This window comes from Dipodomys spectabilis, unplaced genomic scaffold (genome assembly GCF_019054845.1).
Source record: "Dipodomys spectabilis isolate Male_0828 unplaced genomic scaffold, ASM1905484v1 ptg000054l, whole genome shotgun sequence".
Classification (NCBI taxonomy): Eukaryota; Metazoa; Chordata; class Mammalia; order Rodentia; family Heteromyidae; genus Dipodomys; species Dipodomys spectabilis.
This window is the reverse complement of record NW_024870731.1, coordinates 34,480,181-34,552,269: the sequence shown is the minus strand read 5'-3', so window position 1 is coordinate 34,552,269 and position 72,089 is coordinate 34,480,181. Positions and strand designations below refer to the sequence as shown.

Below are 72,089 nucleotides of genomic sequence, written 5' to 3'. Positions count from 1 at the left end.
AGGAAAAAAAATTATGAAAGACTTTTAATAAATTGTACTAGGCATGAAACATGTTGGCAGAAATTATAATTAATAAGAAATGAAATATAACACCACCTTAAAATAGAAAGCAAAAATCCCCTTGGAAACAACACATGGGGTTAATGCAAAAATCAATGTTCACTGGGCTGGTTGCTTACAAAATTACGCAATTAATCCTGTGTAAACTAACCTATCAGCAATGCACACTGCTGGGCTGCTGATAACTTATTAGGCTTCACAATATATTAAAGAAAAGAGAACTTTAATGAGGTCCCATGAGAATGTAAAGATTTCAATCACGTTCCCCCCCACCTCCCTAAAAGAACATTTTTATTCCACTTAATGAACACGACTTCCCATATCTGATACACATATGGTCAAATTCACCATTAAATCAATCATCAGGAACCAGAAGGCAGTCTATCGTTGAGTCTAAAATATGCTGGTGAGTTGATTTCAAAGTAATGGAGGAGTTAGAAATCTACAGAAGATGCTACCTCATCTTCATCATGAAGTTGGTTCCAATCTATTAGTGGAATCCCGTATCACTGGGCTCTCACAGAGGCTAATGAGCCATTATAGAATTGCTGTGTTAACACATTACATACCACATGGGACTTTATAATCCATCTTATTCTGCAGAAAAAAAAAAACATAGAAATGGAATATCCCACATAGGTTTAGTTATTTAAGAAATCACTTCCCTTGTTACCCATGAATATGTATTTCCATAACTGAATGTATGTAAACATACCAATATCCACAAGCAAAGATTTCATTGGAGTTTGTTGTTGTATTTTGTTGCTTTTTTTTTGCCAGTCCTGGGGCTTGAACTCTGGGCCTGGGTGCTATCCCTGAGCTTCTTTTGCTCAAGGCTAGCACTCTACTACTTAAGCCACAGCACCACTTGTGCCTTTTCTGTGTACGTGGTACTGAGGAATCGAACCAAAGGCTTCATGCATGCTAGGCAAGCACTCTACCACTAAGCCACATTCCCAGCCCCTCACTGGATACTTAGCAGATGTGTTTTCTGCAGAAGTGAAGCAACACAATTTTTTTAATTCAATTATTCTTTTTTCTTGGTGATTAAGGCATACCTTTAAAGAATTTCTTTCCAATTCTTAGATTGAATATAATCTTATTGAAAAGTATGCCAATTTCAGAGAAAAGAAGTGAATCTTTCACTATTCCCCTGTGTTTTCTTGACATTCTTAATTGAAACTACCCTGAATACCAAAATGTGATTTTCAATATATACATTTCATGCATTTCAATCCATTTGGTCTTAACTTCCTTTGGGCCCTGATTCTTTAATCCTGACCACAGGCCTATTACAGATCTTATTCCTGAAGCCAGTTTGCCTTTCTTGAAAAGCTGTCTGTCTCAATGCATGGGTGATGGATGGGTGGATGGACGGATGGATGAGGGATGGATGGATAGATGATGGACAAATGGACATTTGGATGGTTGGATCTGTGTGGGCACTGATTGCAATAGGCATAACAGAGAAAATGTCATGCTGTCATTGCCTTCCACCAACCATGATAGGCCTTGATTGACTGATTTCTCTCTTGGCTCTGCTATGAAAATCCTACAAATACAGCAGGGTAGTATTGATACTGTCACAAAATCACTACTGCAATGAGCAGGATCTCAAGAAGAAGAAAGATGGAACTCACAGGCAGAGGTGACAAGAGGAAAAAAGAATGCAAATGTACAGTGGGGACCAATGTGCCTGAAATCAGGAAGACAATTTAGTAATAAAGAGAATTTTACCTTTGTAAAAATGCATTAAAATGTATTTGATGTTGCTTATTCTGTTGTTTCCAGAATGTGTTCTATTTCTTATCACTTTTTATTTCTGCCTTCTCTAACCATTCTCTACCCACAGGTCACCTCCCAACTTTTACACTGAAATGAGCCCTTTGCTTATCATTTTCTTGTAACAGTAATACACGATGGTAGAGAAAACACAAGAGTGTTCATTTGTATGATATTGTGTTTATTTTTCCCATTTGGCTCAGAGGCACAATTATCTCCCTGCGAATGCCAGAAGCTGGCATTGATATTTCAGAACATCATTAAAGTTGTCCAGAGGTAGAAAACTATTGTAACTCCAACTTCAAGTCTTCCTTCCAGGGAATAATTTATCATTGCCTGTCACTGATGTTTCTGTTCATATAACTTTTCTTATAAAAAGCATCTGAACCACAATCATGAAGAATCATTTATAAAAGTACAATCGGTGCTCTGCATCTTGTATATACACTTCTCTAATTCAGGGAGGGGAAGGGATAAAACAAAATGATTAAATTAGGATACAGGTTGACCCATTGTAACAATGAGATGTACAAAAACACTCTGTTGAAAACGAACTTTACAAGTTCGGCAGAAGGGGTTGGGGTAGTTGTGGTGGTGGGAGGGATGGGATGGTAGGGGGAAAACAAAGGAGGAGGCAACAACACTCAATAGGAAATGTATTCATTACCTTGCTCATGTAATTGTAACCCCTCTGTACAGCATTTTTACAATAAAAAGTGTACAAAAAAGTACAATCTGCTTTTTTTTAAAAAAGAAAAAATGGATACTTATAAGTAGATTTTATTAAAATAAAAGTAGGAGGAGGTAAATGGGGGAAAGGGTCCAAGTACTCTGCATACTCCTTTAAAGCTCCTTTTAATTTTACATTCCTTTAATGCTATACCTGCTACTTTCTTCCGTAGCATAAACATTAATTTTACCTATGAAGATTCCTGGTGACATTATTTACCTGGAGTAGTGTGCATGAATTAACCTGTCACGCCTCCCTGTTTTCAACAAGAAAATATCCTGCCTAGGATTAAGACACACTTCTCATTCTGTTTTTGCTTTTTTCTAAACTCTTCCATGTGAAGGCTATTCCAGAGATAGTCTCCTTTTACTGAACTGTATGATAGGAATTGGAGAAAGAGAACACATTTTTGGAGAATGACAGGATTATATAAAATTTGTAAGTACTATCAGGCAAAAAAATGTCTAGGAAGTCATGAAAATTTGATTACTTTTAAAGGAGACAGACAAATGCTAATCTCATCCATTCATTTTATCTCTTCGTAATTTTCCTTGTCTTAATTTTGAGTATCTATAGAAACTACAGTACTGGTTAGTTCTTAGATTGTGTGTGTGTATGTTTGTGTGATTATGAATGTCTATGTAAGTAATGAATCTGTTTTATGTTTCTGTTGGCTTTCATAGTTGCTTTATGAGCTGTCTCATAAAGGAAAAATGATGCACTTTAAGAATTAATTTAGACTTCCTGGATGAGTCTCTAACATATTCATTTCCACATTCAACTCAATTTCATTTTCAATTCATATTCAAGCCTTAAAGACATTAAATCTGGTACATGGCTGGGGGAGCAAAGAGATAGCAGTTATTTTCTACCTAGCACCTATTTTCATCTATCAACCATCTAACTTTTCTACCAGATCCATTATTTGTCCATTGATCTTCTTACCTACACTGGTAGACTGTGTATTCTCTAACTGCAGGAAGACCCCTAATCTCTTCCTCTGTGCCTGAACTTAGTTAAAAAAATCATGTACACACAGGAGTCAATAACTACATAGTGAATAGAAGGTGTATATAAAACATCTTCTACTTTACCCGTATCTTACACAGTCCTTCTAAGTTCTTCTAATTGATGTTTTTGCACATCTCTCACCGAATTCTTCAATCTGGTATAAATAAAACCATTCTTGGATCCAGTACTAACAATTTAAGCAAATGCATCCTTTAGCAAATTGTGCGGGTCACTGTCTGAATTTTTTTTTTTTAAATAAAAACTCACTGGACAATGACAACAACATTTCGAGACTGGTCCTAATTTTATATCTTTTATAATAATAGTAGTCACTGTGCAAAAACTGACCACCTTCTGAGTAGTAAATATAGTCTCAAAAAGCAAAGACAATGTAGCACCCACACAAAAAGTACTTTAACTCTTAGAGTGAATCCTTAGAGCACAACTCCGTTGTGCAAACCTGGTTCACACATCACTTCCCTGAGGTACCACACTGTCACATAAAGCAGCAAAGCTGAACTACTGCAGACCTTTCACCAGTATGGAATCTAATTGTATAGCTATTTCAACCAGAAAACTGAATATGCTTGACTAAAATGATGATTCTCAAAATGTCCACATTTTCATTCTTGAGACTTGGGAATGTGTTACCTTATATGACAGGAATCCTGTCATCGCACATCTATAATCTCCCTTCTTTCTTTCTTTCTTTCTTTCTTTCTTTCTTTCTTTCTTTCTTTCTTTCTTTCTTTCTTTCTTCCTTTCTTTCTTCCTTTCTTTCTTCCTTTCTTTCTTCCTTTCTTTCTTCCTTTCTTTCTTCCTTTCTTTCTTTCTTTCTTTCTTTCTTTCTTTCTTTCTTTCTTTCTTTCTTTCTTTCTTTCTTTCTTTCTTTCTTTCTTTCTTTTTTTTTATGCCAGGCCTGGGGCTTGAACTCAGGACCAGGGCTCTCTCCCTGAGTTTTTTCTGCTCAAGGCTAGCACTCTACCACTTTGAGCCACAGTGTCACTTCTCACCTTCTCTGAGTATTTTATTGGAGATGAGGGAGTCTGGCTTGGATCTCAGCCTCTTAAGTAGCTAGGATTATAGAAGTGAACCACCGGAGCCCCAACCCAGTTTATCTTCCTTTTTGATTGTTTCTTATGGTGTTCCCTAGGTACAGGGGCTGCAGGTTATAACTTACAATGCCCAGTAGACCTGTATCATTTTAATACAAGGACACAAAATAAAAGATTAACATTCTTGCTTAGAATATCATCTTTATCACACTCTAGTTTTAAATGTTAGCCATGCTCATCTCCTCTGTATAATAGCAACTGATTTTTTTCCTGACTAATTCCACTTTTCAGGAAATAGCCAGGATGGGAGGGTGCTTTGCTTGGTTGACTGTTTGCTTTATTTTAAAAACAGAAGACACATTGACTGGTTTAACTGTATGCCTTTGAAATTTTAATATTGGATTTAAATCCATACTGCTGGCCTTCTGAGATCTGCCCTGAGCTTTCTTTGTGCTGGCTAGTCTCTCCCATGCACATTGCCCATCGGTTATAGCCTTCTGTCCACTCCAAGACCGGCCAAGTCCCTGTCCCCCACACTGCTCCCCCCTTCCTCCTAACCCCTGCTGCCTGGAACGCTGCTCTGCTCCCCTCCTCCCTCCCTCCCTCCCTTCTTTCCTTTCTGGCTCAGCTTGAAAGGCACCTTCTCAGAGACTCCTTTTTAAAGTAACTTTCTTCTCCCTGCCATTTTTTTCTCTCTCACAGTCTTCTATTTCTTTTCTGTAATGGTTTTATGTGTTTACTTATTTATTAGCCAACATTCTTAGTAATGGCAACTGGGTAGGGCAGGGAATTTGTCTTCATCACAATGCTTAGCAGAGCGCCTGGGGTTTAGTCACAGCATAAATATTTGATGAATAAGTGAATGAGTAAATGAAGGAATGAATGACTCCTTGGGATCACACACACACACACACACACACACACACACACGCACACACTGCACTCAGAAACAGAAGTGCTCTTCCTCTGTCTTTCACAGTTACAATTCCCATAGGTACCTTTTTTTTTTTTTTCCTGATACGATGCTTTCCCAGCAGAAATTTGCTCAAACCAAATTATACAGGACTCGAACAGAAGGCAATGCCTTCCCCAAGTGCCCAAAGAGCTAAAAGGGGGTGTGGGGGGAAGAAATCTAGTGGCTCAAATTTCCTTCGTCTGCAGACTTTTAAACTGTTCATCAGCACAAGGACTTATAAAGCAGATTGAGCAGGAGAGTTGCTGAAATGGCACATAACTAATTCTAGGTGATTTGATATCTCAAGCCTCCCTAGTGAAAATATTGATGAAGAAGAAGGCGATTAGGAGTCTTTCTGCGCTGCTGAATTCCATGGTAGCTTTTGAGCTACTGTCAAAGCCTTCCTATCAATCATCATTGCTCAGGAAAGGACTGGATATGGCATCCAGAAAGCACTTCCATTTGTGGAAAACATTAGTTTTCTGGGTATAAATGATGATAAAGAAACATCCTTACTCCCTCCGCCCCCCCAAAAATGTATGAAGCACTTTAGTCAATGATATTTGTTGCTTACGGTGAAATCAACCAGCCATATTGCTAATACCATGACAGTGGGCAGAGACAGGAGAAATATGTTCAGGTCCCTTGGTAAGGGAATGGGAGCACAAAAATCTCTTATGTTTTTATTGCAGAAGGTTTGGTTTATAGTTGACTCCTTTTTGCTTCAGAGGTGTAAGGTTTCAGGATAAACATTCATAAGCTTTATGAAAAAATATTCATTTCAGTTCTCCTGATCACCTTAGAATGATATACAAATATGAAGAGGTTTTATTTCAGGTAGGAAACAAATATGTCCTATGGGAAGGTCAACTATGGAACATCACCAAATCATTGGCCAAGTGCTGTTTGCTCACATCTATAATCCTAGCCACTTAGGAGGCTGAGATCTGAGAATCTTGGGTTGAAGCCAACCTAGGCAGATTACTCTGAGAGATCTGTATTTCCAATTAGCTTGGAAAAAGCCAGAAGAGGAGGTATGGTTCAAGTGGTAGAGCACCAACTTTGAGTGAAAAGGCCAAATGAGAGCATGAGGTCCTGTGTTCAAGCTACTGGCACAGACACACACACACACACACACACACACACACACACACACGAAAGAAAGAGGAAAGGAAGGAAGGAGGGAGGGAAGGAAGGAAGGAAGGGAAAAAATAAGAAAAAGAAATAAACTAGCATTTATAACTGTGACAAGCATCTTCAAGAAACACAATTGCTCTCTCAATGAACCCAAATTTTAGATGTTAGTAAGATGACTTTTAACCACAACCATTCAAGGTAAAATCAAACCATCAAGACTTTAGGGGTTTGTGTTTGTTTTGTTGAGATAAAGTCCTGTCTAGTGAACTATTCTGGCTTAAACTCTCCATCGTCCTACCCCACCCTCTTCTTGTGTGCAGTATTACAGATCTATGCCACTGTGCATTGCAAGACATCAGTTTTAAAAGACTGATTAGATGCATCTGTTTAAAATACAGTAGTGCTTTCTCATGCATCATTTTCCTCTCCCTTTTCTTTATTTTCTTTTTTTGCATTTTCTTCCCTTGCTTTCTCATCTATGTCTCAGATCCTACACGTTCATATTCTTAGGCCTATGATGTCACTCGAAGAATGGATTGTACAAATTTCCAAAGTTAAGGTTTGCATTTTACCCATTTGATAAAAACTGACTGATTCACGGAGCCAATAAATAAAACATGAGTCGAAACGCTGAGAATGAGAAAGAAAAATCGAGAAACTCTAAAAGGGCAGGCCCAAAAGTAAATTTCACTACTGAATCATTTAACAGATAGCATTGCCTCTTTTTTCAAAAGTCAGGTTAAAGCGCTTTTGGGGGAGCTGCTTCAATGCACAGAGCCACTTTATAATTAATCACCTAATGTGAGGCCAAGAAATAGATGTCATTTTGCAGCTAATATACATAGAACAAATCCCTGACGAGTGTAGGCGGTTTTTCACTCAGCTGATGAATGCTTTATGAGAAAGCACAGCCAGAGAGGACAAATGAAACACAACTGAGGTGGTACAGCTTTGCAATAGAGCATCTACACTGTGTGTTTAAACTCGCAACTTCACAGTCACTAAATTAGGCCTTGTCGTGATACCTCATTAGCTGTGCATAATTAATCTTTCCAAGAAGTCATTGCCGTTGACAAAGTTAGAATATTTCACATCAATGTAAGTATTGATTTAAAAATTTGAATAACACAGATCTTCTTCCTATTGAACTTTGAATACCGTAAATCTTCTGTATTTCTAGGTCTAAATGAAAAATCCACAGAATTCATGGAGAGGGATACATTATTTACCAGAAGCAGAGAGATTCATTAACTAATCAATAGAGTGAGTATTTATGTCCATACCTTCTTAAAAAAATGGCATGCTCCCACGTTGTAAATTTTATTAAAATCCAATATATTAAGCATATCCATGGACAATAATAAAATAGTGTTGATATTACATAAGGGTTTCTTAGAAAAATGTGCAATGTATTTTCATTGGAAAATGGTAGAATAATTATACAGATACAAGTTAACAGAGACTTGGCATTTCTGAATCCAATAAAAACAATAAAAAAATAAGTTTGTTTTTTTTTGTTTATTTTGCATGGATGGTGTGCCTAGAGGGTAACCACAGAACAGCCTTTTGGATCTCTTTCTGAGCTTCTAGGGGTGAGAACCAGGGCCTAAAAGGAGCCAGAAAATATAGCAACTGTGTGTATATGCATGTGTGTGTGTGTGTGTGTGTGTGTGTGTGTGTGTGTGTGTGTGTGTGTGTGTATGCATGCATACACTAGTACTATGTGCCAGGTTATTTCAGGAAGAAAAGGCAGCAGGAAATCTGTGTGCAAAGGCAGGAGCAAGGAGCTGTTGTGTCAGACAGAGAGTCTCTAAGGAGACGGGGCCAGGGAAGGGAATAATGAAGGCTGAGTCTTCTCAATGTGGAAACCAAGTGACAGTAACTTGGCCTGTAGAATAAGGGGGGGACAGGAGACAATTTCAGGAGGTAAGTGACATCATGGGCCAAATGACAAGCGAGAAAGGGGATTTTCACAGTGACATTTAGACCTAGCAGAGAAGAAGAGAGACTACAAAAGGCAGAAATCCAGTGAGGGTTACAGTGATCCCGTGACTGGAAGACTGAGCAAGGGATTTTCCAGACTGGCTGGGGAAGAAATAAATCGCAGCGTGTCAAAGAGAAAGTTCACACAGGTTTTGTGGTAGTTTCACAGTATGGAAAGGACAAAGGCGACAGCAAATGGAAAGTTGCTAAGGCAAGATTGCTATGCTGAAAATGTCCTGTGCTTTATCAAAACAGACTATTGGAAAGAAGAAGAAGGGGAAAAAAAGCATGAGGATTGCTTGTGTTCTAATGACCCCAATAATTTTGTTATGTGGAAATTCATTTCTCCCCTGGCAGTTCTCAATACCACACTTTCCCATCCCTTACATTATTATTTTTGGTGAAATCTAAGAAAGCAGAATTTAATATTTATAAAGCTTCAGGCTGTATCTAACAATGAAACATCGCTAATGCAAATTTTCTTATTTTTATTAGCACGTCTTCATTGTATCATGCAGGGTTTCAATGTGACATTTCCACACAAGTACAAATACATCCCAATCAATCTCACCTTGTCATTCACCCCAACATCGTTCTCCTTTACCTCTCCTCCTTCTCAAAATAATTTCAACAGGTTTTATTGTTCTATTTGTACACATGCAAACAAACGACCTAGATTATGTTTATCCTCATTCATCCCTCTTGTTCGTTTAAACCCCCCCCCCGCCCCCCGAGGTGCTCCTCACGCTAACAGAGCCTGTTTTCATTTCCTGCCATTAAAGATTATGTGAGTTATCTGAAGAAGATAAGTGGGGCTGAATGACTTGTTATTAAAATAACTTAAGAAAAAAAAATCCGACAAACTGGGTGCCGGTGGCTCATGCCTCTAATCCTAGCTATTCAGGACGCTGAGATCTGAGGATCATGGTTGAAAGCCAGCCAGAGCAGGAAAGTCTGTGAGACTCTTATCTCCAATAAACCACAGGAAAACCAGAAGTGGTGCTGTGCTTCAAGGGGTAGAACATTTGCCTTGAGCTGAAGAGCTCTGAGACAGCACCCAGGCCCAGAGTTCAAGTCCCATTACCACTCCCCCCCGCAAAAAAAAAAAAAATCAGACAACCTGAGTTCCAGTTCCCATTTCATATATATCAATTCCATTAATATCACTGAAACTCTTGAACAGGACTAAATACTACCAGGCTAACATAGCTAGGACTACAAATATCTAATTAATGGCATATATATATATAAATATATATATATGATGGCATTGAAAAACAATTCACAGAATTAAATTCACCACAACATAGCATTTTAGGATTAAGTAGACTATGATTGTTCGCTGTAGTAGTTACTTTAATATGAAAAATATATGATCACATCCTATAAGGGCTTTGGTTAGGCTAGTGGGAGAGACATCAGAAGGTGGGATTCACCACCTTACATATGTAACTGTAACCCCTCTGTACCTCACCTTAACAATAAAATTAAAATAAAAGAAAGAAAGGAGAGACATTAGAAACAGATCCATTAAAAGTCTTGAGGAACAAACACAAACATAAAAGCTAATATCACAATTTCTGTATGGCCAGAATGACATAATATAGAAGGAAGACTGGGCTGACAAGACATAGGGAAATTGCAATAAGAAAAGTTGGATTCCTCCTGTCAGGCAGATAGAGCAGGTCTCCAACTGTTAGAGCATCTGCATAGAGCAGGGTTCAAGGCAGCTCCTGGCTATATGTTCTTGACCTGCCTCCTGTTCTGTGCTCTTACACCACTGCAAGATAATGAAGGAATAATGTGAGGTCTCCCCAGCCATGAGAACCCTTTTCCATGACAGTTGTTCTTCAGGGAAAGGAGCTCTGCAAGCCAAACACATCATCATTTCGGGGCCAAAAGCTAGCTTCCCTACCATCCGTGGTTATAATGGATACATAGAAAGAAATAGAGATGTTCTTTTTTGTTTGTTTGTTTGTTTTGTTTTGTTTTCTCCCTCCTGGAATCTGGCTCCATGAACAATTGAAGAAATCGATACCTTGGTTCCTGAAGTGCGAGCTTCACTGTTGATGGTCCTTCTGAATCTTCTCGCAAGTTCCTGGCCATCATAAACACAAGCCATTTCTAAACTAACTAGATGAACAGGTCAGAGGGAAAAGCATCAGAGCCGCTATCCAAACAACTGTAGCTTAAAGTATTTTCATACAATGCAATCCCTCTTCCCTCCCATGTTCTCACTTTATTCTCTTTCTAGAAAAAAAACAAAAGCACAGATACCCCATGAGGATTGGGATTATAATGTAGAGGTAGACCACATATATGCTTAGCATGCATGCGGCTCTGGCTTCATTTGTGGCATGAATGAGGCTCTGGGTCCAAACTCAGTATGTATGAAGTTCTGGTTCAACTTTAGCATGCATGAAACCTTGGATTCAACCTTTGCACTAAATAAAAATCCAAAAGCCCAAACCCTCCCAAACCTGGAGTTTGGCCAAAGTTGAAAGCTAATTGTCATGTCATTCCTAGATGTTTTATAGGGTTCAGATATGTAGGAAATGAGAAATAAAAAAAAAGTATGCCCTTGTAACACAGAGCTAGCTTGCTTTCTTCCTTCCTTTCTCCTTCCTTCCTTCCTTTCTCCTTCCTTCCTTCCTTCCTTCCTTCCTTCCTTCCTTCCTTCCTTCCTTCCTTCCTTTCTTTCTTTCTTTCTTTCTTTCTTTCTTTCTTTCTTTCTTTCTTTCTTTCTTTCTTTCTTTCTTTCTTCCTTTCCTTCTTTCTTTCTTATGCAATGCATAGCTAAGTATTTTATCTGTTGTATTTTTTCAAAACTTTACTTCTTACCATTATATCGTTTTCTTATAGTCAATGTGATATACAGAGGGGATACAGTTGCATAAGTAAAGTAATAAGTATATTTCTTGTCAAACCTGTTAGCCTTTCCCTCATTTTTCTCCTACCTTCCCTCCCCTTTCCCCCTCCACAAGTTGTATAGCTCAGTTCCAACATATTGCCTTGTGTATATCGCTGTTACATTGGTTCCCCACTTGTCCTTGGTCTCACCATTCTGTTGTTCCCCTTCCCTTCCATAATTCAAATAAACATATATGCAATACCAGAGTACCAGAATCAAAGACAGTGGCAACAGGGGATATACCATAGGGGAAAGACCATACAGAAGAAACAAAAAATCATGCATATTTCTTCCTTCGTTTGTTCCTTCCTTCCTTTGTTCCTTTCTTTCCTTTCTTTCTTTCCTTTGCAACCAATTATATAATGAATAAGTAGTATGTCATAGTATGTTAGTTAACTTTCCTCTAAGACACAAAGTATCTGATGTCATCAACTTACAAGAGAGACAGAGGTTCCTCTAGGGGGCTCCACTCCCTGACTGACTGGCTGCCCCTACCATTTGGGCCTGCAGGGAGGCAGGACCTCATGGTAGAACACTGCTCTTTGCATGTCCAAAAGCAGAGAAAAGAAGAGGAGGTGGAGGGGTTTGGGTGCCACTCTCCTGTCTGAGGGCACACCCCCAAAGACCTAAGGTCCTTCCATAAGTCTCCACCTCCTAAAAGATTCCACTCTCTTCCTATAGTGTCTCTCTGAAGAGCAAGCGCACAATATGCATGCCCTGAATGGGTGACCACAGCAGTGAGTTTAACATTTCTGCCCTTCAGCATGTTTTTCTTTTCATTTCTTCCATTCTAGAATCACCCAGAAAGGTCATCGGGTACTTCCCTTGAATCTCCACTTTTCAGAGACTAGCTTCTAAAAGAACTGTCATGCTTCCAAACTGGAGCCATTGTGGAAAGTCCAACAGCCAGGCTTGAAAGCCTACTGAAGAGGATCTCAGGCTGAAAGAAAAGGAAAAGAGGCCCATTGGGCCCAGACACAGAACCAAGCCAAAAAATAAAGCCATCTCGGAGCTACCAGACCATCCCAGCCACCCAGTGAACACCGCCACAGGAGACCAGTGTTCGCCAAGTGGGACAAAGCAATCATTCAGCCGAGTGCTGCCTAAATTCCTGACCAAAAAAGTCATGATATTTTACTAACTAGTATTAAGTTATTGTTTGGATTGTGGGTAGGTTCAGTGCAAATGACTAGGTAAGGAGAAAAGCGTCTCTGCACATTTCATATAACTTGCCACATGGTCAGAATCCTCCGCCAGCATTTTTCCTCTTAGCTATACTCCAGGCTCCAGGTACTTTTCTCCCCAATAACAAGCAGCTGGTTTATTTCCCTACTGATATCCCAAGAATCACATATGCAAAATACACTTCTACTGAGTTCCCAAACTGTTTTAAGCCATATGGTGAACTCCCTAGACACAATTCAACAAAGCAAATGATGAAAATAGCATGAGCTCAACTTCAGAAGTCAGTAGACTTGGGGACAAGATTTACAAAGCAGTCTTCATGCTTAATGGTCTCTAAAAACATACTCTGGTTCACTCTACAATGAGCCACACAAAGAGCTATATGTGAATGCATGAGTAATTATTAATGCATGATTCTAAACATCTTTGAAGAGTCTTCATGTTTTTTGGGGGGCTCATTGTCACATTATTTATTTTAAAAAGCCACATCAACTAGGATGGGTTGTGTCTAATATTCAGATAGATGATCTGTCTACCTCTAGTGGTGGCATACTCAAACCTATGTATATTATTAGGAACTCTTTCATGATATCTTAATTATTCAGAGCCATCTGTACAGTCATTATGATTTCTAAATTGTCTTTGTCTAGATTTTTTTATTAATTTTTTTATTGTGAGAATACTGTGCAGAGGAGTTACAATTACACGGGCAAGATAACCAGTACATTTCTTATCAAGCACTGTTGCCTCCTCTTTGTTTCCCCTTCCCATCCTTTCCCATACTCCCCCCTCCCCCCACCTGATCCTCCCCCCCACCTCCCACCAAAGTTGTAAAGTTCGTTTTTCGACATAATGACTTGTACATCTCAGTGTTGCAATGGGTCCACCTGTATCCCTAGTTAAACGATTTGTTTTTTCCCTTCCCCTCCACAAATTATAGCAACATCAAATACAATGAAAGCATGGGTTATACCATAGGGGAGGAACATACAAAGCAACAAAGAAATCATCTTATAAATATGCTAGAAACAATTTCATGAAAGGAAAAAAAAAAAACAAAAAAAAACTTATCTTGGGGTTCATTCCCCTAACATCAACTTATCTGACCTTTTCTGCTTGACTCAGACACATACTAGTTATTGCAAATAAGGGAAACCATGGGACCTATGTTTCTTTGGGCCTGGCTTACTTCACTTAATTTTAATCCCTCTTTCCTGATGGAAAGATATTGCCTGTGAATGACTGGGCCAAATTTCTTTCCTTTGTTCTACCTATAGCTTCTGTCAGCCACTAAAATAAAAGAAATTGTGTTCATCAGAATGCTTCTAAGTGAAGAGTAAATAGTCACCAGCTAAGGAAAGCTATTTCTTAATAAAATGTTTGCACTTCACCAAGTGTTCACAGAGACAGAGATTCAGTTTGCAATGAGTCATCTTCTATCCAATTTTCTAATATTAGCTGAGGATTGAAAAGCCTGCCTTTCCTGGGTGATAACCTGGAACAGGTATTATTACAGTCATGAACTTATTTCACATTCTGTACTCTTCTATGCAATTTCTAAATCATTTCAAAGTAAAAATGAGGATTTTTTTTTTACTAATATGTAAGTACTATGTATAATATCTTAGATGGACCCATATTTTCGGACATCTATGAAAACCAAAACATGAGTATTGAAAAGAGTGAATACTGTATACTCCTTGAAGTAATTTACAAATTTTAAAATTAGCATGAATTGGTCAAGGTCCTCCATTTTTTAAATATTTGTCGATGCATAATGCTTTCAGTTCTCTAACTCAGTTTTTAAAAAATGAGTTGTAGTGGGATAGCTGTGGGGGGAAGAGAACAAAGGACCACTGATCAAGATTAATTGTCTGCATAAACTGACATGTTGAAGGGAAACCCCTTCTTACAATTACTTAAAGATAATTTCAAAAAAGTGAATCATCATACTGCTTCTTCTCCCATGCACAAACATATTCAAGATCACTCAACAAATTCATTTTCATTCATGGTACTCATATCAAATAATGAAAAAGATCCTGGAAGCCAAGTACACACCTGTACTCCTGTACTCCTAGCTACTGAAGAGTCTGAGATCTAAGGATTGAGGTTCAAAGCCAGCCCAGGCAGGAAAGTTCATGAGACTCTGATCTCCAATTAACTACCAGAAAACCAGAAGTGGTGCTGTGGCTTAAAGTGGTAGAGTGCTTGCCTTGAGCATCAAAAGAGGTCAGGGACAGCACCCAGGTCCCAAGTTCAAGCCCAATGATCAACAACAACAACAACAAAAACAAAGAAGAAAACAAAAAGATGTTGGAATGCAACCTTCACATATAATAAATGTAGATAAAGCCAATTGAATAAAAGCCCGTAGTTAGCAATTCATTCTTTTCATAAACAGAGACAAATGAAGCTAAACTCATCTCTCCATGAGGAAGGGGCCTCACTTGCTGAGAAATCAAGGTGCCCAAACTCAGGATTTAAATGAACTTGGAAAATGATGGCACACACCTTGCTCTCTCTCTTCGCTTTTCTGTGATTATGGAGGGACAGTAGAAGTACAATGCATACTTAATTGAGGTGGTAAATACTAGGCTGTAGCAGATTGTTTTAGTGTTAAATACAGTAATGGGTTTTTAATGGCTGCTGTCCAAAAGTACATTGGAAAAAGATGGTTTATTAGTAATAATAATCGCTAGCACCTTTATCATCAAAGCCCTTTAAAAATATGAGCTCATTAATCCTCCAACTGTCACTGGTAAGAAGTGGTAAATGTTCCTGTCCTCAGTTTGCAACTGGTAAAGAAGGAAAATAGAAGGTAATTTTCCAAAGAAAGCTTTGTGTGAGGGGGTCAATTTCCAATTTAAACAACTCATATGGAATTTATACATGGATGGGTAGCATTCATTCTCTGATATTGACCACTGTTTGTTTTTGTTTTTGTTTTTGTCTTGGAAGGGGCAGTGGTAAAGGTCAAATTGAATTTATCTGAACTTGACTCACCGTAGCACACATGACTTGCACCTGAATTGCTCAATGCATGTCTCTTAATATTACTTCAAGCAAATCAATTGTGCTCCAAATCTATTCAGCTGAAATCAATTACATACCGAAACGTGTATGCATAGAAAATCTGATTGTAGGGCTGCTTTGAAATCTAACTCCTCTGAGAATTTCCAGAAGCCACAAAGCAAAATGAAATCAAGGTCAAATATTATTTTTATTTGGGCTTTCTAGTTGTATCTATTCACTTTATCTTTACAGGATAATAGTACGTGTGTCACAAATAGTATGAGTCTAACAAATAACCCACAAATAGTCAATTGTTCTTACATGAGTAAGCTAGAAATGTTAAAATTATTTTTGTTTGCTTATTTTTTATGGGCAATGCTTGCAATACCTTGCTATTTTATAATGTTTTCAGGGGTGTGTGTGTGTGTGTGTGTGTGTGTGTGTGTGTGTGTGTGTGTGTGTGTGTGTTCATGTGCCCATCAGTACAGGGGCTTAAACTTAGGGCCTTGCATTCTTGTACATGCTGTCACTCTACCATTTGAGCCACACCTCTACTTCTAGTTTTGCTGGATAATTAGAGAGAAGCATCTATAAGATTTGTCTACCTGGGCTGGCCTCCAACCATGAGGCTTAGATCTCAACCTCTTCAGTAGGTAGGAATACAGACATGAATTATGGACACTCGACTACATTGAGTATTCTTTACAAATTTATAGTTTAATTTAATGAATAAATTCTCCACTGTGTCATCATATGTGTTTCCAAATAACATATTTCGAAAGTCCTTAAATTTGCAAACTAAAGAAGTCAAATACTATATCCTAGAGAAGATGACACAGGCCAAAAAAAGCATTACAGCAAATCAACTCCCTATACAGCACAGGAATTGGAATGTCCTGTCTGGCCAAAGTAGTTACTGGTTACTCACATCAATAATTCTAGCTACCCAGAGAGCTGAGAGCTGAGGACTGTGATTCAAAGCCAACCCAGGCAAGAGAGTCCTTGAGACTCTTATCTCCACAAAGCTGCAAGTGAAGGTGTGGCTCAAGTGGTGGGGGTGATCATCTTGAACACAAATAAATTCTCAGAGACAGCAACCAGGTCCTGAGTTCAGGCCCCAGGGCCGGAAAAAAAAGTAGAAAGCAAAGTTATTCTTGCCATATTCCAAATGAACACTTGTATGCATATACATGCATGCATGCGCACGCACACACACACAGAGTCTTTTGGAATCACTTAACCTTTTAGCATACTATTTAACTTATGCATATGAAAATACATATCTCAACATCTGCTTCTACAAACCCGAACTAAAATTTCATAATCCTCTGAAAACTCCCAAATATGTTAATCATACCTGGGAAAGAGTTGCAATTCCTTCCTCTTAAGCCTCTTAATTGACAGCTGGTAATGAAGATAGTGTCATTGTTATGATTGGTGTCATTTCCCAGACATTTTTAACAACATTAAGGCTGGGATATGACATCTGCCAGCATCAAGTGTGTGTGTGTGTCTTAATCTGGAGAGGCAGATACCCCTGCCTCTGTGCAAATGTCAACCATGTTATGTATAATACCCAGATGTAGGGGAGGTCTATGCATATTGATATTCCAGAACATCAGACACATTTCTACCAAGAAACAAAGAAATGATTATGATGGCAAGCCAAAGCTTCAGGAGGACAAAGGTTGAATTTTACATATACTGGTGCCCAGGATCTAGTAGAGAACCAGCTAGAGCAACAAAGGATTATAAAACATGATTTCAGAGTGAATTCAAGTATTTCTTTCTGACAATTTATCTCTCAGTGGCAGCCCTCGCGTTATTAATCTATTGTATCAATGATTTTAAAGCCTCTTTTTTTCCCCCAAATGACAACCTTCTCATTGGATAATCACTATGTAATGCATTAGGAAGACTTTCTAATCTACATTTTTCATATTTACCTGGGATAAGTAGAAACAGAACAGGGTATGTTTCAATGGTGTTCATCCAGGGTGAAGACCATTGTATGATTTGTTCATAGAAAACCTGACTGATGGATAGTCTACATTTCAGAAATAAAGTCCAAGCGAGGACAAAGAACAATGAAACAGTAAAGTAGGGACAAAGATAGCAGTTAAAGTTTCACTGTGGAGTCTGGCTCCCGCTTATCAGGTGTCTTAATTCAGGAAGATTGTGTTTGGAGACTAGATCATGCAAAAAGTTTATAGAACTTCCATCTCACAAAATAGTTCAGTACAGTGGTGTAGGTCTGTCATCCTAACCACCTGGGAGAAAAGTGGTTCTGTACAAGCCTGGGTAGAAATGGTTGCAAGAACCCATCTCAATTAAAAACAAATAGGGGTGGGGTTATAAACCACCATCCTTTCTATGAAGGGATGTATAAACAGGAGGACCATGGTCTAGGCTTGCTTGGGCAAAAGTGAAACCCTATCTCAAAATAACCAAAGCAAAAATAGCTCAAGTGGAAGGGTGCCTGCCTATCATGTCAAATTCCCTAAGTTGAAACCCCAATAGTGAAAGAAAAAAAACAAGTTTAGGATGCACATAAGATTTTTCTGAGTTTGAGTCCCCCCTTCTACTTAGACATTGCGCGATTTTGGATAATAACTCTTCTACATCCACCATCCTAGCTTAAACTATATGATGCTGATTGTATTTTCCCCAAATCACTGATGTAGAGATTACAAAATACATAGTAAACAATCGGGAAATGATAAATGGTGGCTGGGGCCTAGTCCTATCTATAGCACAAAGATGTTATTCAGTAAACCATTTAAATGTCTGGCCACTTTCAGTGTCTTCTAGGGTTCATTCCCCTCCCATACCACACACACAGCCACACAAAACAACAACAAAAAATCACAGAATTGAGGAAGCTCTAAAAACATCTGCTCTCTCTTGCGCAGATCTTCATTCAATCCCAGAAATGTATCTGGTGACATTTTCAATATTTGCTCTAAATTCAGTACTGCCCTCAATTGACATTATAAGTCTGGGTTTTCATTAAAGAGTAAGAGAAAAACCATTGCCTGCACAACATTTATCTTTCAAATAAAAGAGTCTAAAAGCAATAGAGTAAACTATAAAAATCACTCCCATCAATGTTACACATGAGCTGCTTTATTTCTTTTGAATGTATCAGTATATAAGATATCCCATAATAAGAAGGCATTATGTCACTTTACACTTTTTTTTGTTTGTTTGGTTGGTTGGTTTTTGCCAGTACTGAATTCTGGGTGTCACACCCTCATTTGGCTTTCTTATTCATGAATCAAGGGCTAACAACTTGAGCCATGTCTCCAGGCTGGCATTGTGCTGGTTTTTTGGAGATGGAGTCTAGCAGACTTTTCTGCCTGGGGTAGCTTTGAACTGAGATCCTCCAGGTCTCAGCTTTCTGAGTAGCTAGGATTACAGTCATCACTGACATTCTGCCAGGAAGATCTTTGATAATAAAACTAATAGCAGTTGATCATCAAAAATTGCCACATGTTTCTTACCTGATTATGTTTTGTTATAGTGGGACAGATTTCCTGAGGCCTGGGAAACACAAATGCCCACAATATTGTGTTACCAGAGCACCCTGGCCTATTTCCTCATCCTTTCTATGTGCATGACAAGAGAGGGGTACCCTGCTCTGCCCCAAGGACCCAGGTTTTAGTGCTGTTCAACTCCCAGAGTTATGAAGTCTCCATTTTCCAGGGATGGCACCTATAATCCTTCCTATTGGAATAACCACTTGAAACAAATTTTAAAAAATCTACTACAATTGAAAATCTCTTCCCATACTTTTTCTTTCTGTTTTGTTTTTTTCTTTTTGGTAGTGGGGCTTGAACTCTGGGCCTAAGCTCTGTCCCTCAGCTCTTCATCTCAAGGCTAGTGCTTGAGCCACAGCACCACTTCCAGCTTTTTCTGCTTATGTGGTGCTGAGGAATAGAACTCAGGATCTCATCCATGCAAGGCAAGCACTCTACTACTGAGCCACCTTCCCAGCCCCACTTGCTATACTTTTGATCTTGGAAGCAGACACCACATACATGAATGAACAGCTTGTTTTAACGTTTGGGGGCCTATCGCTGAAGCCCACCTCTGGACCTGGCCATATCCACTTTAGTTAGTGTAAAAATAGCGGAGGAAGAAATGACAAAGGAAAAGGACTAAAGGTAGACCACAATAGAGATGCAATGGTTGTGTCTTTTGCACTGACTTGGGCAATGCATGCTTTCTCCTTCATTGTTCTTGTACTGCAGATCTGAAGCCTTCAAGGTGTGCTATGCATTCTTCTGATTCAGACCCATCCTCTCTACCTTCTAACATCCTGCTCCTCTGTGAGAGAACTGGCCTGTACACATCACTCCTGCCCAGCTCCCTCCCGCTCTGTCTGCTGGTGCTTTGAGCCACAGAGGAAAAGGAACAGCAGTCAGTGGGGGGGGGGGGGGGGGGGGGGAGGGAGGTAGGCAGCATTGCCTTGTGATTTCGCAGCAGCTACGCCCAGGATCCTCTTCCAAAAGTCACAGGTTCTACCTGTCAATCTTCTCTGAGCTACTATGCTCACCAACTCCCAGTCACTTCTACCCCCATGGCCTCTTTAGGATGAAAGGCAGGAACAGCCCCACACATGCTTCAGCAACCCCTAGTTTTCCAAAAACAAGGAGCCATTCCTTCTTTAAATCCCTTCCAATTATTCCTTTGTAGTATGTCCTATATATAAGGAAAGGCCAGAGTTTAGGCAAGAGGAAGCTAGATTTTACTTAAGGAAGACGCCAAACTGTGAACCTTTCAGGCCATCCCAGGGGACAAGCCATTCCTGTCTGAGAAAACAGTGTCACTCTATCACCTGCGTATTCAGGTCCAAGACAGGAGAACATTGGAGGTTTCAGAATAAGAAGTATGAACTTTTAGGATTTTTGATTTTTACATGTTGGCTGAATTGTGTCTTAAACATTCTTTTGGCCAAACAAAAATAGATGTTCATATTATTGTCCCAGAAACCTTGATTTGGATCCTAACTAGGCCATGTTGCTTCTTTGTTTGGGAAGCACTGGGGTTTGAACTCAGGCTTTGTACTTAATTAGCATGCACTCAATAAATTGAGCCATACCACCAGTCCACACTTCTTCTTTAGGAAAAATAAGTCTGGTTTTATCTTTACCCTCTATAAGTATTTTAAAAGGCTGGAATTCTCACCTATACAGCTTTTTTTACTCACTCTTTCTCCCACAATTGAAATATTAATGTCAAACATGAAAAATATTTGGGGCCCAAAGTTATAGAAATCGTCCTATGTGCCCCTGTGCTAGATGTGCAAAGGGGGTGAGATCATTGACTTTCCACGTGGTTCATTCCACTCATCTTTACAATCAGGATAATGGCTTCTTACCTACCATCTTCAGAGAAGGCTAGAAAATGAGATTACACACAGTAAATGAAAAATGCATTTGAGATCTTCAAAGAATAAAGTGCTATTTAAGCCAAAGGGATTATGAAGGAAAAACTCAGAGGTGTGCCAAAGCATTTTCTTTCTTTCATGACACCAAGGTAACTGTGAGTCAATGTCTCAGGACAATAGGATCTTACAGAAAAACAACCAGAGTCAAAGGAAATCCTAGTGATAGCCTGGAACCTTAGTGGAAGCTTTCAGAAAAATCCAAATGTCTGGTCACCACACCCAGACATTCTGACTCAATTAATCTCTGATGGTTATTTGGAAAAGTTTCCCAAGTGATTTTAACATGAGCCAAACCTCAGATACTACTCATAAAATATTTCAAACAAATGAAATAATTTGTGTATGAGCATATGATTAATGTGAATATCAGTAGTTATCTTTTGCATGGCACCTGATCACACTTATTTATAATCACATACCTCTATCTATCTTTGCCCTTTTCAAATATTAAACGTGCTATAGAAGGGTAACAATTACTATAATACAAAACTATAATTTATTGAGCACTTCAGTGCTATTAAGCTGTCTGCAGAGATAATTCCATATAATGTTCAAACTGCACACATAATCTAGGTGCAGACATAATCCTCATTTTCATAGAACCAATCAGTCTTAGATCAAAATGACTTAGCTACAGCCACACATCTACAAGAGGGAAGACTGATTTTGAACCCTGGCAGCCTAGCCACATAGCCAATGCATCCAGCTGCCACATCACTTTGCTTTCCTCCATGCCAAATATTGTATGGGTCTATTAGTGCCCTTAGAGTTTACAACCAGGGGAAAGAATTATACTTCTAAATTTTGCAGGCTATGTGTGAAAATGGTCTGACAATAGTTTTTGGAGTTCACCAAATGTGGTTCAGGAGATGGGTGCTTTGCTCAGCTCCTGCTTCAGCAACTAGAGGAAATCAGATGTGCACAAACTCCAGAAGGGATGATATGGTTAGAACACCAGAAGAAGCCCTAGCCAAAGCATCAACTATACTTATCTATTTACCAGTTTCAATCCATGTATTATTGTTACCATTATCTGCTAGCATCTTTTGAGTTGGATATTTATAGCTATCACAAATTTGCTAAGTTGTGACTACAACTAGAAAGTTGTGAGTTCTGAATAATTCATCTCACTTCAAATGCTACATTTGATTTTCATTGAAATTATTTTTATAAATACCTACTAGACACACTACTAAAAAAATTGACTGTTAAAGGAGATACTGTGGGCTTGCACCTGTAATTCTTCTTAGGAGGCTAAGATCTGAGGATTACCATTCAAAGCCAGCCCAGGGCAGAGGGAAGTATGTGAGACTTAGCTCCAATTAACCACTAGAAAGCCGGAAATGGAGGTATAACTCAAGTGGTAAAAAGCCAGTCTTGAGTAAAAAAAGCTAAGGAACAGTACCCAGGCTGAATTGCCCCAATCCCCTGCCCCCACCCCGTGTCCGTCTGTCTGTCTGTCTCTGTCTGTTTCTGTCTCTCTCTGTCTCATTCTCTCTGCCTCTGCCTCTTTCTCTCTCTCTCTCTCTTTCTCACACACACACACACACACACACACACACACACACACACAGATAAGCCAGTTGGATTCATTTTTTTTGTAGGAACAAATTATGTTACAATGAGACAGAAATTGTTTGGATAATATTCTAGAAATGAAAACAGAGCATGCCTCTTCGTATATGTGTTATCTAATAACACAATGGAAAGGTAGGCAGCATCATTTTTTGTAATCTACAATACATAAAAATCTCAATTAGTTACGGCCTATTTATGCACTGGCTAAAATCATTCGTTAACAAAACAGAATTTTCTAGTTTAGTGGATAAATATACCAGAAGAAATTGCAGAATAATGTTGGGTTGCCAAGCAACCACAGCTCTACTCTCTCTTGTTTGTGATCAATCTAATTCATTCATCGAGCTTCCTAACCCAGTGTTGCAAATTCCAACCAATTTGGTTCTTGGGAAAACCAGAGTGACTTTCAATAACACAATAACTCTTTTATTCGCAGAAGATAAACTTAGATGTTCTTTTGATCAAAGGGAGGTGTTTAATTCATTATTCTCCACATGGTGTTAATGCGAAAGCTATAATTAACTAACTACACTATTGCAATAGACATAAAATAAACTGCTGCAATTAGTAATGTTTAACGTGTTAACCAGCCCCCACCCCAAATTTTAATGGAGTCTTCCCTTCAATGAAGATGTACAGAAAGGAGAAAGCACCATATCTAATTAAATTGAGAATTGTTTCCAGTCTCTCCCAAGGGGAATAGAGAGGCAGGTGATCACCAAAATGTGGGAGACTTCACTTTAAAAGCAGAGAAAATGGCCCAATGCCAACTCCACGTGTAGGTAGACATAAAGTGCTGGCAAACAACGTAATCTGTTCTTTCGAAGACTGCTTAGCACAATATTTTTCCAGGAATGAACAGAAAGACTATTCTGCTCTTTCATTCATTAGCTGTGTTAACTTAGCATATTGTATGTAAATCACCATAATAATTGCATTCTCTTCAGACCGAATTAGTGAGAATGAAGCTGTAATTAAAATGTTCATAACTGAAAATATAAGCATTCTCAGACTTGGTTAGAAAAAAATAATAATAAAAGCAAGTGCCAATTGAATCAGATAATACAATTCATCACTGAGGAGAACCTGACTACAGACCCAAGTCTATCTTTTTAAGATACTTTTTATGCTAATCAGACCCCTCGAAGTTAGGACTCAACACTCTCCAATGTCATGTGTTTGTAATGTGTTTTGTTTTTCTTTGTTAACTGTTGCCATTTGTCTTTTATCTAACTTACACTTTCCAAGTTCATTCCTGCTGAGATTTCCAAGGAAAATACAAAATGGTGAAAACTAAGTTTTTTGGTTTCTAAAATAGATTACTCTATTGTACTGTTGGCTGTCATAAATCAAAGGGCAAAATAATTTCCAATAAATGGAACACTTAATGTCAAAGCTCCTGGGAAACAATATGTAAATGATCATATGAATTTCAGACAAGCTGTCACACTAATTCCTCAAGGTACCTTTTAAAGATGACATATTCACTATGCAGATGTGTGTTACAAAAGCCAAACTTGAAGTGAAATCGACTACCTGGATTGATACTGTGCAATCCTTTTTCCCCTCAAACTGGATACCATGTGACAATCATTTTCCCCCTCAAACTGGATACCATTAGTTCCCCTCCATTACTTAATTTTCCTTTATCAGTTAAAAACTACTAGGATCATCATCAGTCTTGATCATCTTCCTTATTTAATTCTCCATAAAAGCAAATCAGGCTAAATGATTTTGACAATGCAATTCTAGGTCAAATAATCTCCTACCTTCAAAGACTTCAGAAGAAACTATAAAACAGAGCTTCTATCCAGTAAATATTTTCTTTTAAGTGAGACCTGTTTCATTAAAATCACTAGGGATCTTTGAGATGGATAGTTGTCTTGCATCAAGCTGATGATTAATCTGTGCCTATATTTAAGACAAGGACTTAAAAAGTTAAACCAGTTTATTAGCCTTAATGTGATAGATATATCATGTGCAATATCAATGCCTATTAAATGAATAAATGAATATATATATATTTGCCCTCATTGACTAAACTGTTAACTTTCTCTCTCTCTCTCTCTCTCTCTCTCTCTCTCTCTCTCTCTCTCTCTCTCTACACACACACACACACACACACACACACATAGAATACACACACACTTGCTCTCACACACATATATAGGTTAAGTGTAGAAGCAATCATAGCAACCTGTAAAATACATATTGATCATCCTAGACCCATGATTCTTCAGTGGGTACCAATATGCCCAGAAAGAGATTTTGCCACAGCCAATACTCACACCCACCTAGCAATAACTATTTATCTCAATTCATTCAATCATCATATCCAAGAATCTGTGAGGAATCATTACACACTACACTGCCACTACTAGAGTAAATTTATCAGAGCACTTAAGGCCATTATAAAATGATAAGCCAGGTACACAGAAGATTCTAGAACCAGGTCATTCCGTCACAAAGAAACTGAAATGGAGACCACCCCCACTGCACCACCAGCAGGTGAGAGAGGAAAGCTAAAAGCCTACAATCAAAATCGAGGCATAAACTTGCTGATGGTGATACCAGGTTCCCCAAATAGCTTTCAACCTTCTTTGTCCAACAATACACTAAAAATACAACTTGAACAGGAACTAGTCCGCTATCCCTTGCCATCTGTGGTAACGCGGAGCTTCCCAACAGCTGAGCTGGGCATTAATAATACTAATATTAATCTAGATTAATTTAAAAAAAAACACTAGAACACACAGAATGAGAAACCAGCCTATGTAATTAACTTGAGCTATTATTCACGGCCACCGAGGACAACTTCCAAAAGCTTATTATCTCCTGGAGGTGGGTTCATCCTGTACACTCTGACCACATTAGCCCAGTCTTGGAATAATCCAAGATGGAACGAATTGATATTATCCCCATTACTTAGAAGGGGAAACTGAGGCACGGAATGACAAACATCACAGGCATAATGGAACTGGCAACGCAAAGCACGTGGGTGCCTTGGAGACTACCTTGCAAGCCCAGGTGCTTTTGCCAACTGCAGGTCTTTGTGGGGGGTCCACACCCAGCCAACACCCTGCCTTTACTCCTAGGCGCCCTCCTCCTCAGGCACTTGCTCTCTCTTAGCAGCTCCAGCCTCTGGGGGTTTGGGGGCTGACCCCCTCTGTGATGGCTAAGCAAAGACCCCCAAGCCACCGTGTCACCGCACACCTGCCCTCCTCCCATAGCTTCCCACTTCTTTGCCTGCCGGTTGGCTGACAGCCCGACCACCCAAGGTCTCTTCGGGATGCACATACCCCTGGGCGGGCACCAGTACCTGGTCCTTGTGATCTTCTGCCTCTGCAACCCCCAGGGGTTTTTTGGGGGGAGGGGTTTCTGCTGGAATTCTCAGCCCTGCCCCGGCTTCCCCAGTGTAGCTCACTGACGGGGAAAGGACTGGGAATGGGGAGAGCAGCGATCTCCCCGCGTTCAGCTCCAATCCCTGCTCTCCAAATTAATCACTTTCTTCTTGCCCCCTCCCCAAGCACAGGCTCACTCAAGGAGGGGCAGGATGAAGAGACAGAGGGGTGGGAGAGAAAGACAGAGAGACACACACACAGAGGGAAACAGAGACAGACGGACAGAGAGACCGAGAGAGGCACAAAGACTGAGAAGGGACCCCTCCGTGACTGGCATCTCTAGCTCCTCCAGCTTGGCTACCAGGGAGCCATGGCAACCGGGACCCCAGCCTGCCCTCTCGGCCCCCTGGTGATCGAGGAGGTGGAGCGCCATGGCCAAAGCTCCCAGTATTCTCACCTTCCCCCTCCAAACCCTGGGGGTCCACAGAGCCCATTTCCCCAGCAGCAGCAGCTGCAGCAGGAGCGCTGGCTGCGTTGGTGAACTCCCCACTGGGATGTAGAATCCTGCCCCGAGAGGAGCAGAGAGGTGCGGGGTGGTGAATGGGGTGCGGGTGGGGAGGGGAGGGGGGACACCAAGACAAGATCGTGCAGGTCTGGGACACCCCACCAGGAGAGGACTGGAACCCTCCTCTGGGCAGAGGGCGGGGAGCCCATAGAGGAAAGATCAGGGGGTGAGCCCAAAGATTCCGGATCCTAAGCGCTCCGTGGCGCTGACTGGAGCAGTCAAGAGTCCAGCCCCAGACACCTGAGGCGGTGCCCACAAGTGCACACCATTTCCTTTCTATAATGGGTTGAAGCTGTCTCCCCCCCCCCCCCGCCCCCCGCAGGTGCAAACCCTTCATTCTCGCTCAGTTGAGCTCCAGGAGTTAGGAGATGGGCGGGTTGGGGAAAAGACAGCATGCAAATGGACTCACCTGAGTCTCTCCGGACCCCAGATCCTTCCCCCAGGGGGAAACTTGTCCCCAAGCTGGCTGGGAGCTGGCAGGACAGACACACAGAATCCAGCAGCAGCAGCTTTGGGCAGATTTAAGGGAGGGTGTTCTGTGTGCTTTCTTTTTGCCCTGCTCCCCGCTGATCCAAGCCGGGTCTGCCCACAGAGAGCCTGTCTTGTCTTCTCCCGTTGTTGGCTCCGGGTTGGGAGAAGGCTGGACCTGTTCTGGCTTGCGCACACATCCACGCCCTCCCGCCAGAGACTGGCTCACGCCCTCCTCCCTGTTTCAGTTCTCCTCTGCCTCCCCCTCACCCTCCTTTTGCACACGCCCTGGGGAGGGGGGGGGAGAAACAGAGACAGACACAGAGAGAGACAGACAGAGACAGAGACAGAGACATAGAGAGACAGAAAGAGACAGAGAGAGACAGATTCACAGAGAGAGACAGAGAGACAGAGACAGACAGAGACAGACAGATTCACAGAGAGACAGAGACAGAGAGAGACAGAGACAGACAGACAGAGATAGAGAGACAGACAGAGACAGAGACAGAGATTGATTTACAGGTGTAAGTTACTGGTGTAAGACTTTGATTTCATGGAAAGCAAAAGGACAAAGCTCCAAACTTTGCTGGGTCATTTTCAACATCTATCTTTAAGGCAAAAGAGAGAGGAAGGGTCGGTTCTGCCCCTTTCATCTGCAAGAGAGAAAGGAAAAAGAAAAACCCTCCCCTCTTCCTCCTCCTCTTCTGATGGTGGAACTCAGTTCCTCTGCACACAGGGCTGCCAGTCTGGGTGCCCCTACTACTGCCCAGGGGAGGGGTGTGGTGCCAAGTGTTTATTAAAAAATGGTCTTCCAGGCTTTCAGTTCTCATTTAGAGGTGTGGCTGGCTTGCTATTTAATTCACAAAGATGCTACTACTACCGGCTGGGCTGTCAAGCCCTGCCTGCATAAATTTAGGTTCTTTCCACTCTTACCATGCTTTAAATCGTTCCTCCAACACTTGCAATCTGTATTTCACCATACTGCTCCACAACATTTTCCTATTACTCTCTATTACTCCCTTATAAAATAATAAAGCTTTGTGGGTTTGATTTCAGTGCACAAAAGCCATTCCTGATGCCTTATTAATTCCATCAATAAAAATATTTATGTCATGATCCCAGATCTATAGGAGAGTCATAGGGATTGACGTTGTAACTGATTTCTATGCTGGTTAACCACAGTATGTTCCGAAATGTTCTCAGAATACCATTTTAAAAATAAATCCTGTTGTGTGAAACAGAATCTCTTTGATGGTCAGAGACTTACTGACTTCTAATTTTTGCTTCACTAAGGCTGTGTGACGGACTTTCGAGTCTGGTTTTGTTCTCATGTAGTACATTAAACAATGAGGACATTTAGAGCTGTGATCGACCCTCTGAGTTCGATGTGGCTACTGGAGCAGCCAGAGGAAAAGCAACTCAGGATTGCGCCATGGAAGAGAATATCTGGAAAATGGGCAAATGGACTTCTACTTGTTAATAATCGCTAACCTTTGGGGCCTTGGTGCTTCCTGTCAATTCGTGTGTGGGCATAGTTCCTACTGACTGCTTTGGCAAATTGCAAATGCAAGTGAAGGCAGGATAGCTCCTGAGTTTAAACGGTCCTGTTGGAATGATTTCTTTGCCAGAGGCATCATTATTCACCCGGCACAATTTCTACAGTAGAAACAAAGAATACTGGATAAAATTCCAACAAGGAAAATGGCATGCCTGTAGGAAACTATTTTCAAGGGCATAGAGCCACAAGACATGCACAGTGCCAAGTTGGTCTCAGGAGTTTACACCCTATCTGGGGCAGTCTTCACTTGGCAGAGACAGAACTCCACTGGGGCCAGAATCAGTGAGTACTTTTAGATATGAGCTAGATGATAGTTAGATGGATAATAGATAGACAAATAGATGTATGGATAGATAATGGATAAATAATTGATTGACAGACAGATGGGTGGGTAGAAAGATCGATAAATGAAAGGGAGCCTATTCTTTATTAGCTATTGCTCACTCTGTGTTAGTAATAAATGGGAAATTCAACAGACAAGTCCAAATCCTTCTTTTTAAATCAGATTGCCTTGAATACTTTACATAATATCAAGGCACAGTACCCCTAAACAAAAATATAAGGTATTGGTTCTCAAATGCAGGTTTCTTTAATAGGTGTGCTTCTGAGTACACTGCATAGAAACGCAGAAATATCAACAGTCATTAAGTCAGCCTATATTTGCACAATTTGCCCCAGGCAATCAAAGTTTCAGAAGGAAGGGAGGAAAAAGAAGAAAAGTAGGAAGAAGAAATGGGAAAGGAAGAGATGAATGGAAAAGATGAAAGTAGGAAGAGAGGGAGGGGGGAAACAAGGGAGGGGACAGAGAAAGGGAGGGAAGGAAGGAGTCAAACCAGATAAATGATTACCTTAAGGGGAAAATCAAAGTATTTCTGGAGGCAGAAGATTTAAATGTCCACATCCTCATAGCTATGATCTCTCAGGACAGGTACATCTTTCTTATACACCACTGTATCAAATACAGGCAACGTAACTATCCTTTCCTGGCCAAAGCAACTCACAAGCCCATTGCTTCAGCTTTCAGAAAGACTGGAACCAGAAGGCAGCCTTCAGCCAGAGTGGATGTTTGGGAAAGCTACCTTCTGCTGCTGCCTTGGACCTCTCTCTCCTGGCTCCTTTCTCCTGTCTGACACTTTGTGCCCAGCCATTCCCACTCAACATGCAATCCTGATCTATCAGACATCACACAGTTGCACAGAGGTGCTGGAGAAAGATGACATGTTCATGAGTCACATAGAAATCTGATTGCATTACCTTCCAAATGTGTGAATTTTCTCTTTTACAACTGATGAAGGCTTTGACAAGTGAAAATACTACTATGGAATCACATAGTCAGGGAGAACAGGGTGGGGGAGGTGGGGGCTTTTCTCATCCGCAGAAGCAGAAGGTGAGAGAGATAGGTCAGTCAACTGGAAAAAGATAAAGAGGTTTGAAAAACCCAGGGTCTTCTTCAGCTTGTGATGCTGATTTACTGCTTACCCTCAGCCTGAACCATTGTTTGGTACCATTCCCAGAGCCAGGGCTATTGGAGGAGTATTGCCTTTTGGCAAAGCCATGTTGCTAGTGATAATGGCATCATTCCTAGAAAAATTGTTTAGCAGAAGAGCTGTAGTTTTGGAAATGGCAATTCAGTCTTGCAGTTCCGAATAGTCACAGACCGACAGGCGTTTTTCTGGCCAGCTGCTGTAATAAAGGAAAGCAGGTTGCTCCACGGAGGAATAGATGCTTCAAAGGCAACCTTGGGAGCACAAAACAGCCCTATTCAGTTTAGCCATGAATAAAGTGAAAGAAAACCATTACAACCCTCCTGAATGGCGCCTGCAGAGTCAATATTCCTTTAACTTGTCCTTTCATACAAGAACAAAGAATGTGTATTGCAAATCAAAGGGCAATAATTCTGGAATCAATCAAAAGGTAAAAATCCTCTGTTTCACACTGTAGATCATGAATATGTGTGATTTGGCACTTTGGGGGTCATGGAATCATATGCTTTTGATGGCTTTTGAATAGGCTCTGCAATTTTATGACCATTAATAGTTAATAACATTAGCAAGATAATGTTAAGTGTTTCCTAATCTTGGACCTTGAGGCATTCATTGAGTATTTCTAGAAATCAGGAAGATTTCTCACCTGTCAATCAGAAATGCCTGCTCGGGCTAGGTTACTGCCCTGTTGGTGGTTTCCTGTAAAGGCATATGTGAACAAGTTTCAACTTGAAGCCTTATGAACTGGATTATAGGACGAATTTCTCTTTGTTGGGGATACCCTGATGTTTTTGTAAAGGATAAGAAATTCATCTAAACCTCTCTCTTTCCAGTGCAATACAAAACCATTTGAACCTGGAAGGCACTCAGCTAACACATTCCCCCATATCTTACTTTCATATCTGAGGAGAAGGTTCAGAAATTCTCTCAAAGAAATACAACAGAAAGGTAGCTTTTCAAACATTGGAAATGGCAGGTGCCCATGGCTCAAGCCTGAAATCCTAGTTATTCAGGAGACTGAGATCTGGGGATTGAGGTTCAAAGCCATCCTGGGCAGAAAAGTCCCATGAGATTCTTATCTCAAATTAACCACTCAAAACCCAGAAGTATAGTTGTGGCGCAAATTGTTATAGCACTAGCCTTGAGCACAAAGAGGCTCAGCATTGACAAAATAAATAAATATATACAGGCATACATATATACATGCATACATACATATATACATACATAAAATATATTGGGAATCTTCCAGTCCCTAATCTTATACCATTTTAGAATATGAAAAGTCACTGACACACTGTCACCTTAGAAGCCCATTTTTTGTATTCAGGGTCTCCTGGAGCAAAAAGAAAAATATGAAAGACCAATGAGGCTGATCTTGGTAGAAACAGAGAACCAAAGTGGAACTCTTACATTATTTTTTTTGAGTCTATTTTTGTCCTGTGGAGTTGAAATATGTTTCCCATGCAATAAATAAATATGTCAGGGGAAAAAGAGGAAGCCAAGTGGGTGTTATCTTTTTAGTGTTAAGAGTATGACAATCACTATTTGATTCGTCTATACTTTCCACCCACACTAATCTGATCTTATTGGTCACATGGCTACTCACCAACTCTATTTTCCATTCTCCCTTGTGACCAAATTTGGCCCCATACCTAGGTTCTGCTAAACAGACATGAGGGGAAATCTATAGGCAACTTCCAGGTAAACATCCACTTAACGATAATCTCCATTTGCTTCTTTCAATTCTAAGTAGTTGACAGTGGCAAAATGGTCATGTTAGAGGATAATCAAAGAGCTATCATTAGCCTGGGTTCCATACAGGACTATGGATCCCAGACTACTCGGTAACAGGAAAAAGTGAGTGTTTATCTTCTTTGAGGCACTCTTTCTGTCTCCTTATTTTATTGTTTAAACTTGATCGAATTAATGGAACTGTAATCTCAGTCAGCAGAATAATTCTTGAAGAAAACAAACATAGAGGCAACTGTGAATATCTGTTGGTTTTGTTGTCAAGCCATCAGTTACATTTATTCCGCTTGGCCAATCCTAGGAATGATGTCTTCTGTGTATATGTGGCTGAGCTGAGACTGGCTCTGATACTCCCCTTTTATTTACAGTGCAGGTATATGATATGGACATGACTAAACAATATTTTCCATTGCTGTGTACATGGACTAGAGCGATAAAAGCTATTGGACCCCAAAGAAGCCATGAAGAGATATCTTCAGTTTAGAAGCCTTATGATGACCAAAGAAAGGCCCACCTGTTAAAGGCTGGGTGCCAAGTGTGGCAGTATTGGTGGATGGTAGAACCTTTAAGAGGTGAAGCCTGTGGGAGATCTTTGGATCATCGAGGGTAGCCCATGAAAGGGGATTGTTGCTTCCTGGTCCCTTCTTCTTCCACATTGCTTCCTGGATTATGACATAAAAGAAGCTTATTCTATGTACTTTCTCAACATGATGTACCACGTTATCACAGGCCCAAGCAATACAGATAGTAATTATGGGTTGAAATCTCCAAACTAATCCTTCTTCTCCTTATAGCTTGCTTACCCCCCAATATTCCATTATTATGGACAAAAGCTGATCAATAGAGATTTAAATTTAGGCTGGAGCTACTAGGGGAAAATAAAAAGCATGAGGACTGCTCAGCAGAAAATAACTTCTTATCACCAATTGGGATCTGCCTGAGAACCACCAGCATAGAGAAAACAGAAGGGCTGATAACTGATCATCTTGTGTGAAGATCTAGATCTTCCAATAAGCTCAAATTTTTCTGCTTATTTAAAACAGAATCTTGACTTTGGAGCCAAGTGAAATCAACAGCACATCAAAAAGACCTGTCATCATCATTAAGTTGGATTCTTCTCAGGATGAAAGGATAGTAATGCATATTAGAAAATATCCATGAATGTGATGTAACCCATCCATAGAATGAAACATAAAAAGCATATACTGCTCTCGGCAGATGCATAAAAAGAATTTGGTAAGATTCAACATCTTGTATTAGTAAACAACAACAACAAAAACTCTTAACAAATTAGGTACAAAAGAAGTATGCTACAAAATACCAAAGTCTACACATAAAAGATCAATAGCATACTGAATGGGAAAGTACTGAAAATGTTCCCTCTAAGATTAGGAACAAGACAGGAGGGTCCACTTTTGCCACTCCAATTTAACACAGTCTCAGCAAGCGCAATTAAGACAGAGCAATGAAAAAGTATCTAAATTGGAAAGGATGAGGTTAAATTATGCATACTTGCACATGCCATGAATTTACCTAGAGAAAAATCTAAATACTCCATCAAAAGCTTTGAAGTGACTGTAATAAAGTGCAGGATGCAAAATTCAACAAACAAAAAGATGCTTTCTATACATCAGTAATGAACTTTCTTGAACAGAAGTAAAAAATGCAATCCTGTTCATAACATCAATAAAAATAGAAAATATTAGAAGAACTTTAATCAAGAAAGTGAAATATCTTTTTAAAAAAGATTTTATTACAAAGGTGATGGACAGAGCAGTTACAGTTACGTAAGTCACGTAATGAGTACATTTCTTTTTGCACAGGGTCACCTCTTCCCTCATTTTCTCCAGGTTGCTCCCTCCCTCGCAGTATGGGAAATATCTTTGTAAAGATAATTATCAAATGCTGATGAAAAAATTATGGAGGACAAGCCAGCTACGTCTGTCATCCTAGCTACTCAAGAGGCTGAGATCTGAGGACCGTGGTTCAAAGCCAGTCCCGGGCAGGAAAATCCGTGAGACTCTTATCTCTAGAAAACCGGAAGTGGCATGTGGCTCAAGCGCTAGAGTGCTTGCCTTGAGCTGAAGAGCTGAGGGACAGCACCTAGGCCCAGAGTTCAAGCCCCACGACCGATCCCCCCCCCCAAAAAAAATGATAGTGGACAAACAAAAATGGAATGATAGCCTGTATTCATAAAACAGAAGAATTAAGATTATTTTAAAATATTATCAATGTGAACTTTAAAGACAATAAAATTCACACCCAAACATAAAATATTTTCTTCCAAAAACAAAAAAGAAATCCTAAGATTTATACAGAACCACAAAACACCTGGAGTAGCAAGCGTAATTCTGAGGAAGGAAAAAACAGTTGGTGGAGTAACAATATTTCTCTTCAAAACAGTAAACAGTAGAACAAAACAGAGAATCCAAAATTAATTGACTTTCACATATACAGTCAACTAATTTTTGATAAAAGTGCCAGGAAACAGTTGAGAAAAAAGTCTCTTCAAGAGAGGGTGCTGACAAAGTTGCATATACAAATGCATAAGAATGGAACTAGATCCTTTCCTTAAACCATATATAAAACTAGCTCAAAATGGATCAAAGGCCTAAATGTAAAACCTGAAGCTATGAAATTACTACAAGATAATATAGGAGAAACAGTATAAAAAGACATTGGTGTAGGCAATGATTATTTTAGGTACGACCCCTAAACTGCAGGGGGCAAAGTAAATAGAAATAAATATATCAAACTAAGAAGCCTCTATACAGTAAGGAAAATATCTACAGAAGTAAGACACCACCTAAGGAAAAGGAACATAAAATAGTTGCCAGTTTTTCTCCTGATAATGGATTAATATCTACAATATCATTTTATATGTGTATACAACATATAGAGAACCAAGCATATGAAAAAAAAATTCAGTATCACTAATCGTCACCCTAAGAGATGTCACCTCAGCCCAAACATAATGCTGATCATTAAAAAGCAACAACAAATGCTGAGATGAAAGAAATGGTAAGAAAGGAGGCTATTAATCATTGGTCATGGAAATGTAACTAAAGACAGTCATAATGAGAAAGAGTATACAAAGTCTTCACAAAATAATAAAAACCTGGTTACCATATGATCCAACAAATTCATCACTGGGTACATACCCAAAGGTAATGAAATCATTGTATCAAAAGATATTTACTTATATTGACCTGTTTATTACAACATTATTCAGTATAGTAAAAATATAAATTCAATCTAGATGTCTAACAGCAGATGAATGGAAAAGGAAATATATATAGCATATAAATAGAATGATATATAATTTATACATATATGTATATATATTTGTTCATTTGTAAAACAATGCTGGTTTTCACATATGAGAGAAAACTTCACTGAACATATTTTTTTCCAGTTCTTCATTCATTGCAAATGATGCACTTTTCTTTCTACTGGACAAGTAAAATCCCATTGAGTATAGATTCCATATTTTCTTGATCCATTTGCTCATTGAGGGGTATTTGGACTGATTCCATACTTTGGCTATGGTGAACCATTCTGCAGTGAACATGGCTGTGCTGGTGGCTTTACTGTATCCTAGTTTGCAATATCTTGGATAAATACCCAGGAGTGGAATTGCCAAATCATAGGGTAGTTACATGCTTAGTTTGTTGAGGAGACTCCATACTGCTCTCCAAGGTAGTTGAGCAAGTTTATATTTCCACCAACAGTATATTAAGGTTCCCCTTTCCCAACATCCACACTATTATCTGCTCTTGTTTGAGTTCTTGATAATGGCTATTCTAACTGGGGTAAGGTAGAACCTTCATCTTATTTTGATTTGTATTTCCTTTGGGGCCAGAGAGGTAGAGCATTTCTCCATGTACCCGTTAGCCATTTTTATTTCTTTTTATGAGCAGTCTCTATTTAGCTCATCAACCCATCTAGTAATTAGGTTGTTGATTCTTTTAAGAGTTTACTTTTTAAAGCTTTCTTTATATTTTACATCTTAGGCCATTTTCTGATGTATACCTGGCAAAAATCTTCCCTCTATAGGACTATCCTTTTAGCTTGCAGGCTATAAATTCATTTACAAATACCTAGGTGTACATAAATGTATTAATTGAAATATGGTAGGGGAGACCTCAAACAATATAAATAGTATAATTCCTTAGAAAGGCACAATCCTAGTTCAACAAAATAAACACTAGGAAATGATTAGAACAAAATAAACAAAATAAGCACAATCCTAGTTCAACAAAATAAACACTACAAAAGATTAGAACAGGGTCAAGGGAAGGGGGTAGATGAAAAGAAGAAAGGGGATGGAAAATGAAGTAAAAAATTCAATGTATAGCCTACAAACTTTAGAAAAGTGAGGGAAGGGGTGGATTGAGAGGGATGAGTGAGAATTTAAAAGGAGTGACACTGATCAAGATGCATTGAACTCATAAATTGCTTTGTTGAAGGCCACTCCTTTTTATAATCACTTAAAGCTAATGACATTACAAAGGGAAGTATATATGTATATATATGTGTGTGTGTGTGTGTGTGTGTACGCATATATATATATATATATATATATATATATATATATATATATATATAGGAGTCCTTGCAAATGGAATTGGTACATATACCCATACAAACATTTCCTTTATCCATATACACATACATACACACACACACACATATATATGTATACACATGATAGAATATTATTCCAATGTATGGAATTGGATGGAACTTGAAATCATGGTGTTAATCCAAAACAGCAGATATTCTTACTCATTAGTGAAAATTAGGAAGTCAGTCTCATAGAAGAAGGAGTCATCACAAGAGAATAGGAAGGTCTTTAAAGAAGTACAAAGGAGAGGAGCAACTGAAAGAAATTCAACAAAGGACATCAAAACACAGAGAAGACAAACTTGTTTGGGTTTTTCTATAGCACAACACTGTAATTCTGACTTAAAAATTCATGATTTACTTCAAAATGATTAGAAGATTATGAAATTCACAATATATAAAAATATTAATGTTTAAAGTGACAGAAAAGCTCACTAACCTGATTTGATCACCTATATTATGTGCATGTAAATAATGACCATAATGTCTCAATTAAATGTACAAAGATTATTTCTCAATTATTATAATAGAAACAGAGAAATATGAAGATTTTTTCCTGAATTGTGATACTGTGGTAGATTCTTTCTAGGCATATTTTTTAATACCTATAAAAAATACCATCAATCAATTAGCCCTCTTCATGTAGTGTTTGTGAGCTATAATTATAATTCTGTCAGTTAACATTTTTTGACAACTAATTAATAGACACATTCTGGAATCACAGATTGAGTGTGTTAACACAAACATAATTCAATAATAATAAATGCATAGATAAATACGTGAAAGCACAAGAAAATGACCTGAAATAGGAAAACAATACAGAAGGTAGATAGCTGGAATAAGGAAAACAAATGAAAAGAGAAATGGGGTGGGGGGGCGGATTACAGTCATAATACAATGCAGAGCCTATGAAATAAGAGAATTGAAGGCAAAGATTGGGTTGGGAGGAATGGGGAAAAAGATGAAAAGGCTGAGATAGATCAAGATGCATTTTACACATAAACCAATTGGTTGAAAGGTAGCATCCTTGTACAACTATTTAAAGATAATAAAATAAATCAAAGAAATATTTAGAAAAGAAGGAAAAGCACACTGAGGTGACTTTCTTGATATCTAGCTTTTTACTACATACAAGAATAATCCTGTCCATTCTTCCTACAATAAGGAAAGAATACCTTGAAGAAACAGACAATAGAGCCTAAGGAAGCAGAACAACTGGAAAGTGAAGGGATATAAGTCAAAGAGAAAGCCAGACAGAGTCCTCAGTGAACATCTCTAGACTTCCACCATGAGAAAAAAAAAAAAAAGATGGCAGCCTCTGAACCAGGAATCTGATCCTCATTATACAACAACTCTGCCAGGAAACTTGATCTTTCTGGTTTCTAGAAATAAAGTTGAGAAATAAATTTTTCCTGTTATTTGTCCACCTGGTCTGCAGTATTCTATTACAGCTACTGCACAGAATGGCAGTAAAGTGATGTCTCCATAGTCTTCTAGAGATTAAACAAAACAAATCTAAAACTAAACTGAGATTTCAACATTCATCCACTGCAAAGGATCTTCATTTTCTATTATGTTTACTGCTGGCTTGAAAAATTAGAAATCAATATTATTTGAAGAACATAACAGAATCCTTCATGTACATATTCTTCAGAAAGTAATTAAACTGTCTCTCCATGTGTTAAAAATAGGATATGTATGTAAGTCATACTCAATAAGAAGGGAAGAGAAGATGACCCCAGACATTGGATTTAGCAAACAAGGAATCAAAAGCACAATTATTATTAAACTCAAAGAAATCAAAGAAGGCTTTTTATAAGCACTCATAAACTATGAAATCTAACTAGAAAAATAGAATCTTAAAAAATGAACAAATGATAAGATGAAAACATTAAAAACACAGCCAGAGAGAAAAACATTCTATTACATGTCATTTGTAACAAGTTTGAAGTGTTGAAAGAGAAATAGATAAAAACCCTCCAACTTGTAATTCTCTGTCTAATGATAACATTCAAATGTGTAGGCAAAATAAAGATTATTTTTCAGATAAGAGAAATGTAATGATGATCACCATCAGAACTGCACTGCAGAATATAATAAAAGTAGTTTTGGAGGCTGTAGGAAAATGAACCAGATGGGAACTGAGATCGTTATAGAGAAATAGAGAGGCTTGGAGATGTAAATATGTGAGTAAATGTACAAGACTACTTTTTCTTTCAATTTGCTTAAGTTATATATGACTGTTGAAATCAAAGAGGCCTAGCGCTTGCCTTCAGTAAAATGGAGATAATTTTTCAGTTTCAGAAAAAAAGTGTACATTATCACACAAAACCATAGAGCATCATTTCAAACATGAAGATAGGCTTCCATAATCCTATATAAAATAAAAATCCTTCAAAAATCCTATATAAAAACCCTGTATAAAATCCTATATAAAATCCTTCACAATGCTGATTTCCTCTCATGATTTATGATTAGAACATCTAATTGCAAATCTCAAAAAATAAGTCTGCTGAAATTTTTTTGAGAGTGATCAGCCCAATTAGCTGAAAATGAAAGTCTCCCTTTCAGACCTAAATTTTGCATCGTCTCTCTAGGAAGAAAGAGATCATTAAATTATGATTTAGTCACAGAACTCTTTGCTGATTAAAATGCAAAACACTGAACCATTTGCATCTGAAAAACCAAACGGAGTTAACATAGCTAGTCCACTTCCCAATAAAATAACTCCAATTTATCTAAATTTAAATGACTGGCTTAAGAGAAGTCCAAGACAAGTCTGCTCAGTATAATGCATTGTGTTTGTATGTGTGTGTATGTGTGTGTGTGTGTGTGTTTTAGTAGTCATGGAAAACAGTTTGTGCTAGAAGCATCTAGAATTAATTGACAAATATCTAACAACACCATCAACCACAAACTTGTTCATCAACCATGCTTTATTTGCTTTATCTAATGAAAGATACATTTTTTTGGCATAGCTCATTTTTTTTAAATTGTAATTTTTTGGCTAGGCCAGGAGCTTGAACTCAGAGCATTTTTCCCCTCTAGGTTAGAGTTCTATAGCTTTAGCCACAGATCCACATCTGACATGTTTGATGGTTAATTGGAGATAAGAGTGTCATGGACTTTTCTTCCCTGAGCTGGTTTCGAACCATGACCCTCAAGTCTCAGAACTTATAAATAGCTAGGATTGCAGGCATAAGTCATAGGCACCCAGCTCACAACTTCTTTTTTGTTTTTTAACTATCAAAAATGCTTTGAGACATAACGACTTGTACATCTCATTGTAAAATACAGAAAAAAATGCTTTGAGAAAGCAACGGTAATATTCTCAGCTAACTGTAATTTTGAAGACTAGGTACAATTATTGGTAGTACAAACCACGTTTTCCTTATGGCATTTTATTCAATATTATACCATACCCATTCTCTCATTCAAAAGTTGGTATCAGGGCAGAAAGACAAAAATTTGTTAATTTCTCATCATGATCTCATAATCAATGAATTATAAATGAAAAATTCATCAAATATTTTTTGTGAATATTCTAGGTCTTGGTGTTAACAGTCCTTTTTAAAGAGAGGAATAAAATATAACAAAGTTAGTTTCTTTATATTCATAGTCACTTTTCTTTTCTTTTTTTGGGGGGGGGGTCTGGTTGTGGGGCCTGAACTCAGGACCTGGGCACTGTCCCTCAGCTCTTCAGCTTGAGCTCTTCAGCTCAAGGCTAGCGCTCTACCACTTGAGCCGCAGCGCCACTTCTGGCTTTTTTCTTTTTGCCTATGTGGAGCTGAAGAATCGAACCCAGGGCCTCAGGCATGCAAGGCAAGCGCTCTACCAGAGCCACCTTCCCAGCCCCTCATAGTCACTTTTCTTTATGAAGTATTTGGGCAGTACTGGGGCTTTTAAATCCACATAAAATATCACAAATCTAAGGGGACAGAACTAAATAGTAGTTAAAAAAAAAGAAATGGCATAATGAAAATGTTTCATCTAGGGAATATTTTACATCTTCATTTCACATTTCTTGTGAAATATATAGTCCTATCAATTGCAGTAGAGGCAATTTTCTCTTAAATGCTATTCAGAAAAAAGGCAAAGGAAGTCTTTTACATTCTTATACTCTGATTTTTTTTTTGGTGGTGGGGGGGGACGGGGGCTGGTCCTAGACTTGAACTCTGGGCTGGGGTGCTGTCCCTGAGTGCTCTACCACTTGAACCACAGTTCTACTTTCAGCTTGCTTTTTCCCCCTCCTCTTTTGTGATTAATTGAAGGAAAGAGTCTCAGGACTTTTCTGCTTAGCCTGGCTTTGAACTGTGATCCTAAGAACTGAGACTCCTGAGTAGCTAGGATTACAGGCATGGGCCTCTAGAAGTTGGCTATACTCTGATTTTATCTAGCAATCTAGTTAGGATTTAATTTGCAAAGCCACCCAGAAATTCAAGTCTACACAAACCAAAATGTTTCCCAAGATAGGTAATGAAGCATACATAACAACCTTTGAAGAACTTAGAATCCTTTTGAAATCATGTTCATGTTGATAATTGGTTACTATATTTGCTAGGGGGTCAATCGTAAAGCTTTGCTGACAAATTCTTCTTCAAATGAATTAAATGTCAAATCCTGGTACCAGATTTTGTAAGTGGCACTTGGCAACTAACATCTCCAAAAGTTTGTGAATAAGACATGGCATACGTTCCCCACTTGACAGATTACACACATCCATTATAAGATCTCGAAAAGAAAAGCATTTCCATGCCAACCTTCAAACCCTCAACAAGAATTTATTCCAGCCATAACTCCACTGATGACAGAGCAAACCGATGTAAAATGGAAACTTTACCAAAGGAATTGTTGACAGAAGGGTCAGGAGAGGTTTCCCGTAAAATGCTGTCGAGGCCCAACAGTTTTGTTTTATTTTACACTTACGGTAATAAACTCTCATCCTTTAAGTTATAGGATTTTTTCTCACCATCATGTGGTCTAAATTATAAGGTGAAACAGTCCCTTTTAGAATTATTTCAAAGAGGGAAAATACAATATATTCCTGGAAATAATGACTGGTTTTTGTTCAGATCCTTTAGCAAATGAATTGGCCTCCTTGGGAAATGCTAGTTAAATAGAACTCCAGTCAGGGAGATCATCACCAATTTTGTACTTAGTGCTGTCAGTAGTTGCAATCTTGTGTGTTTCTTGAAGATAGATGACTTTGTTTTTGTTCTTGATTCCAAAGAGACTGGACTTAAGTTGAAAGTTATAGAAAGTGTGGTTTCCTGGGACAACTCTGGTACATACACAATTCAGAAAATAGCAGGCCTACAACCTGAGCCAACATTGCTTTCTGAAACCAAATGGAAGTAAGAGAAAAAGAGACAAAAAGATACCAGTAGCATAATACATTCTAAGAAGAATTCATCGAGCAAATAAATTCTTATGTCCTCATTTCATATTCCTTGATAAATAAATGATCCAGCAATGAAATATATTGTCTTCTGGAATCAAAGTGGTGAATTTCGATAAAGAAGATCATTAAGAACTTAAAAGGGAGTAGGGCTTTGATGGTTCACACCTATAATCCTAGCTACTCAAGAGATTTGAGATCTGAGAATTGCAGTTCGAAGCCAGCCGAGGCAGGAAAGTCCAGGTTAACTCCAGTTAACCACCAGAAAACTAGAAGTGGTGCTGTGGTAGAACAATAGCCTTGAGTAAAAGAACTAAGGGACAATGCCCAGGCCTTCAGTTCAAGCCCCATGACTGGCAAAAAGAAAAAGAAAAAAAAAGGGAGGGGGTGTGAGGAAGGGAATGGGAAAACATAACGGTAAACTACAGACAGCCAGAAACATTTTGTGAAACTCCGATTTTGCAAGCATTTCCTAGACTTGCAAGTCAAAGAGTCAAATGAAAATTGCATTATTTAATTCCTTGTTCTTATACCTTATCTTCAGAGAAAGAATAGCCTGTAATTCCAACGGAATCACTTTCCAACACAAATACACATGCGCACACACATGCAGACACACATACATAACTACACATACATGCATGTAAACATCCACCTTTATGTGCATAAACAATGGTACCTCTCTTTGAATGAGAATGATTTATTTTCTCAAAATTTGGAATAAATGGGATAACTAATGTATGCCCAAATTTCCACTGTGATTATAGCACTTAAAGATGAATATGGGAAAGGTCATGTTGAATCCCTTAAGGAAACAATAGTTTTCCTGCATCTGAAATTGGAGAGATTGTCTGCTTCTCAACAGCCTAATCCATGCCCTGCTGTGTTCTGTGGAGAGTTTCAGTTTGGGATCCCTTTCATCTCCCATGCAGCTCTGATATCTGCACTGCTAGTGGATACTCAGGAAGTGAATGAAAGTACTGCCAGACCAACTCCTATACTGCAAAAACCAAGACGTCTGCCTATTACAGATACCTACAACCCAGGCAGGCAAAAGGCTTTCCCTAAGGCTGATTTGCCTTCCTCTACCCGTCACTGCAGCAGATTCTTCCCAACAGCATTTCATCATGGCCTTCAGTAAATATGGGCTTGACATAGTAGCTGGCCAAATTATGAACAGAATTTATTCTGTTCTAGGTGGTGAATGATTGTAAATACCTTCTTAGCCTTCACAGCCATAGTAAATACGTGATCAAAATAACAAACTTAACAGAATAATGCCAAATACGACATTTTTATTTAAGTAATTTGCTCTCCCAGTTGATAAAACTATGGTGACACTCATATCTAAGCAGATATCAGAAGAAAAATAAAGGTTTTGTGCACATGTGTGTGTGTGTCTGTGTGTGTGAACAGTGGAGCTTGAATTCAAGGCCTGAGTGCTATCTCAGCTTTTTCCACTCAAGATTGGTGCTGCACCAATTGAGCCACACCTCCACTAGACTGGCTTTGAAACTCAACCCTCGGATTTCATCCTCCTTGAGTAGCTAGGATTATAGGTGTGAGCCAGAGGCAAGAACTTGAAATGTGTTTCACCCTAACTAGACTGCCAGCCTCTAGCTGCCTGATATATTGCCCTATATCTCTATAAGGCATCACTTTGCAACAGTAGAGTTCTTTCTGTTTTGTTGTTTTTTTGTTGTTGTTGTTTTTTTTGGTTTTGGGATTTATCTTGTGATCATCATGATGATGGTTAACTTTCATTAAAGGTGTATTGTATGTTTGGCACGGCGCTAAGGCTTAGACATGACACCACCTCATTTACATTCATGGAACATATTCTAAATATAGAGCTATACTCTGAATACCCATGAGAAAATACACAAGTGAGAGGATAAGTAAACTGTCTTAAAGTTACACTAATTGAGTGATGGAGACTTTGACTCCGTAAGCCCTTGCTTGTGATCAAAGCCAAGGCCTGCCATTCATTCCAAAAAGACTTCAAAGGCCAATCAATATCCCATTCTCCTTCTCTTCCTGGGAACATAACCCAGGTAAGTCCAACTTGCTAGGATGCCTATTCTGCAATTTTACAATTTGGGGTTTCAACATGTGACTTCAACAAGGCAGCATCACATAACAGGATCCAAGGTTCAGCCAGAGACTTTTCACCCTTGATGCTTTCCTTCCCATTGCCTCCTATATTTTCCAGCTCTTTGTGTGTGTGTGTGTGTGTGTGTGTGTGTGTGTGTGTGTGTGTGTGTGTGTGTGTGTGTGTGTGTGTGTCTGTCATGGGGCCTGAACTCTGGGCCTGGGTGCTGTCACTCAGCTCTTCAGCTCGAGGATAGTGCTCTACCACTTGAGTCACAGCGCCACTTCGGCTTTTTCACTATGGTGGAATGCCATTTGTTTAAAAAGAAAGTGTTGACTTTTGTGTGACAGAGCCACTCATGATCCTTGCTCTTCTCTTCCTTAGATTGCCAGAATTCTATGGCCTTTAAATATGTCTGCCTTTTAAATTTTTTTCTAGGTGACCAGACTAAAGTACTTAGAGCTCTCAATCCTATTTGTGTTTTCTTATTTGTGTTTTCTTGATTGTGTATGTGTGTGTGTGTGTGTGTGTGTGTGTGTGTGTGTGTATGTATGTGTGATGAAGAATAGTGAAGTGAATGTTATCTAAAAATAAGGATCTGAAACATTGACTGACTATATTCTATTTTAAAAATTATAACCACCAACTGGTGCCAGTGGCTCATACTTGTAATCCTAGCTCTTCAGGAGGTCAAACCTGAGGATGTCTATTTAAAGTTATCCTGAGCAAACAAATATGAGAGACTCATTTTCAATTAACCAAATGCCAAAACTGAAGTTACATCTTAAGTGGTAGAGCTTCATCCACGACTAGAAAAGCTGAGCAACAGTGAGAAGCACTGAGTTCAAGCCCCAGTAACTGGCACAAAAATTAAAACAACTGAAAAAATTATAGCCATTTACCTTAAAAGCCATGGCCACACCACATATATGAAACAGTCATCCAAATAGTTGAACACCAATAAACTTTACTAAAAAATATTGGAGTAACTTTCTTTTGTGAGTTATCCTGTAATTGATTACCCCAACACATCAATTGTGTAGAAAGAACATTGCTTCTCAATCAATACTACTATTAAAACCAGCCCACTAATTAGTCATATATTTTCAGAGTTCAGAGGGAAATTAAACCAGTCAGCATCTATGTGCATAAAGAGTTGTCTCTGATGAGAGACTAATTTTATAATCAATACAGTAACAACAGCAACAACAAAAGGATCAAAATGATCATTTAAGTTAGAATGAGAGTTCTATATCTGCATACATAGAGTTTGAATCTCACTTTTTCTTTGCTGTTAGCAGCAATCTAGCAAGAGCTACAGCTTCAATTAATGAAGCTTTCTTTCCCCAGGTGTCTCTGGATAGTCTATAGGAGGAAAATTAGTCTCTGGATCCAGAGAAAGAAGGTAAACACATTCTTTGTGTTTACATTTCCAATGAACTCTCTTCATTTGACAAAAATGCTTATGGGCAGAGATGTATATTGGTAAGTTCTTTAAGATGAAGAAATGCTGACGATGCATTTGGAAGGCATGCTGGGAACAGGCAAATGAACTCTAAATTTAGCTTTAACTCTAGGGAAGGGGATAAAGAGTGATTATGGCTGTTATTCTGATGAGGTTAGTAGTTTGGCTTGTGACCTCTTGAGAAAAATAAGATGGAGTGTTCTAATGGATTTTTTCTTAATCTAATGTAGAAATGACATTGAATGATGGTTCTTAATTAGTTAGCCTCCTCTTCTTCACCTGCATCGATGAAATACCCATATATTTGCCTGGATAGTTTGTGAAATGCAAAGCTAAGCCCCAAAACACTTGCTCCTTGATTTACCTTTGTAATAATAGAGTAAGAGAGGCAAATTCAAATTGGCTCTGCACTATTAAAGAAAAAAGGGTTCCTTTCCATTTTTTCACATGACATACAAATTCGTATTACAGGATCTTAAGAATGATGGAAAAAATGGACCCATTAGAATGCATGTAGTTCACTTATGAAACTGAACTGATCTTGAATATGTTATTCATCAGATACATAACATAAAAAACACAACAGAGAAGCCATACGATGGATGTTAACCATTTTCCAAGCCTTTGTGTAGAAATAGCTCTCAAGATTCTATGCACATTAGTTCATCTTGTGTTTAATGATGCAAAGAATGAGTGCCAGGCTTATTTTTTTCTCTCTCTTTCTTTGTTTAATGAAATAGTCTGGTATCCAACATTCCTCTTTCAGAAATAAGAAAGATAACGAAGATTCTGAAAGTCTTTCTTCAATTATCCAAAGCATCTGATTCTTGACCTTTGGTTAACATAGTCTCTTACTCTGAAGCATTTATTTAAGTTTCTTTGATGGTTTCCTTGACTGTAACTACTGAAGACTTCAGTCAGAAAGGCATAGATGTGTGGTGGTGGTAAAGAAAAGAGGGGAAGGGAAGAGGGCAACTTGCTGTTTAGACCATGGCTTAAGATAACCCTGTATCAGGAATTGAATTCTGCATTCATAATCCATTCTAGTTTCTTATCTATAAAACCACCTAGAGCTGGTAATTTGGAAAAGCTGGATGGATAAATGGAAGACCAGATTTTGATTTCCTCTGGAGAATCAGGCCAGAAATTCCCTGCTGAATCATGGAAATGAAGCATGTCCCCCTAATCCAACCTTTACTTTTGCCCTAGGACAACCTGATAAATTTCTTGGCTTCATTTTCTCTATTGGGCTAGCAGTAATGTGAAACCACAGATTCTTGTCAGATCTAAAGCCAATTTCAAAGGCAAGCCAGTTCCTTGGGGAAAAGGCGGCCATGTAAACACATGATTGTGTTAATAGTTAAATCTCATCTTCAAATGCCACCAACTGTCATAAGAGAAAAACGATACAAGGGGAAAGAGAGAGTGAAAACAACTTGGGGAGTAAAAAAGAAGCATAAATGAGAAAAGAAGAGAATAAAGTGAGACAGAAGTGAATCCGTGAGTGAGGGAAAAAAAGCAGTGAAAAATAAAAGCTCCTAATTTAAGAATCTAATAACATGGGATCCACAAGGTAAATTCACACTAATTCTGCAAACTAATTTGAAACACTGTTTATGCTCAATTTTATGTGAAAACAATAATTTAAGATGATATTTCATAATAACTCTGATGCTAGCATAGTCAAATGTACAATTCTGGGTTTATGTTGTTGGAAAACATGAATTTAGTTCATTGGAATCAGCTTGGAAAATAGATCCGTTTGTGATTTGTCCATTGTAATATTAATGTAAATGTTTTGAAATTTGATAACAAATTCAGCTAGCTGATATTTTCCTAGAGTATTATATTTTCATTGTTTTAGCTATTGCAGATTATTACTGTTCTGAATTATTACCTTATATAGTGACAGATATTATGCTAAACTATGATATAAAGGAATATTTGAAAGAGAAATGCCTGACATTATGTAAATATGTTTGAACAAAGTATTGTTTTAAGAAAATGTTTAGAATGGGTATATAATATTGCTACTTAAATACCTCATATTTATTTATCAAAATTAAGGTGAAATTAAAGAACTAAAAGGTGTGAGGATGCTAACTCCACCAAGGCACATTGTTAAAAAGGAAATCACTTAATAGCAAAGCACTGCTTTACCTCTAATGGCCATAAATTCAAACTAAAACATAATAAGCTTTGTGTGGAAATTATTAAGAACATTTTTCACTTAGGAAACTTAACAACTTACTGCAGCTTAATTTATTCTGAAATTTCCATGTAACCAGAGAAAAATAAAGATTTATTTTCAGTAGTTAATGATATAAGAAGACACAAATCTCAATTTTAGGTGAAAAAACTACCACATCCTCATGCTTAGTACTATAGACATTAACATTTGCAATTATTTGTATATTTCTTACGTGTGTGTGTGTGTGTGTGTGTGTGTGTGTGTGTGTGTGTGTGTTTAAGAAGCTCGATTTTCCTTTGTGTACACTGAATGTGAACATTTAGGGTATCAGGTCATTATGATGACAGTAAATGCAGATCTTCATTGGTCATCCTGGGTCTCCTAATTATGTGGAACAATAGCAATTATTTCAATTTTTCGTCTGTCTCAGCATCATTTCCATTCTTAATTCATTAAGGCAATGCAGACAGAGCCAAGTATTTAATTAAGAAATTATCTGTATGATTCACACCAAAAAATGTTGTACATATGCTGTGTATGCACACACACACACACACACACACACACACACACACGTCAGAGAGAGAGAGAGAGAGAAAGAGAGAGAGGAAGAGGAGAAAGAGAAAGAGAGAAACCCAGTCTTGAATACCAAATTTGTCTTTCCAGTTAATCAATTTTGCCAGAGAATTGCTCTTTTGTTGACTAGATGATATAGTAGAAACCTTATTCAATAATAGCCTTTAGTGTATTGCAAATGACAAAAAACAGACTGGTTCTGTGGACTCAATCTCAGGATCCAACATTCTTCTTTCAGAAATAAGAAAGATAATTACGAATCTGAAAGTCCTTCTTCAATTATCCTAAGCATCTGATTCTTGACCTCAGTATTTACACTACTTCCATTCATTTGTTTTTGGTGCTTGAGTCTAGGATTTGAATTTAGGGACTGGGCATTGTCCCTGAGATTATTATTATTATTTTTTTGCTCTAGCTTAATGTTCTACCACCTGAGCCACAGCTCCACTTTTGGCTTTGAGGATGGTTGGTTGGAGATCTGAGTCTCATGGACTTTCCTGCCCAAGATGGCTTCAAATTCTAATCCTCAGCCCTTAGCTTCCCCAATAGCTGGGATTATAGGTATAAGCCACAGGTACTTGGTTTATACTCCTTTGTAAAGGAGATCAAGTGGCTTCTCTTCCAGGAAGTTTCAATAAGTGTATCCTGGCCTGATTGGATCTTTTATCCCCTGGCTGGCCCTCTTCCTTCATCCCTAATAATTTATTTTGCTTGGCTTCATTAATGTTCAGGCATCTTCTATGCTATGGGTAAGATAACCTCTGTTCCAGCCAACCCATTGCCTGCCTTCCATTTTATCAACCCTGGAAGCAGGATGATGCAAATAAAAGTAGCACCATTTAATGGCTAATAGTCACTAGAGTGTGTGCTAAGAATGGAATGGCATTTGAAATTCTTTCACACTCATTTACTAAATAATTTCATGACCTGAGTGTATTATTCTTCATATATTATAGATGAGTGTGTAAATCAATCAAACCCTTTTTTTCTGAGTCTCTTAGAATATATGTCCATTCCCAGATTGATTCCATCTGGTTCAAATTCTCGTCCTGACTAGCAAGTAGTAGGGTATTTTTGTCCAGCAAGCATAAGGCCCCAAGTTTAGAAAAAAATTGATAACATAATTTGTACTGTAGGTTAAAAGTGTCAAGAAGTTCACAGAAAATGCTTAATATGTATAAAATACAAAATTGTAAGGAAAAGGGTGCAAACAAAGGGTTGATAAACAGAGAATAATTGCGTTCAAAAGAAAATAAAAAAAATTATAGTCACTAAAATTTGGAGAAACTATTATGTATGGTATGTTGCATGTATGGATGCATAAAATGTTTATCTTTTTCTGCTTTCCAGAAGTAGAAACTGAGTATAAGGAAAAAGGAACTCATCCAAGGAAACAAAGCTACAAAATTACTTCATCTGGATTCAAACCAGGTCAGCCTCTATCATCACTTTCATGGTAACTCTACTTGCTTAATGAAATAGGATTTGGATATAGGGAAAATACATACCCTGAATTACTAGGATTCTTTTTATTTTATACACTTAAACAGTTCTTTAACCACCACCTATAAATTTGTAGTTTGCTATTTCAATACCAGACATGTACACCTGTGAAATTGCATGTGTAATTAAGAGAAGGATTTTTTATAGACTTCTATATTAAATTCAAAATATAAGCATAGAAGGACATTATTGGCTGTAAATAAAATTAATAGATACATTTATGTAATGTGCATGATACCATAGCAACCCATTATGAAGAACAAGCCCAGAAGGTACTGTCATTTTGCTAAGTTTGTAGGACTGATAACTTCTATTTTAGTCCATAACTACAGTTTAAAGCCCAAACGGTTGACTTTCAGATTGTGATAGGTCTCTTCTAATGTCAGCTAAAAATGTTAAGAATAAAGCTTTGAATTTCCAGAGATATCTTACAGTTTCATCACCCTGGATTCACAGGTATCAGTTAGAACTTCTGCTTTGCAAAGCTGAAGCCCAGAATAATTCAAGGATATTCATTTGGCAAGTTAAGAGTTTCATAGAGATCCTATCTCATGCAGTTGATTTCAAGAATAAATTCTGATTTAAATTTAAAGACTGAATAAGCCATAACCTTAACAATTATCTCAGGCTATATCTTTTAACACTTGAGGATTTTATAAGTTTAAAACATTAAGCCTTTAAGATTTGCTTTCAAGAGGAGTAAAATTAGCTGTCTTTGCACAATTTCTGATGTCCTCAAATTTCTAAGGCTATTTTTTTACTTTGGCTACATAAAGTAGGTACATTGATTTATTTACTGCCTACTATTTATCCAGTTCTGTAACATTCTGCATAGTCTCTTCAAACCATAACACGTTCTGAAGACTCTAGGAAAAGCTTTATATGAGGAAATTCTCCAGCCCCGGGATGTATGGCAACTTGTTAATGATCTAGCTCTGGATAGACAACAAAAATAGTCCAAAATCTGAATGGCACAGGTCACACTGTCAATTTGGTTTGAAAAAAAGGTCGCCTGGCCACAAAAAATTAGAGATTTTTTTAAACCAATTCATTAAAAAGTCAATTTTTAAGGACAAGGGAATATCAAGTTATCAGTGGCAGTCAACCTTGATTTCTTAAAAATAAATCAAACCAAACAAATCCAATTTACTGTTATAGGAACTGACCCAGAAATAGGAAAAATTTAGAGACAAAATAGCTTTCATTTAAATTTTCTTTTGAGCACATGCAACATGTGAAAATTTCATTCTCAAAATTTTTTTAGGGGTAATAATAATTAAGAAAATAGATACACAAATATTTCATATATATATGCATATATATGTATATATGTACATGTATCCAGATGGGAAGAATGGACATGATGCAGGGGATGAGATTGACTTGAACAGATGATAAATATGTATGGAAATGTAAAAATGAAATAATTCCTGTATAACTAATGTCTAAAGTAATCTAATAATAAAACAACTATATATTATACACATTTATGAATATATTGAGTATATGTATATGTGTGTCTTTGTGTGTGCATGCATGTATGGAAGGTTATATAGGTGACATAAGCCATTTCTTGCCATTTCCTTTTATTTTTCCTTAGTTTTCCAATTGCAAATTTCTTTGGAGTAAAGATGAATATAATTTGAGTAAAAAAAGTCTTTTCCCAGTAAGGAAAATACTTCAGCAAATGCATAAAGCAAGACATAATTACATATATTTATCATGCATGTAGTATCTATAGCAAAGGGATGTGTTAGACAAGGAGAAGATGGGCCACCAATGCTCAGTGGATGATGGGCTTCAAAGGGAAAAGTACTGTAGAGTACTAAGACTTGACTCCTAAGCACGTGAGCAAGACCAGATATGGCATGACTCCACACCTTTACCTTGCAATAGAGAGTTGGATGGGGACAGAGTTGTGAAATGAATTAAGGAGGTTTTGTAAGTATCCAAACATGATTTCAACATGGTAGCTGAAGAGGTAGTGATTTACAGGATAAACACTTCTAATAGAACCAGGAAAATCTAGGAATTTTGTCCTGTTTACTTAATCCCTGAAGGAAAAATTCAAGACAACTTTGGGAAAATGGGAGAATACTCCTTGCAGGTATCAATTGTGTGATGTTAGGCTACAGGTTTTCCCCTCGAGATTCATTTTCCAAGGAGATGGCAATGTATAAATGACATTATCAATATATTTTTAGCCCTCAAATCTATGATATTATAATAGAGTATATTAGAAAAATCCAGAGTAAAGTAGACTAGACTGAGATGAAGAAAAATGTAAGGCAGGGTAATTGTTTGAAAAATACATACAAGTGAGCACTGAACACGGACCGAGAATTCTATACATTATTTTATATTTATTATCTTATTTCATCCTAATAGAAACCTAATAATGAAAGGCTCAGATAAAAATATTAAAAATCTGAAATAGTTGTCAAATAAGATAGAAAATTATCTCTGGGAGAAAGATTAAATAGCGAGGGTAGAGGCATCTGAGGATTGCTTGGAGTGTGGACAATTCCACTGAACCTGGTTCAAATAGCTTGAGGTTCAGTTTCCTATAAACTTGACCATACCTCTTATTGATTTAACTCCCAAGGCATGCATGGAAATAAAGGTCAGTGACAGGGATTTCCCTCTGAAGCTACTATCAGGGCTGTGAATCTTCTTTTTTTTTCTTTTTTTGCTACCTGCTAACCTCACAACATTAAATTCCTGTAGCTGTATCTTTACTAACCATTTTCAGCACTAAATGCTATCTTTTGTGCCCTTGTTGACCAGAAGCAATATAGAGAATAATTCTTTCGATGACACTACCCTTAAGCTTAGATTAAACGTGGCAAGTCTGATTTATATAGTCTCTCCCCAGTCATTCAATCTAGCATTTTCTGTGTGCTCTTTCCACCACTGCATATTAAGCTGCATGAGTTGGAGGATTTGTTTTTCAGCTCCCAGATCACTTTCCTAATCAGTATTCTGCAGTATCCTTTTGTTCAGCACATACACATTATTTTCTTCTTTGGTTTCTTCTTCTTTTATTTATTGTCCTAAGGTTTACCAGAAACAACTGCATTGGTACTTTATTAGTTTGGTTTCAATAATAACCCTAAGTCTTATAAAGCCTACATTAAATTGCTCAATCACTATAGGGGCCAGCTTGTTTATGAGAAATTTAAGAGGTAGAATTTATGAGGAATGCTTAGAAATAAGACACTATTCTTCAATTGGGCAATCAAGTATTGACAGCTTTTTAACCTTGTAAAATTTATGGCAAAATCTTGTATCAGCCTTTTATATAACACGTTCTATAGTTATGCATTTACAATCATTTCAGTCAAAACATACAGAAGGTCGTCTATTTGGTTTAGAAAGAGAAAGGAATAAAACATTCAAGGCATTGTAGAAGCTACTTTTAATGAAAGCTCTCATATGTAATATTTTAAGGTAATCAGTTGCAAAAATATCACTGAACCAATCTGGTGTGTAAATCATTTTCCCTTTGTCAACATTCGAATATGAAATAGTTTGATGAAAATCAAAAAGCATGAGGTACTGGTTAAAGATAATCTTTTCATTCTGCCCTCACTGACTGTGCCAAGGAGTAAACACAGGCAAATAAAAGTGTAGCCCCCAAATTAGGAACTGACATAATTACTCTCCATCAACTTACTCAAGTGATGGTCAATGTGATTCACCAGTTGAATTCTAGCTATAATTGCCATTACTCAAACTATGCCTATTTATTCTCAGACAAGACAAAATGGCTGCCTTTGTAGTCTAGCTTTCCAGCAGCACATTTGGGACAATTAACACTTGCTATTGTTTTCAATTCATGCGTCCAAGATTACAAATTGCACTGAACAGTGAGAAATAGCAAGATGAGTAATGTTCAAGTTCCTTGCCAATCAGATTATGCATGCATGCATGAATCCATCCATCCATCCATCCATTCAACATATATGTGCTAGACACTGTACCCAATGAGTAGAATAAATAATGAAGGAAAGCAGACACAGTCTTTATTCCCAAGGAGCTTATAGTTAGTAGAGGAGTGCATAAGAGTAGATGACATTGATTAAATCCCTACACAAATGTAAAAAGAAACCCCATAACTGCAAAATATACAATGTGATCCAAGGCCAACCCACAAAAAAAGAATACACCACAGGCAGAAATCTTAAGAAGAGTTCCAGAGGAAGTAAGATGCAATATAAAATGATGAGAAGACATTTACTGGCCAAAGAAGGAAGAGGGAAATAAAGTATAGATGAAGAGCTAAATATTATAGAAATACTATACATGCATATGCACTCATATAAACATATAATTCATATACAGCCCTCGTTAACTTCCCAAATATTTACGTGTATGTGTGCACATATATGTGATCGAAGTACAATATATGTATGCATGTAAATATAGTAAAATCATTATGCACGATTAATTTATGCTAATAGCAATAAAATATGGCTGGGAAGGTGGCTCAGTGGTAGAGTGCTTGCCTCGTATTTCTGAGGCTCTGGGTTCAATTCCTCAGCACCACATGAACAGAAAAGCCAGAAGTGGCGCTGTGGCTCAAGTGGTAGAGCTCTAGTCTTGAGTTGAAGAGCTGAGGGACAGCGCCCAGACCCAGAGTACAAACCCCATGACCAAAAAAAAAAAAAAAAATATATATATATATATATATATATATATATATATATATATGAAAAATAAATACAGCAGAAGGTGACACAACGAGAATTAAAAGGAACCAACGAAGCAAGTCTTATCTTCACTCGTTATAATGTATGTTTTGGAAAAAAGAAATAGAGATTGAGCTATGGAGAACCTGAGGGCTGGGGCTGGGTGGTGGGGGAGGGGAGCAAGAGGGGCATGTGCAGGATGAAGTGTGTGTGTGTGTGTGTGTGTGTGTGTAAAAGGAGGCCGCACAGAACATATAGGTTAAGTACAGGTAAGATAGCTAAACTTTGAGAGTGAGAGGAGGAGTCTGGTGCATATAAGAAACTTAGTGGGGGGCTGGGAAGGTGGCTCAGTGGTAGAATGCTTGCCTTGCATGCATGAGGCCCTGGGTTTGATTCCTCAGCACCACATAAGCAGAAAAAGCCAGAGAAGTGGTGCTGTGGCTCAAGGGGTAGAGTGCTAGCCTTGAGCTGAAGAGCTGAGGGACAGCGCCCAGGCCCAGAGTTCAAGCCCCACAACCCGTGAAAAAACAAAACAAAAAAAACTCAAAACAGCCAAGGCAAAAAAAAAAAAAAGAAAGAAAGAAACTTAGTGGACGGCTTTACTGGAAGGAAGATTGTGAAGGTTTGACACCATAATGAGAATGTAGATCAGAAGTCATGCTGTGGCCCTGACATGGAGTGTGGCTGCATTCTACATAAAACGAGAGGATATTGACTTGATATAAGCAGGGAAGCGGGGGAGCACAAATAGACTTGCAGTAGGATACAGATTACCCGGCCTTCAGAGTGGAGAACAGACTCGTAAGGAAAAATTACAAAGTACTTTACGCTCTGCAGTACCAAGGGCAACTGAGCAGGCCATTCCACCACTTTATGGGTAATACGGAAATCAGAGGAGTGATAGAAGATAATGGATTGAGGTGACTGGCTAGGTTATGACCCTACTGCTCTACACGGAACGTGCTCTTCTTTTAGGACCCTAATAGGATGGAATCCCGATTCCCTATCAGTCTTTGTATCTCTGTAACTGACTCTGCTCCAAGTTTCCACCATCTCCATGTATACTCTCTCAGTGATCATCTTCTCCAGTCTAGTAGTTCAAACAGCATTACCAGAATGACCCCAATGAAATACATCAGATCATATTATGATTAGGCTGCTACAATAACTTGGATTGAAATTTAAATTTGCCACCAACGGGGTCTCAAGTCATCTTCACACCCTCTCCTTCCTGTCAGAGCCTTTCACCTCTTATCTGCCCTGTGGACTTCACTCTCTCCTGCCTAGCCCTCCCGGCCATTCTAACTCTCCAGTCACGGAAAGGGCCTCCTCTTGCCATGGGATGTGAACTGGCAATTCCAGCTTCCAGGAGCTGCCTTCCTCCAAATTTCCTGTTGAATGGCTTCCTTGCCCTTTCAGAGTCTGATTCCAATGCTCCCTTTTCTCATTGGCTCAGCAAAACTAGCCTGTTTCAACCTGCACATGCCCCTCCTGCCCCTCTCCCCCCCAGCCCAGCCCCATCCCAGCCCTCAGGTCCTCCACAGCTCAGTCTCCGTTTCTTTATTCCAAAGCATACACTATAATGATTGAAGGTAAGACTTGCTTCATTGGTTGCTTTTATTTCTTGTTTTGTCACCTTCTACTGTCTTTATTTTTCATTCTTATAATAAAATATCCAAGGCAGGCTGCCTTATTTACCAAAGATTTACTTTCACTCATGGGTCTAGGTGCAAGGTCTAGTGGTCTCATCTGAAGAAGGCCCTTGAGATCCCAAAGCAGCACAGAGTATCGTATGAGAAGACACAGGGAAAACATGCCTGTCTGGGCTTGTCTTCAGTCTCCTCCTGCTATAAAGCCACCAGAATTTAATCTCAGGGTCCCACCTCAGCACCTTGCAGAGGCTCCACTTCTAAGTATAATAGCTGAAGTCTTGCTTCTTATTACCTCACAATTGTGATTAAATTTTAGTACCTTAAATATTGACGGACCCTCCAACCATATACACAGCATATCACCCACTACTAGGACTTTTCTGTTTCATTACTTCCCCAAAGTCCCGCTGTTCAGAAGACTGCTTGATGCAACACGTAGCTATTAAATGAGTGGACTGAGCCACAAACACTGGGATCTATGTGGTCTGAACAGACAGTTCCTCCTTTACATATTTTATTGCTAAATCAAGGCCTCCTTGTTCTCTAAGTGAATCATATCCACTTCACTTCAGCCATGTTCCTTCGTTAAATTATTCATTTGAGAGGGTTAATGCAACTAGCATTGAGAGGATGTCAACTGTGTGATAGATTTCATGTGTTAGGCTGGGAGCAGAACCATGATGTACAGACACTGAAACACCCATGTCCAGATAAGGACTATACAAACCACCCGGGCCAAACCATATATAGAAACCAACCTTGGAGGCTAGGCTTATTGTGCCTCATGAAAAGTGAAGTCAGTGACTGACCAACTAGAGACTTTAGGACCCAGCTTCAGAGGAAAAGATTTTTTAATCTCCCTTTGGAAACACACTCTGCCAGTTTCTTGTGGGGAGGGTATGGTAGATACAAAGCTAGAAACACACACTCAGGCAGGGGAAGTTGATGTAGTTTACAGAATTTTCTACCTATTAAAACAATTAAAGGAATAAACACACATGCATATATATTTAAAAATACTCAGTTTCTAAAATGTTGTGTTGCTTAGTCATAGATGTCAGCTTAATTAGATTGAGAAAGGACTAGAAGAATAGGAAGACATACCTTGGGGGAGGTCTGTGAAGATATATCCATTGTTGTGACAATGTCAGCCTACTGGATTGAGTCCTGGTTAGAATAAAGTGGAAAAAGAGAAAGCAAGCTATTACAGACACTCTTACTGTTTCCTGTTTAAACAATGTGAGATGCTCTGGTTCCAACATATGCCCCCTCCCCCACCATGATGGAATGAAACCTCTGAAGCAGCAAACCAAAAAAATTCTTCCCTCCTTGTAAGCTGTTTACGTCTGACATTCTGTCACAGTGAGAGAACAAATTAAACCAGATGAAACATTTCCTATTAAAATATGGATTTTGAATTTCTCTTGAAAATACTTTGGAAAAGAACTAGAAGATATGACAGCACCATTGGAATTCCCAAATGGCAGTGGTAAGCGTTAATGGACCATGAAGTGTCCATCAAAATCAAAACATAAAGAAGAGACCAAGAACGAGGAGCACATTAAGAAGAACTTTGTTGCAAGTGTTGTTTCTACTTGTTTAATATGCAACCAATGGCACATTCCCCTCATTGATATCTCTGCTCCCTGTCGGTATCTGAGATTTGTATGATATACTGTTGTCCTTGAAAGATGACTCAGGAAAGACATTGCAGACAGAGAGGAAAAAGGGAGCTAGACAAGAGCACACTGTGCTCAGAGGACCTGAGTTGCAGGAAAGAAGAGAACAGAGAGATGAGTAGTAAGCAGCCATGTTTGTGAAGAAAGCTGTGGTCAGGTTGTGAGAGCCTTTTAATAAAATGCTAAACTGTTGAGACTGGTCCTTAGGGAAAAAGAGAAGCAGACATGTTATTGTGAAATGTAGAGTGAGTGAATCATAAATCTTGTTAGGACTGTAAATAATAGTGAAGAGGAAGAATGGAGTGATTGTCCTGTAAATTAACTCTAGGGACTTCACCTTTTAGCTGATCAAAGGTGCTCACTTCTCTCTCTCTGTATGATGCATGACTATATTGTGATAAGCTTACTTGAAGTCCTAGGAAATATGATCCTGAAAGTATGGTTAAATTAAACTTACTGTACTAGCATTAAGTCATCCTTTGAGTTGCAAATTTAAACCGCAAAACCTCTGCATCTTGTAAATTAAAATACAAAGGATTTGATTTGGTGAGAGCACAAATTATGAAAAGGTACCCCAAAGTCATTCTCTACCACAAGCTCCTCTGCTGCTTCTACACTGAGCTTGGAGATTAACCCCCTCTACATCCTCACTTCCAGTTATGGAAATGAAGGTGACCTGGCTACGTGACATAACAGAAGTCAGACTTAGACATAGTGACTCACTTCTGCTGAATAGAACATGCCAGAACAAATGTGAAGTCACTTCTAAGAGTCCCCTTACAAATGAGCCTGGCTTCCATTTTGATACCATCTCCTGCCTCTTAGCTTGCCAGCCATAAGAGAAACTAACTGCCATGCTAGGAGGTGCTTTATGTATATGCAGACCTCATATGGCAAAAATTAGTGATGTTTATCCAAAAGCCTAGAAGGATCAAATCTACACAACCATCAGATGAGAGGACTTCAGAAACAGAATCTCTCAGTCAGTGTTGTGAGGGATTCAGTGTCAGCTAACACCTTCCTAAAGATTCCTGATCTTAAATACATATGAGATTTGTATATAATATACATGATATTATATACATAATATATGTACATAATATATATGTAATGTATACATATATGCACATAATGTAATATATATGTATATACACAATCATATACCCACTCTTGGCCATATGAATGCTTTTAAGGGTCTTGAAAGAGAACAACTTTACCAGAAACATTCAGAACTTAAGTCTGTCAAAACTTCCTGGAGTAATTTTAATGTCAGCTATGCTTTAGAATAACTGTTTTAAGCTATTTGTGGTTGGCTTTTGTTTGTCGATCTGAGCATATTCTTAACCATTATGACTTCTAAAATAAACTATTTACTAAATCATTCGTTACTCACCACTTCTGAATTTAATTCCTACTTTTCTTTTGTATTTAGCAAAATATTTTCATGACCCACAGGAGAGCCTGTACATTTTTTCCCTTGTTTATGTTCAGGTATTGATATTTTTATCTCAGGACTGTGTGCTTTCATTTGACTTTAATTTACTTTTTTCAATCAAGGCTAGGTTCTATCACTTGAGCCACACCTTCACTTCCTAATTTTTGTTGGTTACAGAAAAGAGACTATTGGACTTTTCTACCCAGGCTAGCTTCAAACTGTGACCTGCTATCTCAGTCACCTGAGTGGCTAGGATTATAGACTGCTTCTGTTTTGCTTTATTATAAGATGAAGTTTTTATTTCCTTCACTTTATTCATTTCAACCTGTAGTTTTTAAAATTTGGATTGCAGAAAAACACAATATATACCTTTCACAACAGCTGTACTTCTCCATGACATTGTCTTTGTAAATGCAGGCTAGGAATTAAAAGAAACGTCATGTTATGGAACAAGGTAAGGCACTATAAAAAGAGAGCATGTAAACTATTGCCTTCAAGTTAGTGAAAAAGATAACCATTGAAAGCACCACTTGGTGGTGAGTTCAACTTCCAAGTAAGCCATCCTTACTTCTCAGTGAAACTTGGTGAATTTTTAAAGACTCTGGCAAAGGTTTGTTCTTGTTTCAACTTTAAGTAATTTTTGACTTTGCAAAAGATACAAAGTACATGCGACCTAGATCCAGAAAAAAAAATCTAGGTTTTATTTCCTGGTTATTAATTTCTGGATGACATTAGTTTAATTCTACTTGTGTGCAGCTCAATTTCCTTATTTATAATCAAGAACAGTAACACATTCTTTACTTAATTATTATGAGAATTAAACACTAATAACAACCTCAAATCATTCTAGATATTTAGCTAGTACTTAACAAAAGCTAATTTCTACTGTTACTATTGTTAATGCTTTGGTCTTAAACAAAGGAGAGCAATCACATAAAATACTCCATGGTTTATTAACCAAGCATAAGAATAACAATCTTCTTCTTATTTTTAATTTTCTGGAAAATGCTCTTTAAAAGAGGAGCATAAATGTTTTCTAAACGCCTTTAAAGAAATTATTACCTTGTAAAAATATTGTGTTTAAATCTATGGTATCAATCTTGAAGAATTTGGGCAGAGATGGTATATAACAAGAGTAGACAGTTTAAGATAAGAGTCCACTGATGGCTTTAAAACTGTAAAAGAGCCTGGAGAAATTAAGGGGTACAGTAAATTTACATGAGACAAGGGACATGGGCTAATGAATCCCATGAATACATTTTATTAGGATTTACGTTTGCTCTATTTGGATCTTGCCAAAGTGAGATTTGCAGGATGGAGAGTAAGGTGTTTAACTGAGATTATACCTTAACAGTCAGAACCACAGGGACTTTCACAGGTGACATTCTGTAAGAGTTCCTCGAATTCCATTCCTATTCCTCATAAAATTAATCACAGCCTGGTCGGTCTCACATAATGGATCTGGAGATGAGAGTTGTGAACATGGCACAGCAATAAAAACCAATTGGAAGAAACCTGAATATACTGACAATGGATATAAGAAACAAAAGATGTGGTGGGAATTAGAATATTGTAATGGAGTTTAGATTTGCCCTTGGCACAAAAGGAAAATGGTAAAATGGACAAATTGGACACCCTCGAGAAGTTCCATTTTTAATAAGGAAGATGAAAATGGAAAGAATTATGCAGGTGTGTTCAGTGCTCTCAGGAAGGTGTATATAGGGTGCTAGGTGTAACAATGTATAATAAGCAAGTTTACGCAAAGCTGAAGGGTAGTGGAGTCTTTCCTAATACGTATAACTTTAAAGTTCAGATCTGAAGGCTGAAATGTTATTACTCAAAACTTTTGGAAGCCACGGGTCCCATGACAGCCTTTTGCTATAACGGAGAGTTACTAAGACAAGAGAAACCTGAACTGAAACAATTGGAAGCCATCTATCATGATGATTAAGTTCAGAAGAATTACAGGGAGACGGTGGTCAAGGGGGTATAGCTACAGGAAGTTATTATAGATGCAGAGCATGAAGCTATTAGAACAGATGTGAGTGAGCTTATGACCAAACCCACTTACAAAAAAGAAAAACAAAAGCCATCCTTACAAAAGGGATCTGGTTTTGTAATGGCATCTGGTCCTTTCTTCCGGCAATAGTTTTGTCTCAAGAACAGGATGACTAGCCAAGAGCTTTTCCTTTCTGATCAGTGTAATGTTGTGGCAACAAAATCTGAGCAGATAGAGACATCAGAAGAAAGCACAGATGGTCATAAACTAGACTTGGGGACTATGGGAAACTATAGCTGGAGCCAGCTACCTATTGCAGTGGAATTCACCCACTCATTGAGTTTCTAGCAGCAAATAATCATGTAGTGATTTCAGGACCAAGTGATCAGAACTGCAAAGTACAAAGAATATACTATTATTGTTTTTGCCATTCACATCCATTCTGAAGCACACCATTATTTTAGAATTGCCACACATATAAGCTAGCTTAAGTAATAGTCAAGAGTAGGATACTGAGATTGAGTCATTTCATCCCAAGATCATACAGTGCAAGATCAGACAGGGGAAATTTGTAAGTCTCACCTCTTCAGTATCAATGTTCTTAAGCATCTCAAACAGCAGACTTCATTGTTGTTTTTGGTTTAAAAAAATGGAGAAGCAAATTCTAATTATCCATGCTTGAGAAGCCTGAGAGGCTTTTACCACCAAAGGAGGTGAACTATTAAAGAATTATATGGACATCCTAGTTCTATAAGATGCTCTGGAAGAAAGGATGTCTGTAAATCTCAACTCACTCTGGTCCCAGACACAAGTTCCATTCTATAGCTCCTTAAGGTAAAGCTCTACAGATCAGCACTAGGCCATGTGGGACCAACTCATCAGATTATATGAGCATACTACAAAATAGTCCAAATCTTTTCTTGATATATTTAAGTAAAAATATCAGGGGTAAATATGAGGCACAGTTTTATAACATCTCTTGAAAACCTGAGGATGTGCGACTTACGTTATTTCTCATCATTATTGATATTGTTCTGTCACTTAGCATCATTATCATCATCATTTTCAATGTCCCCTTCATCACACCATCACACATCTTTCACCCCAACGTGAGGAATAATACATCTTACTGCTGTCGACATGGGGTCTCACAGAGTTAAAGTTTAAACAAGAATATTTGTCAATAAGCGCATTTCAGTAGAGTGCAGTATTTATTTAAAATACACATTAATGCTGGCGGGTTATTTATAATACATGATCAACATTCAAGAATATAAAACATGAATTTAAAATAAGGATGCCATCTAGCAAATGCCTTAAAGACATGTGAGGGGAAAGGAAATAGAATAAAATTAATAGCTATTGGATTTCTGAGTCAAAAGATGTAAAATTTCTAGAGATTTGTTGCACAACAGCATGAATATTTAATATTACTGAAGTACATACCTACACATGATTAGAATGATAGAGTTCCTATTATATAACTTTTATGACAATTTAAAAATACACTGTCATTGTTGGGTGCTAGTGGCTCAAGCCTGTAATCCTAGCAACTCAGGAGGCTGAGATTGGAGGACTGCAGCTCAAAGCTCCCTCAAGGAAGCAAATCCAGGAGACTCTTATCTCCAATTAACCAGCAAAATGCCAGAAATGGAGTTGTGGTTAGAAAGATAGCTAGCTGTGTGTTCAGTGCTGGCAAGTGGTAAAGCACCAGCCTTCAGCCAAAATTTAAAAAAAAAATTAGAGGACAGTGTCCAGAGCTTGAGTTCCCACTGACAGACACACAGACAGACAGACAGACAGACAGACAGACAGACCCCCCCCCCACACACACATACACATTAATACATTGCCATAAGAAATATATAAAGAATAAAAGCAAAATAAAGTCCCTGGTAGTTTAGCAAAAGGAAACCCCCAAGCACACAGATTTCTCATGAGAAAAACATATGGAAGTTGTAATTGATGATTCTTTTGCATGCTGTGATAGTAATATCTTTTCCTGTTTGTCCCCCGCTCCTTGCCTGCTTGAAAGTTCCTTACCTATGGAGCAATTTGTGCTTGCAACAAATAACCTTTCTTGTTCAGTGTTCCTAGGATAGAAGGTATTTATCCATTGAAGTATTAATGTTGTTTACAGGGAAAAAGTTCCGTCAGCTTTGCTTAGAGAACGTTTATGGGACTACCTTTGTGTCACTTTAGTCCTGCCAGCCTTGTACTTTAAGGTAGAATCAAGCTCATGGTTAAACTGGATTTTGGCCATGGGTAGCCAGTCTCAGGGGAAATGTCTTGCTGTGTGTTAGCTGCTATCTCTGACTAGCTCTGAGGGTTTTCATACAGAAAAAATAATTAAAATCAAAACAAAATTGATTATATATATATATATATGCACAACATTGCTGACCAGATGAGACCATGAAACTCAGAAGCAAACCACAAGCATTAGCACCAGCTCGATTTATCATCTTGCTCTCAGTATTACAAAAATCTTACTTTTCCTCCCCATAGAGAAGAGCTTTTCAAAGCAGGTTCCGTTGTTTTACTGACAAACGTATTCTGACATCTGAAGCAGCTGCCAGGAGACTGGCAGCAGTTCCTTTCTCATCCTGCCAGAAAGTTCCTTTCTTTTCAGTTCATTCTGTCCCTTTTGTATGCATACCTACATGTATCATGCACACCCAAATTCACTCATGTAAGAGTGTGTACATGTACTAGGCAAGATGCTAAGTTTGAGACTTGAAACTTCTAGGAACATCTCTTCCTGGCATCAAGACTGTAGTATCTTGTGTTGTCTGGAGATTGCCTTTGTGAGAAGCCAAGTCTTTAAGTAAACAGCTTTTATTTCATCTCTATTATTTATCATAACTGTGCTGCATAATGGGTGGAAGGGCTTGGGGAGAGGAAGGCTGGGAAAGAGAACTCTTCAGGGAGCAGTATTGGAGGATGCCAGCAGGAAATGGAATTAATTAATGCCTTAGTAGATTGTAGGTAGGGCAAATTTACCTACATACATCGACAGGGTTCAAGGATGCAAGGAATGTAGAAGACTGGTGGCCAAAACAGGAGCCGTTACCACACTAGTGAAGCTGAGAGAAAATGGATGTTATTGGAAAACAGAGGGAAATACAGCTGTGGGGAAATGGGTTGTCTTACAGGAGAAGTAAGTGTTGGGATGTGTCCCAGAGCAAGAAGAATTCACATAAGAATTCACATAAGAACTAACCTATTCTCTCAGTCTATATGTAGATTCCTCCATCTGTGTCTACTATCAGTTATCTCCAAGTTAGGAGTTCTCAAAGTTTGTCTCTATCAGTTATCTGAAAGGCTGATTGGAACACAGACCTCTGGTCCTCACCACCCAAGTTTCTGGTTTGCTAGCCTTGGGAAAAGGGAACACATTTTCCAGTCTTAAAAGAAATATTCCCAGATGATGGGGATGCTGCTGGTCCAGGGACTCCACTCTGAGAACCACTGATATGTAGGAAGTCATCCAGGAAGTGGCACTGTGGCTCAGAGTGGTAGAGTGCTATATTCTTGAGCAAGAAAGAGCTCAGGGACAGTGCTTGGCACAGAGTTCAGGCACCACAATTTTAAAAAAAAGAAAGAAAGAAAAAGTAGAGAAAGAAAAAAAAGCCATCTAGCAAAGGAACACAGGTTATATATTATTAAAGAGATCACCCTACTCAAGCAGATATAGAAGCAGAAAAGAGATATATTGTTCAGTCCAAAGGGGCCCAAAACAACACAGGGAGAAAAGTCATCAACAGGCTTAAAGAAGAAACTCAGAAGGCAAATGTTATCTGACATTGATAGGTTATATGTGTGCAGTCTAGAAGTAAAAAAAAAAAAAAGGCAGGAAGCATTCCAAGAGTAACTGGGAAAACTTAGTTATCTAAATGAGTGTGGGACATTTATCTTATTAATAAATGGGATGCAGAGAATTAAAATAATCAAATAATAAGGTTTGATTGTTTTCCTTTTGGTTGGACAGCTGGGATCTTTTTTTTTAATAACACACCAATCTGGGTAATTGAAAATGCCAGGTAGAGGAGAAATGAGATGAACTTGCCTGGTATCTGCCAACTGCCAGACATAGGGGGCTGTATTGATTCATTCAGTCAGTTCATTATATGAGAGACTCTAGGTGAGATCAGCAGGAAAACCATCTTCACGAGCAAGCCATGCTCAGATTAAATAGAAAATAATTGCCAGGAGTTGTAGTTCTAGTTACTCAGGAGGCTGATATGAAGAACGTCGTTCAAAACCAGCATAGGCAGGAAAGTCTATGAGACTTTTATCTCCAATTAACCACCAGAAAACTAGAAGTGGCACTGTGGCTCAAGTGGTAGCCTTAAGCAAAAAGAAGCCTCAGGACCAGCAAAAAAAAAGTAGAAAAGAGTTGTCATTTTAAGATACTAATACATTGGGCACTTTTGTTTTGAATTATGGGAAATGTTGCAATAACTGACACAGGATGTGATGTGTGTGTCTGGTTGTGTAAAACTCCCAAGGAGACTTTACTATGGAGCAAGGATTGAGTTCCACCGATCTATTTCTCCACTTCTTAAAACACTTGGACGTGTGCTGGAGTTATTTAGAAAGTTTTTAGCAATAATGATGACTGTGGAATTCAGAGTGGCTCTAAGTGTTACAATCCTTATCTAGCATGTACAGGGCCATGGTTTTAATAACACCATCCTCCTCCAAATGACTATTGGACCATCTCCCACAAATCCCCAAGATTGTAAGCAAAAGAAGGAACTATAGTTGCTGGAATTATGCAGCAAATGTGAGGGGTACTGCTCTTAAAGGTTGGTTTTGTGTTGACACAGAACTGTAATACCATCTAATCTAGTTCTAGAAAAACTACAAGAGCAAAATTGAAGAAAAAAATGATGGAAATCTATTGGGACCATGAGCTGGCTATGCACACATCTTTTGGGCCCTTTTAAATAAGAACTTAAAACTCTTGAGTTAAATAACACTTGAAATGACAAAGGTGGGATCTTCAGATTAACCTCAAACAGAGTGAATTCTCTAGACCTATGGTTACCAGATATATCAGGAAGTGTCCACCATTTGTTGTGTAAAGACATCCCAGAATTTTCTCTTGAGAAGTATGGTTTCAATCTGGAAATTGAGAATATTCACATTACAAAAATGAAGATACGCAGAGTTTTGGAAAGTTTCGAAGTTCTTAGTAGCATGACTTCCTTTCCACACTAGACAGTTATCTTCATAGAACAGAGGAACACGTGCCATTTCCTTTATATGATCCTGTCTTCCATTCCATTTTCCATGCTCCATATATCACTCCCCCCCAAAAAGACTGCTTCATTGTGTAGGCTAGTTACTGGAGGCAAAAGTGTGTTTTGCCTGCTCAGTTTATTCCTTTCTTGTCTTTCCATTAGATTACATTTGACTGTTTACATTTCTCTCATGTTACAATTTGAAAGTTTACATGGACAGATTTTCCTTCTCCATCTAGACTGTAAACTTCTCGAAGCCAGAAACAACATATGAACTTCCTTGAAATCTCAAAGAGAAAAATCAACACACAGTCAGATAGAGAAGTTTGGAATGCTTAATGAATATTCACAAGCACACAGAGGAACTACTTCGGAGAGAGTGGTGATCTGTGTGCCTCTAATAGGTGTCCTCGTAATTATTATCTGTTCTCAAAACTGAACAATGACTCTGGAGCTACCCCAGTACATCATTTTTCACACATAGAACATGAGACATAAAAATTATTTCTGAAGGAGATGATTCCCACTAGTGTTTCCTGATGGCTTTCTGTGCAATGTACATGCAAGATGTCCAGTTCTACTCAGGCTTTTCTAAAAAATCATTTAATTAATCTAGTTCTGCATCTTTTATCACTTTTTACACAACCGTAGTTCCTAATCTATCATTAGGCCAAACGACAACAACAACAATTGTTATTATTATTTCCTTAGATATTAGCGTGGTATACTCCTGATTTATACACATGCAGAAAAATTTTACTAATGAAAGAAGGAGCTGAAGTAAGGATATGACAAATTGCTTTGATACCGGATGATATAAACCTTAAGTAGTCTGATAAATATTTCTGCTTCACCAGGAAAACTGAAATCATGCAAACAGGTTAAATACGTGCTCTCTGATAAATAGAGACAATCACCCGCATATATTCAAGAAGAGACGCAAAATCATTTTCACATTACACTGAAATGTCTCTATAGGACAAAAGACTTCGAAGAAGCCCTTTCAAAAAGAATGAATATATGAAAGCATTTAGTATCACTAGTGGTTTTTTTTTGTGGAAACATCTTTGGAACAATGATTTTAAATAATTAATCCCCCAATTTATAATTAATTGGTTTTCTAAATTCTTTCGGCATGCTAATTTTCAAGGCAGAAGACTGAAGTCTTTAACAATGCAAGTCCCCAGGGTTTCAAATTCATTAACACACAGAACACTTTTCCCCCTAGCTTTCCTCCCGAACTAATAGGAATAAATGACAAGAAATACAAGTTGAGGGGTCAATGTGCTTGTGTCTGTGTATGCGTACAAGCCAAAGGATGGTACTCTCCTAGAATCTCAGGGAAATGTGCTCCAAGTCAGCAAGCAAGCTTGGAACCTGAGAAAAAAGGCTGTGCCCTTGTCAGTAGACATCTGTCATCTCAGGCATTCCGTTTTATGTGGTGTAATTAATTTATGTTTTCTTTTAAATAATAAACATCCTTCATTTGGTTTCCCTTTGTTGATCCCCTGCCTCCTCAAAATGCTCAAACTCCATGTTTAATCCATTTACTTTAAACTTTATTATGTTCCTTGTCCCTAACATTGTAAACATTGCTTCAAAAGCCAGGTGCTGGTAGTAACTGCCTGTAGTCCTTACTACTCAGGAGCCTAACTCTGTGGATCAAGGTTCAAAGCCAGTCCAGGCCCAAAATTCGAAGGGATTTTACCTCCAATTAACCAGAAAAATGTTAGAAATGTATTGTGGATCAAGTGGCAGAGCACAAGCCTTGAGCAGAAAAAGCCAAACAAGTGTGTGAGGCCCTGACTTCAAGCCCTAGTACCAAAAGAAAACAAAAACCAGAGTTCAAAGTTTTAGCACTAACACCATTTCAATAAATGCACAAAGTAATTCTTAAAAATAAGTAAGTACGCATTATATTAGCAAGACTAGATGTAGAGCTCTTTATATATTTTGGTTCCAAGTTCATACATATATATAATATAATATATGTATATATATAATACCCATTTTTAATACTTATTTATAAGCATGTGTCTCTTATAATCTTTCACGACTTGTTTAGTAATTCTTTATTGCTTCATTATTTAGTTTTACCTCTCAACTCAATAATTCGGCCTACAATATTTCTGAGACTTTTGGGTTTAACCTAACATCTTATTTTATAAATGATTATATGTTTAAAATAAACATGTCTTCCAGCATTTGTTTATTTACATTTTAGCATTAAAAATCTATTAGGCCATATGAAACTTATAAATCATATTAGTCATATTCATTTTGATTAGTCGTATTATCAAGTTCTTTATTGCACTTGAATTGTGGTTTGGGCAAGTTCTCTTATTCCTATTAGTTCTGCAAATTGTCTTTATTTTTTTTTGGTCTGGTCATGGGGCCTGAACTCTGGGCCTGGGCGCTGTCCCTCAGCTCTTCAGCTCAAGGCTAGCGCTCTACCACTTGAGCCACAGTGCCACTTCCAGCTTTTTTCTTTTTTCTTATGTGGTGCTGAGGAATCGAATCCAGGGCCTCCAGCATGCAAGGCAAGCGCTCTACCACTGAGCCACCTCCCAGCCTCTGCAAATTGTCTTTTAGTTTTACATGTTAGTTAAGATACCACATTGTAAAATGCATACAAAGGAATAAAATTAATGAAAAAAAGGAAAGTAACAATGCTTCAAAAACACTGGAGGTAGCCGGGCATCCATGGTTCATGCCTGTAATCCTAGCTACTCAGGAAGCTGAGATCTGAGGATTGCAGCTCAAAGCCAGCTCCGGCAGGAAACTCCATGAGACTCTTATTATCTCCAATAAACCACTCAAAAAACCGGAAATGGCACTGTGGCTCAAGTGGTAGAATGCTCACCTTGGGCTGAAGAGTTGAGGGACAGCGCCCAAGTCCAGAGTTCAAGCCCCACGATGACAAAAAAAAAAAAAAAGGAAAAGAAAAGTAAAACACCAGATGTCAAATAGTAGAAATGGTGGAGGTGTTAGGAATGTGGCATCTACTGTAGATGAGACTTGATGTTGGCATGGGACAGTGTGGTGAGAAGGAGTGTTTATCTCACAAGGCGATTGTCGACATTAGTGAGATAATTTCTATGAAAACCTATGTCATTGTAGGTACTCCTAAAGAACTAATTCTACTGTTACTGTTAGACATCTAATAATTTGATTACTTTTTATGAAGCTTCTTATGAAGCATTAGTATTTGAGCCATTATTTGTAGTTTGTTAAACAACTATTATGTTGGCTGAAGCGAGCTTAACGGACTTCCAAATAATAAGTGTGACAATTTTCATTTGCCATGTAATATGCAGAAATAATATTAAAGCTCATTAACTATTTATTGAAATCATAACATAGTCTGCTGCAAAGACTGTCAGGGCTGTAACCTCTCTTCCAATAATTATTTCTGTGTGACCTTGGGCAAGTTATTTAATTACTCTGTGCCTCAGTTTCATCCCTGTGCAAAGTATAAGGAATCAAATTACTAGGTAGAGGGAGTTTTATAGAGGATTAAATCAATTAATTCCTATCAAGCTTTTACATGGTACTGCCAACATGTCTAATAAGTATATAAGTATATTTTCATCAGACCATTTAGCCAAAATTGAATAAAGAGAAATACAAAGTATGGCCTCTGGAAATCAAATAAGATTTTTTTAACTAAGAAATTTTGCATACATGTGTAAAAATAACAATCCTGAGTGATGTCTTAATTTGGTTTTGTACCAAGCACATAATAAGTTATAGAGCACATATAAAACTAATCAATTCACATTTGTTGTCACTTGATTACTGTGTAGGATTTTTTTCATTCTTAATGAGCACTTTGGATGAAATTAAAATACAAGGAAACAGGTGGGTTCTCAAATCTTAATAAATGGCAGGGTAATGAAGCTTTCGTCTTCCAATTTCATTAATAAATTATCCCCTTTTGGTCCAAGAACAGTAATAGCTTTTGGTAAATAATCCACCTGCCAATATGTGTCAAACATTTTGCATTAAATTGCCATCATTTGGATTACAGATGTAGGCAGTTCAGAAACTCAGATATTTTCCCAGAAGCAATGTGCAACTCAGCTCAGAAAGAGCATGATTGTTTGGAAGAACTGATATGAATGTATTAGAACACATTTCACAAAAGTCCTAGTTTTCATTCTTGCTCAGGGCTGGGCAATGCTAATAAACTGTCTTGACTAAAAAGGCTGTTTCCTTTCCTTTCTCCTATGCTTTGTATGTGAAAATTTATGGGAGAAAAATTTTTCCACTGACTGTAAGAGAGTTTTAGAATTAACCCTTGGGTTGAAACAGAGCATGTGGCTAGTAAGTCTTCACCATCGCCTCCAGTTCCCTTGTCAATCATCAATCATATCAGTTGTCAAAACCTGACTAAACACTACAACCACAGAGACAAAGTTTGGGCACCAATGGACTTGGGTCTCACAATTCTTTCTATTAAGGTCTTATCAGATACTAAGAGTTTCTGAGACGTGCCAACATGCCCGCCATCTCTGCCATGTCATTCTTCTACTTTTGTCCATTTTCTATACCTATGAAATCATCCATTAAGACAGATGGAGGTAATCTTCAGGAAAGGCAAAAGGACAGTCTCATTTCACTAATCCATGACTCCAGACAGCAGCAACCTCTGCTCAGGGTGAAGGTGTTTGATTTCTTGTGTTCTCACCTTTCCTCTTCTCTTCTCAGTGGCCACTATCTTAAACACCCATTAAATCCAGGCAACTATTTATCTTGTAACATGAACACCTGTGTCTCGACTATTCGACCAAGACAGCCAGCCACCCGATTTCACATACCATTGACCACCAAATAGACAACATCATTGTCTCGAGCTATAAATTTTACACATGCACCCTTAGTAGTATAGCGTATATTTCTAGTGGCAGGACCTACCAAGAATTGAGTAAGGGAAACAGAAAAATTCTTAGAATGCTTGAGCTTCATATTAGAGAAGTCGTATAGCATTGCATCAGAGAAGCAGACTCTCTGGTTTTGTACCAAGAGAGCTCCTGGCTAGATCTCCACTATCCTGATTCCTTAATCTCCTCATTTTTAAAATGGGATCCATCTTGGAGTCTTCACCAGTCTGTCACATAGGATTGTTACGCCACTTGAATTCAATTCAATTCAATGAAGTGCCAACCAATCTATCCCCCATGATGAATTAACTATCAGGTTAGAAGAAACAAAGTGTTGTAGCAGAATGACAACAGCAAGAGGAGATCATTATTATTATTATTACTTTCCCGAGTATCACAGATGATAGAATACATATACTATGGGACAAAATTTGTTTAAATCCCAAATCTCTGCTTTTCCTTTTGCCACTTGATCACCAAAAAATAAAATTTCCATTTCTGTAAAATTCTGAATTGTGTTGGTTGGAATATAGGTTATGGAAATTAGGTGTTAGAAATACTCCTGGGCACATCCGTTGGAAGAGATGTGCTACTTTGTAGCTCATTCTGACACAGAAGCAGGGCTGTT

General features: G+C 38.2%; 1 long non-coding RNA gene across 1 annotated transcript; it reads right to left on the bottom strand.

Annotated features, from left to right (window-relative positions):
• Positions 1-19,715: 19,715 nt before the first annotated feature.
• Positions 19,716-41,002, bottom strand: LOC122108259. Its single transcript, XR_006147503.1, has 3 exons — positions 40,982-41,002; positions 39,737-39,821; positions 19,716-19,733 (listed from the first exon to the last, which is right to left on the bottom strand). It is a non-coding gene; the product is annotated as an uncharacterized LOC122108259 (long non-coding RNA).
• Between the last annotated feature and the right edge of the window lie 31,087 nt (positions 41,003-72,089).